Raw genomic sequence first — 72,089 nt, 5'->3', positions numbered from 1 at the left:
TTCGTTTTTTCACATATCTGGAGGCCGAAATCCATGATCAAGATGACAACTGGTTTGGTTTCTCCTGAGGCCTCTTTTCTTGGCTTGCAGACCTTTGTGATATGTCTTTGCATGGTCTTTCCTATGTGTGTGTCTATATCCTAATACCTTATTATAGGGACCTTGGTCATATTGGCCCACCCTACTCACCTCATTTTAACTTAGTCACCTCTTAGAGGTGTTTGTTTCTCCAAATACAGTCATATTCTGAGGTACAAGGAGTTAGGTCCTCAACATATAAATGGAGCCGGGGAGGTACAAATCAGCTCCTGGAGGAGCCGCAGGGGCAACCTGCTTTCGGATCAGCCCTGCCCCGCACCCCCACCCCTGTGTACCCACCCTATGCTCTCTCAGCTCACAGTCTGGCCAGCCTCCTGACTGTGGACACCACCTTCCTTGAGTTCTCCCACACTGCCTTCCCCGCAGCCAAGAAGCCTCCCATCCTCCCCTCTGTCTCAGGGCTGCTGGCCTGTCCAGGCCTGGCCAATCTAACAAGGATATGGTGCCAAGTCCCTCCCATCTCCCTCCTCTGACTCATTCTGATTCATCTTCTGGGACCAAACTCTATTGCCCAGATGGGGAAACTGAGGCTCAGAAAGGGTTCTGTGAGCAGAAGCAGAGCCCCTGGCCTTCCAGCTCTGCTAAGGCCACCCTTTCCCTGCTGGACTGGACTAGACAACACACCATAGGGATGGATTTCTTGGCTTTCAGTTACTTAAAAAGCAGGAAGAGGCATCTGGGGAACCTCTGACTCAGGGGACCGGCTGGGCTCCCCGGGACCCCACCACTACCTCAAGCAACCTGCAACCTCTTCCCCTGAGCTACTGCCACCTGTGGGTCAGGGAGGGCTCAGGATGCAACTTAGGTTGTGACAGGCAGGGCCTCTAAGGGCCACTAGGGGCCTGACAGTGGCAGAAATGGCTTTAGATAAGGGCTTCTTAAAGCCAAGCCTGTTGAGGGGAGCTCATCCTGGGTCCCAGAGCCCCAGTACCCTCCAGTGCCTACCTGGCTTTGGAAAGAAAGGGGAGTGCCTGACCTTCCTGTGTGCAGATCTGGTCCCTCTGGCCTCAGCAGGGAAGGAGGGATAGGGGTTAGCCTGGAAGATACTGGTGCCCCCAAAGACTCCATTCCCAGGGCAGTAAGCCCCAAGCCAGCACCACCCTGCCCCCTGGAGGGGCCTCAGACTCTCAGACTCTCAGGCACCCTGACGGGACTTCCTTGACAGGGCACAGCTGTGCTGCCAGAGTCCATACTCCAGCGGGGCTCAGCCACCCCCTCCCCCTACCTGGCACTTAAAAAAAAAAAAAAAAAAGCATGTGTGGCCAATACATATGAGAGAGCTGTCAGGGGAGCTGTCTTAGATCTCATCAAAAAAGAAAAAGTGAATCGTAGACATTTTATGGCTGTGGTAAGAATAAGGTTGCAGGTATGATGAAGAAGTACTCATCTGGTTGAGGGCACAGATGACACGAGAACCCCAGCATGAGGGTTCCAAACAACCCATGAAAACACCTATGAGAGAAAGCCAGAAGCAGAGAAGACAAAGCCTGAACGCAACAGTACCAGTCAAGTGAGGACTTTCCGTCCACCAGACTTCCCACCTTCCCTTTCATTTCGCTGGATTCCAACTCAGATTGGATCCTACAGGGTAAGAAATCTGCTTAGAAGTTGGGGAAGGAGGAAATAAATGTGTAATTGGGGAAAAGAGATAAATAAAAAGATCATTTTCTTCCCTTTTTTTCAGTCCATATACTTTTGCCTGTCACAAGCTCTAGTTAGGGGTGGATGAGTAGCCTTACCTTTAACTAACAAAGAGGATTTGACATTCTACGTGTTGAATTACATCTTAAAAATGTAAAGAACTTCTTATTCCTTAAGGGTGAAAAAAGTTGCGTATCTATTAGAGTTTCATGCAGAATCAGAACTTCTCCCATAAAATACATTTTCAGGGGACAGAGGGAGATCAAAATAAAATTGTATACGTATTATATGCCATAGATCTCATTTATTCTGTATGCTAATCATTCTTCACAGTTCTAGCAATACTCCCAGTAGTGGTCTGATTGGCTTAGCAGGGATCAGGTGCCTAACTCTACACCAATCCACAAGCCCAGGAAGATAGGAATTCAATCAGAGTTGGCCAGACTGTGATTAATGCCCACCCCACAAATTAGAGAAATGCATGGATTCCAACTTTGCCAAACCCTATGAAATGAGAATGGAGTGAGCTTGTTTCCCAAACCCATACTAAGTTGGCACAACAAAACAACCACCAACAAAGTTTATAGTAGAAAATCTCAAGTCACTTCCACACTCAAGGTGCAAATATTTTATGTTTAGAAAAGGTGTAGGTTGTATGATACTAGGAAAAATCCCAGCGTACAAATCAGCAATCTCCAAATCTAGTTGTGATGTTGCCACTAACTAGCTGTGCGATAGTTTCACTTTACCTCTAGGACCTTCAGTATCTTCATCTATGGAATCATAGATCTGGCCTAAAGTTATACTTGATTCCTTCCCACTTATAGCACTATGGCAGGTATAGAAAGGTTTCGTCTGTTTCTAGAGGGAGGATTTTGACTTCACAGTCATTTTATGCTGACTACCTCCTCAAATCTGCAGCAAACAATCTGTCACAACCAGAAAAGCCCTGCAAAGTTAATTGCAATGTGGATGACTTACAGAAACATAATTTCGGTGCTTCTTTTTTACCTGCTGGGTATAATCATGTCATAGCTGCCTACATTTGTTTGACTCTAAAAAAGCTTATAGACCAGGAAAAGATCAGATGGGACATTTATAAGCACAGCAAAACCACTCTTTTTCTTTCATTTGCACCATCTGCCTTATGGGAAAATCCTACCTGGCTTTTCCCCTCCAGAATGTGACTCAGAATGATTGGAGAAAAAAAACACGTTAATGCAATGTGGAGAGAATATCCTGCAATCCCTTAATATCCTCTGCAGAGTCATTTTCTGCCTATTCTTGCAGTTTGAGATCACAGGATTCTTGACAACCTAATAGCACTTCATGCCAATAAAGTCGAGACTGCCTTTTTGTTTGATGTCGTTCAGAACATGCAATTATCCCAAGGGCAGGTTGAAGCTAAACATTTTCATCTACCCTCAGCCCTTTCCGTTGGAGGGGAGGCTGTGACAGACTTCTCAGTTTCACTTATGCAAAAGTCCTGGAGTGGCAGGGTTCAGGGCTTTTACCTTTCAGAATGTTTGCTGTTGTCAATCCTGTTTGGGGAAGGTTTTTTCGGCTCTTTAATAATGGCCATTTTGCTTCTAATATTTATTTGGATGACAGATCCAGAAATTTCCATTTTTGTTCTACCTCCATCACCATTCACACCTTCTTTTGGATTTTTGTCCATCTTTTGCATATGAAGGGATTTGTAGATCGGCTTCTCAAGCCCCAAATGGAGAGGCAGCTCTGTGGGATAAATGCACAGACAGCTTTTTTTCAATCTGCTCCTTTTATTCTCACACTGTCCCCACCCTTCCTGCTCCAGGATCTACTTACTATTAGGAAATGGTAAAAAAAAAAAAAAAAAAAAAAAAATAAAAAAAATAATAATAATAATAATAATAATAGTTAGGAGGTCAGAGTTTTGAAGGGCAAAAGAGCATCCCTGAGGAAATGATGTTATGGGGTCATCATTCCAGTAACATTGAGCACTGGGCATCCCTTATGTGCATCTCTTCCCCATGCAGAGCTAACCCCATGCAGCTCTCCTTTGACATTTATGGGCAATGCGAAGGAGAGATGTCACACTGCCTCTGTGCATGAGTACCACCTTCCTTCCTCCTTTCTACTCTTTCCGCAGTACTGAGCTCATGCCCCGTGCATGGTTGCTTCTCCAGCAGGCTCTGACTTTCAAAGTATGCAGAGAAAGAACAACTACTGATTTAAGGGTGCCGTCCAGGAGCCTGGAGTAGTAAAATCAGATTTCAACATAATCTTTGTGCCATTACATCTTACCTGTGTGAACTTGAACAGCAAGTCAGTAAATCTCTTAGAAGTTAGGATTTCGGATCTATCCAGTGGGGTATCAGTACCTTCCCAGCTCACTTCACGAGATGTTACAAGAATCAAATACAACGCAGTGTTGTGAAAATGGCATACAAAATGCAGCAGAAATGTTAGCTGTCATGAATAATTTCATAGTTAGTGTTTTCCCAGCCAACTTTTAGGACTCGGAGACTGTGAGCCAAAAATCAGACTGAATTGCTTACATGGATTCTCACAACCCTCCAAAGTTTTCCCTGTTTTATTCCCATTACACCGAGGAGATGAAGAAAGTGAAACCGAAAATGGTTATTCTACCCAAAGTAGCTTAATTATTCACATAAGAGGCAGAAGCTGGCTCTTTGAAGCGAGTCTGTGTGAAGCTAAATATACCTCTCTTGGGCAAAATCTCTGTAGGATTTCTTGTAAGGATCAGTGTGCCTGCTTGGGTTAAGAAGGGCATGTTTCTGATCTGCTTATTCTTCTCCACCTGCAGCCCTGCAGTGCTGAGCAGCTCTGTTTCTCTCATAGGCTCTATTCTCTCATCACTGGTATCCATACAGTGGGCACCCCGGCATAGGGGACAGGGAAGGGCAGATTGCCAAAACCAGAGTTGTGGCAAATGCAACATATATGATTTACACAGCAGACATTTTTCTAGAAGTGTAAGTAGAGCTTGCAAAAGACCAGAGTGTCAGAGTACAAATTCAGATTCTGAAAGTTCTATTAGAAGTTTGAACTTCTAATAAGTGTTAAGTACTGTACCGGAAATAGAAATGTAAAATAAAATAGAATTAAGCATCCAATCTCAGGTTGTGACTTCCCCGTCTGGTGTGTGAAGCAAGCAAGTAAACAGAGGGCGACAGTTGGGAGCAATAACTTCTAGGTGAGAGGTCAGCTGAGCATACTAGGGGTTACACAGTGAAGCCAGCTAACTAGAAGAGTGGTAGACAAGCGGGCGGTAGGGAGGTTCTGGGTTAAGGCGATCATTGACTTAAGTCATGAAGAAGCATCACCAAGGTCAACATTATGAAAAAATATAATTCTTCCTCTTGCCTCAGCATCTGTGCCTACAATTCCCTCGTGCTTTCTTTCCTTATTTCTGCAAATCTTACCCTGATTTTTCCCTTAGCCATCATTTAACTCTAAAAAAGATTTGTAAATCTAAATATATTCTCTTCCACCTTTTTCCTTAAGACTTGATTTGACTAGAAACTGGTACTTCTTTGTTTTTGGAGGGAATGAGCCCTAATAAAAATTCTTATATCTTTGAAAATCAGCTGAGAGTAGCTTAAAAGTTTTGAAACATTTTAGAAGTATTATTATCAATTCCCTTGGCTGGAGAAGACCTTGGACACCAGAGTTATGGACACCCTTGTTTTGAACATCACTGAACAGGGTAATATTTCAACGAATGACAGAGATGACAGCCTCCTCGTGTGCTCCTTTGTAAAGATGAGCATAAAAGAGACATGAAAGGTCTTCTCTAGCAGCTCTATCTGCCACTATCCCCCATTTCTGGATCTCTTTGCCAGTAGAGGTCAGTAAGAATATAACAGAGAGGTCTGACAGGTCTGGACTTCAACATTAGAAAGGGGAAGAAAAATAAAATATGTTTGAAATCTGAAACATCTCAATGACTTTTCATGTAACATTAATACACAATAAAAGATTAAATTTTGCTGCTAATATTGCCTATTTTGTGATTGCTTGATGCCCAGTTATAGTTTGGTAGTTAAGAATGAGGGTGGAGAGACTGCCCGGCTTCATATTTTGATGTTGCTACTTACTGGCCATGTAAATTAAATTTCATGAGCCTCAGTTTCATGAAGTTGAGGAAAGTAGTTCCCATCTACTGTAGTTTTTGAGAAGAGGCAATGAGATAGTTCATTGAGTGTGCCTACATTAGGGCCTGGAGTCGATTGAGTGGTGGGCGAGGACTGCTGCTGGTCCGTGTAGTGTTCTCTGTTGCTGGTGTTCTGTGTAGGGCATAGACCAGGGGGTGGGTATATTTTGTGGTATTCTGTGGTGGCTGCACCTTCCACTCTGCAGGGTGGGTCAGCAGTACTGATTATGCCACATGGGTCTTAGTCTGATTCAGCAGCTGGAGGAGTGGAGAAAAAGCCAAGTTCATGTGAGGATAGCCTAAGTTCTGGATGAGGGAGAAACTGGAGGAAACCAATCTGTGTGGCAGGGTGAGGACCAGTATGTCAAAGGTCCTGATGGAGAAGCTACATGCTTTCTATCTTGGGTTTTCTAGAAAGTACTCATGAAAGACAGTGGATGAAAAAGACACATGGTGTTGGAAATCTGCCACCCTATTTGTATTTGTCTAAGAATATGAGACACCCTTTCTCCCATGGTGCCCTGCACTATACCCTTCAAGGCTTTGTTGACTGTCTACCATGGATGCTGAAAAAATTGTTTCTTCTGTTTTCTTAAATTTAACTCAGAACTTCAGAGGAGATTCAGTTACACTTCCAAAAGTAAGGAAATTGAGCATTCATGGTTTCTACCAACAGATCCTCTCCTACCAACAGATCCTCTCCATCCTTTCATTGCTATCCTAAACCCATACTTTGCTGGAGCATGATAAGACATTTCAATCCTATTCTGAAGTTATTAAAGAAAAAATAGTGAACTTTTCTCTAAAGATATCTATGAGGACCTGTCAAGACAACTCCATTACTAGTGGTAAAATGAAGCTATATATATTACATGTATTATAAGTTACTATGCACAATAAATTAGATGAATCTCCAAGGAATTATGCTGAGGAAAAAAAAAATCCCCAAAGGTCACATACCGTATGGTTCATGAAATGACAAAATTAAAGAAATGGAGGACAGATTGTCAGTGATTAGGGCAGGAGTGAAGGTGGCAGAGACACGGGTATGGCAATAAAAGCAACATGAGGGATCCATGTGATGGTGCAAAGGTTTTCTATCTTGTCTGCAATGACATCAGTGTTCTGGTTCTGACACTGTACTACAGTTTTGCAAGATGTTACCACTGGGGGAAACTGGATAAAGGGCACATCTCTTCTTATTTCTTACAATGACACATGAATCTACAATTATTAAATAATTAAAAGTTTAATTGAATCTACAGTTATTAAATAATTAAGAGTTTGTGTTTAAATCCAACCTCAATGAATTCACTGTTCACTTTAAGATTCCTCTTTGTTAAATATTTATGGCTTAACTTGGAGTTCCATCCATCTTACCATACTTTGTACATTTGATCTTTCATTTCCATGATTTTGTGTATATTTCTTGTCTCCTCTACTAAACTTAAGCATTGTCAGAGCAGTACCTTTCATTTTTATGTGAGGTAAATAGCCTCTCTAAGGCAGCTAGAACTGTTTGCAGAGGACAGGGGGTTAATGCTTATCATCAAAATGCTCATCATAAAAAAAAACAAAACAAAGCAAAAAACAAAATGCTCATCATTTTGCGATGCACAGTACTTTGTACACAATAGATTTCTGATACCTGTCAAGTAAAGACAAATAATAGATTTTAATTTTTATTTTTGTAACTATATCAAGACACTCTGCTTTATACGTGATTGAAGCTGATTTGCATTACCTGAAGGCTTTAAAAAAAAATATATACCACTGGAGTTTTTCCCGGTTTTTAGACAAAAGGAGTAAATTCCAATAGATAAAATACATGCAAACAATATATCACAGTGACTGTTACATAACTTCTTTTAGATAAAAGGAATAAACTATAATAAATAAAATACAACACTGGGCGTTAACATCTTTAACCAAGTATCAATTTAAACAACTGCAATGCCGCATGGGGCCCCAGCAGTAGCACAGAACGAGGAGTTAAAATACAGAGGGTCTTAGCCAAACCCTGCCGCTGACAATTTAGTGATATTTCAAGCATCACTCGATTTCTCCATGCGTCTGTGAAATGAAGTTATTGGGCTAGAAGAACACTACGTTCTTTTCTAGAAAAGACATTAGCTCTGACATTTTGTGGTTGCATGAATGCGAGATGACTGAGCACTGAATACAAATGCTAAGCCATGTGCTTTTAAATCCACTAATCCCCATTGAATTCATGTGGGCTGAACCTCTGAATCAATCACTTGGTGGCCAATGTCATTGTGGGTTCCCGCGCTGCATTTGAAACCAGCCTCTTCACTTTGCTGTTGTCTTAGTCCTGCTGTCTCTGCCTATTAGTTTAGGGATTAATCACGATGACTGGCAACTCAGGGGTGAAAGGCAGTGGAGTTCATTTAATTAGAACTAACCCCACTTTGGCATTAAATGTATTTAAACTTCTAGCTTCAATTCTCAGCCAAGTTTTTTGCTCACATTGTTCTCCACCGTCCTCTTTCTTTGAAAAAGGATTTTCACCTGTGTTTGAAGGAATGATTTTTTAAAAATGGATAGGAGGGATGGGCATATCATAATTACAGGGCCCTAACTCAGGTAGTTAGGACACTGGAAGACAGAGAAAGAACATGTAGAAGATGCAAGGTCAAAGTCAAGAGAAAGATATTTTCTCTAGTGTTTAAAGAAACATTATTATCTTTGTCAATATTGTTATAAATCATTCCAGAACCTTCATCAGTAGATCAGTGACATATATTGAGTACTTGTTATATACTAGAAATCTTTGCATTTTATAAACATTATTTCACTTACTAGAATAGTGGTTAATACCTGGGTATATAAGTACCAGTATTAATTCCTTCGTATAGATAAAAACAAACTGGAATTTAGAAAGGTAGGTTATTTTGTCCTAAATCCCAAATCCAGTGAGTGATGACCAGGGATTTGCCACCAGACTGCTGGGCTCCCAGGGCCCATGTGATTATGTAGAACATGTTGCTTCCCAAATATCTATGCTACCATGACCCGTGGAATGATTGTAAAATGAGAAAGGTCTAGTAATTGACCTAAGAAAATACCACTAGTGAGTGGTAGAATCAGAATTTAGCATCTCTTTGACTCCAAAGGTCAAGATCTTCCCTACCACAATTATACTTTGAAAGTAAAGTCATTTAAAATGTTTCTAAGTGACTAAGGGATTTATAACCAGTTACCATTAAGGTGCCTCCCTAGATATCCTCAGAATGTAGGCAACCTGCTATTCTGGGAAAATATTCAAATAAATACGCTAGGGAGTGAAATGTAAAAGGGCAATATTGCAACAATGCACACAAAAAATAGGTACTAATGTCCTCAAGGTAACACATAGCTTTTCTTCAAAATTGTCCAAGGGAGAAGATATATTTTTCAGCCCATGTATATAAAATCCTTGTCAGTTTCTGATGAAGGATGGTAATTCGTAATCAATCTTGAAATGAAGTATTTATTCTTTAAAGCTATTTAATCCCATTTTCCGAATCTTGCTAATTTAGTTACTCTGTGAGTTTTGTGTGTTCTTTAAGTTTCTCTCCAGGTCAAAACATTATTAACCAACCTGGCCAAATATTAGCTATGCTTACAAGGTATTTATTAAGGAATGATAAAAGAAAATCATAAAAACCGAATGTAATTCATGATCTTGGATTAAGTTTCGGATCACAGGGGGAAAATGCCATCAAGGACAGTAGTTGGGACAGTTTGAAAAAATAGTATGTGGGTTGTACATTGGATACTAGAATTTGTCAATGTTAAATTTCCTGAATTAGATAGCTGCTTTGTGGTTTTTGTGAATTACATTGAATTTGGGGGCAGAGGGACATGATGTCCAAGAGTTATTCTCAAAAGTTTGTCTCAAGAAAAAAAAGTGAATCTATACAGAGAATAGGATGGTAAATGAATGACAGAAAAGGTTAGAAATTAGTGAATAAAAGATATATGGGAGTTCTTTGCACTGCTATAGCAACTCCTCCAAATGCTTGGCATTATTTTAAGATAAAAAGTAAAGAAAAAAGCAGTTTTGTGCTTTCATATTTGATACCTTTTTCCAGGCTTGATGGATCTTTAAATAAGTTACTTGACAAAAAATAAACAAATTAAAATCTTAAAATCTGGTTAAATCCACTGCAGGATAACATCATGTCAACCACCTAGAAACATTTTTATAAAACTCAGAGATGTCCATTTTTTAAATAAAACGAAACACTTGTGAAACTAGTGAGCACATGGCACCAAATCAAACATGTAAGAAGCATTGCTATATCTTTCCCGTAGATATTTCATTTGGCAGTAAATGACTTTGACTTTCTAGGGATTTTGGAATTATCCTAAGTGTTTATGAATATTACTATTTTTCCCTGGGATAATCCCACCATTCAGAATCCAAGGGCCATGTGCTAGAGAGACACGATTTAGAGACATGATGTAGGGCATTCTTAAGCTTCCACCAAAAAGTTTGTGGCATCCCTACTCTTCCACAGAACATCAGGGTGATAATTGAGCTATCTCTCTCTCCTTTGTGTCCTGACTCAGGATGGTATCTTCCAGAATACCACAGTCCCAGCATGCTATAAGTTTTCGTGCCCTCCTCATAGTCACTGAATTTTGGTATTCAGGGAGTCTAGCCATCATCTCCAATTCTCTTTCCAGTGTATTTTTTTACCATCAAAAATGGGAAGGCTCAGATGCATCTCCAGAGAATATAAAAGAAAAAAAAAATCCCAAGATAAATTAGCAAGTAAAATTCTAAGTGGAAACTTGTGCCTCACGTGAAAACATAACCTGGTTATTTGATATACTCGAAAAACCCAAAGATAAAAACTTTCTATAGATTGTATATGTCCACTTTGAAAGGTCCAAGAGAAATGAGACTCAAAAAAAATCATGCATGACCCAGGCAAAGGGGTCTTCTAGGTTGGTTCATCATTCCTTCCAAGTATCTAAAGAAATGGCTAAAATCCCATACTTTGAGTTAACTCTATTTTCAATTGGCCACAAAAAATTTTAAGAAAAATATCTCCCCCCCCACCCCTGTTTCTCCTAGGCTACTATAATATAATGCAGAAGCAGGTATTCTGAAAATGAGGGAGAAAAGAGGTGGGAAGATACTAGGACACTGGAGAATCTACATGTGATCCCTGACATTGCCTCTGCCTGAACAGTTAGTTCCAACTTCTGTGACTTCTTCTGGTATTCCTGGAGCACAAAATAACTTTACCACGTGGATATTAAGGACTATGACATTCCATTAATGATTTCAGAACTGAATTCTTCATGATAAAATTGCTTATTATATTTTCTGCAGCACATTGGCTAATAAAATACCCTTTAGCTTTTCAAGGTTTTAAGAATTATTAGGGGCACCTGGGTGGCTCAGTGGTTGAGCATTCGCCTTTGGCTCAGGTTTTGATCTGGGGGTCCTGGGATCAAGTTCCGTATCAGGCTCCGCATGGGGAAACTGCTTCTCCCTCTGCCTATGTCTCTGCCTCTCTCTGGGTCTCTCATGAATAAATAAAATCTTTTAAAAAAGGAATAACGGCCAGCATGGCCTTATAAATCGGAGGAAAAGAAAGACAAATAATGTCTAGAGGCTCAGGATGAGCCAATATGAAACAGATATTTTCTGTTTAATCCTGTAATGTCTTATTTATATAACGAAGACTTAATTTTCAAATATTTAAACTTGCTTCTGGCTTTTGTCTTGTTCTGGGTTCAGCCCTCTTTGTTTTACATTTTAAAATGTTCTGGTGGATTGCTATTACAATATTAACTTGTCTACCTATTAATTTATTTATGCATGGTTTTAAACACATCTTTGAAAAATGTAGACACTGTCTGGTTTTTGGAAAACACAACCCTCCTCTGCATTTGGCTGTTTTTTCTTCTCAATGTCCAAAAATTTTTCAGTTCTTCCCACGTCTTCAAATCCTCCAGTTTTCAAAGTGATAATTACATCCCAAATCTTAAACAATCATCCAGATTGCCAATCTTTTAGGCCCACACAATTCTGAGAAACTTTTGCAATTGGGGTTGAATTATTTTGAAAGAAATCCATTTGTTTGCATGTTGTGGCACTAACTGTGGCAGCTGTTATATGTCCTGACAATAATGTTACTGAGGTATCTACTGATGTAAACTGATAACCAATGATATTTATAATATATGCATCTGAAAAAAAAGTTATCCTAAACATTATTCAGCTTATATGTTAGGTGGCTGAACTAGGAACATTTTAGAACATGTATACACACAGAATGTTCACGTATTTTTACTTTCTCCATGGGCACCCAGATGGAAAGTTTTTTGTATGAGGGTATAAACATGTAAGTTAGTTAGTTTACACAGAGGTCACTGTTCCAGCTCTTCCTCCTTGATCCCCACCTCTCCTCAGAATACTCACTGCTAATTTGTGGTGTAGAACAGCATCCTCCAATGTGGATTACTTAGTGCTAATCAGTATTATATGAGGGTAGGAGAAAGGGAAAGTCTATAGTTAAATAAATTTAGAAGAAAATCTGTATTAAACAAAATCATATAAGTTGCAGGACTTCTCAGAAGCTAGAATCCACTACTGTGCAATTCGAAACACCCAGAGAGGAAAATACAATATTGATTTTTTCCAATTTTTTTTTTCCAAAGGAACATGTCCTGAGAGAGAGTATGTTATGGAAACTCTTTCCTCTTTATTCATTGCAAATCTGCTCATTATTAAGGTTCAAATCCAGTCAAATTTCCCTTATGAGGCTCTTTGCAATTCCCTCATAAAAGCTCATCCTTACTCCTTGGGTACCTTATTATCACACTCTTCGATTTCTTTGAATTCTCATTCCCTTTACATGCCCATCATTAAAAAAAAAAACAAACATTTTTTTTTTTTTGGTATGGTGTCTTTGTTCTCCACTAAATCAAAGCATCTTGCAATAATGAAATATCCACTATTTGTTTGTTTGTTTTTTAATAAAATCAAACATAGGACCCAGAACTTTCTAGAAACTCAATAAATGTTTCCTGAAAGACTGAAGTCACCTACCTCAAATGTTTGCTATTGATTTTAAGACTTCCTCTGGAATAGAAAATATGTTTCTTTACCTCCTTGAGAATGAGTGGATTTGACTTTTCTTCTTAAATACATCTTTATGCCGAATTTAACACTGATTTTGAATGACAGGGAGAGTAAATCACCATAACCAAAACTTCTGCTTAAAAAATTCAAAGCACCTGGGTGGCTCAGCCAGTTGAGCACTCAACTCTTGATTTCGGCTCAGGTCATGGAATTCAGGGTCGTGGGATCAAGCCCTGAATTGGGCTCCATGCTCAGTGTGGAGTTTGCTTGTCTCTCTCCCTCTGCTCTTCCCCCACTCATGCTTTCCTCTCTATCTCTCTCAAATAAATAAATGAATAAAATCTTTTTAAAAATTTAAACTTAACAAAAATCATGCAAGGTTGTTTTTATTAAGCTTTATATATAGATTACAGCTAGGTATTACAGGCATTACTACATTTGACAAGCAGACAAGATAGTCTAAATAACATTTCAACAAACTCCACTGATTTCACAACTATTAGGAACAGAGCACATCTCCCCAGTTCAAAGGTATGTTAAGGACTTTAAGAGGATGCTAGAGAAATAAGCTACATGACAACTGGTCCTCTTCTATGACATGATTATCCTGGAAAAGTAGTTACAAGAAGAAGCACATAACTATTACAGAGTTTGGAGAAGTCTTACATTAGATCCATCCTTTTTTTTACAGATATGACTTGGGGACACATACTAGAAGATAAAGGATTCTTTCAGAATAAGCTACATGTCAAGTTTTCTATCTGTAGTTTTAATACTAATATGATTCGCTTATGTTTAAAAAAATCAAGAAAAGCACAATTTTGTATTCAAAACCCACTACAATATATTAGCAACTGTAGGAGATGCTTAGTCATTGAAGATTCTTTGCTTCATTCTTGTGGTTTCTTTATGAATTCTTCTGAGAAATTTTCATTGTGACCATCTTGACCTCTGTGTACTCTTGGAGACCATATTCTCCCCTAGAAAGAGAAAGAGAAACCCATGGAATTTAGCACAGCAGGACAAATGTAGCATCGTCCATGACTTAGTACAAATTTGTTCTTGCCTATCTAGTTAGAGACAATGGAAAATATTTTCTGCATACAGAAGCATTTCAAATAACAGCCAGCCAACCATAAGATATCTGGTCTCACATAAATCCTCTTGTGGGGAACCTTTTGACCTTTTTTGTTTTCATTTTAAATGACTATGTACATTCTGCTGATTTTCACATAAATTGTCCAATTTTGACATTGTCCTATTTTGTTACAAAAAAAACTTACCTCAAACAGGGAGATAATTCAGTCTAAGAAGAATTTTACCATTTCTACTTTAGGTTTGAATAAATAAGGCAGATATAGTACAAGACAAAAAGTCATACTATAGAATCACTTGAATAGTGGAGTAAAACTATAAATTCAAGTAGAGTTTAGCTTAGCATTTTTACTGGTGTGTGATTGGCCCAGAAGTGATGAGGGGGCATTTTTGTTCTATTCTGCCCTAATACGGTTTGAAACAAAATATTTTCTAGCTGTAGTTTTAATAGTATCTCTTGACTTTTGGGAAAATAAAACAAAACAAAAGAAAGCCCTGACCTTTATTGTTAGAGTTTGTTTTTGTTCTTTTTTGATTGTTTGCTTTGTTTTGAGAGAGGAACGAGATAGTTCATTAGTTTAAATTCAGGCCTTTGGGCTTTTTGCGGTTTGGGGATTTTTCTATTCATACAACCACTGCCATTTGCTTATATAACTCTTAAATCCAACCCAAACAATCAAGAATTAACCTGAGTCAGTCACTTAGGATCCTGGTATCCCATTATGGGTTTATCGAGAGTCCCTACCAGTTTTGGAAACTGCTATTTACCCTCTTTTGAAGAAATGACTAAAAGCACTGAGTTTGTTATTCTCTATATTGTTTCGATGAGAGGATTAAATTGCATGTTCATAGGAGCACTCTTCAAATTATAACACTCAGGCACATGCAGGCTTACAGAGCAAAATGATCTTGATCCTTTTCTACCCCTCCCTTCTGGTGATGTAGACAGGTATGTAGAAGACATCTTTTTCTCCTGGGTAATCTAATCCTCTTACACTGATTATTTTCTTGGGCAATTAAGCTTCTGAAAATACCTTCTAAAAGCTTCAGTGAACATGTTCTTCAAAGTAATTAAAGGGCTGAGCCTCAGTTATCTGAAACCCATTAAAGGATAATATTTTAGTAAGTATTTTATCTCACAAAGTTAGATAAATTAACTCAAGATTTTTGCCAATGGGCTTTTCATTGTATTTTGGTTGACATGGACACTTGAAACTCTCAGGAGAGTACGAAGTGTGATTATTGTCATTCTCAGGCGGAAGTAAGTCCTGTTCCCAAGTATTTTGATCATACTTTCCTGTGTCTATGATATAACACAAAAACATTTGTATTTCTCTTTATCTTGATGGTCTGTGAGTTACTGGTTCTGTGCTTCTAAAATCCTCAAGGTACCAATCACGTGGGACTTTATTAGAATGAGGATTCTATTTCAGTAGGTCTGGGGAGAGGCCTGAGATTCTGTATTTCCAACAAACTTCCACATGCTACCTTTGCTTCTCACCTGGGTCTATCTACCCTGTAGTAATAGGGTCCTAGTAAACAAGTTACATATGTTTTTCACTCTGTACCCAGAACTGAGCCTGGAGCTACTTAAGTAGGCACAGGGATAATGTTTGCTGGACTGACTTGGCAAATATAACCAAACAAAAAATATTCATCTGAGCTTTCTCTATAAGTCCAGTAGTTTGTAACACTTTCATGTTCCCCTGTTCTGCAAGGGACAGGAGAAAATAAATATCCTGTGCGGTGCCAAGAACCAGTTAAGTTTGCAATGGTATACTGGTAAAGTCTCAAGTGACTTATGTTAACTGAAGTGAAAATTAGCACAATGACACAAAGGAAGGAACTTCTACTATTTGACTCATTCCAGTGCCAGCACCATGATCTGAGATCCAATCCCAGTTTTGGGCCCTTAGTATTACTACCACATCGAGGTTTGCATACTACCACTATTTTTGGTTCTTTGAGTACTCTGTTCCCAACTGATCAATTATACCTTTCTGCTTTTGAAGATAAATTGTAATTGAACTCTTGGGAGTCATGTAAGGTTATTGCTTCAGTAATTTTCTTTAAGCATCTTGTAGCAAATGAGTTTTCCATGAAATTCACCGAATTTGGTGACAGTAACAGCATTCTTAGCCAGAATTTTTTAAGTAAAAAAAAAAAATTACAGCATCACTCTCCTTTGTATTTACATAGATATAGAAGGAAATTATCTATATTCACATTCTAGAACTTTGAGGAATTACTGAAGTTCGATTCATATTTTCCACTCCGTTCTCTTACTTTATTTCCCTATGTCTCAATTGTTGGACCAAACTGCATTCAATAAAATTGACCTATTTGGTCTATTTTAGTCATTTTGTCTCTTTTGATTGTTTATCTTCAATATTCCTAGGGAAATGTGTTAGATAACTGGGCCAGCAACAAACTGTTCTTCAGAATAACCTAACATTTGTTACCTCTTTTTGTACAGTAGTTCTGCAAAGGGACTCTCTAATAATGGATATTATAAAGAAAAGGAACCAGGAAAAAAAGGAAGGAACCATTTGCTGAGTCCCACCTGGTAACAGAATGCTCAAGGATGGGCACACAGTGTGTCACTTCACTCTCAAACAGCCATCTTAAAAGACTTGTCAACATCTCCATTTAAATAGGAGCAGAGAGAGGCTCAAAAATTGGACAACTTGAAACAAGCTGCATGAAGTGGAGTGGAGATTCAAGTGCTGGTGGGCTAGTGTCCAATCATGCTTCCTCTATACACCACGTTCTTTTTATGAGTCCAGCTTTTGCCACTCTCTTTCCTCAAAAACTTTCTAAGATATCCATGGCTTTTCACCACTCCACTAACAAAATGTAAGCCAATTTTCTTGAATACAAGACTTCTTAATCTGTATCCTATTTATCTCTGAAATCATAACTCTCCACTCCCATAAATCCCCATGAGCCAGCCAAATTCACGAACCCCTCAACATGCCACATACAACATCCTGTTCAAAAATGCTCCCTTCTCTGCTTACTGACATCCTATATCTGTTTCATGCCCTAGATCAAGACCTGTATTTTCTGTGAGATCATCTCTTACTCTGTCAACTGCCAGGAAGTTCTTATCCATTGAATTCCCTTTAGGATTAAAACCATAGGATCTTAAGTACAGAAAGGAGCTCATGGACTCTCTGTTTTATTTTCCCACTCCTACCCTTCCCTGCAATTGCTGATCTTTTTGGAAAGATGAAGACCGTGAGAGATAGGGCAGTGCCACAAACCTTATATTCTGGTGGTGCCCACATTTCCTGTCCTTCAGCATTGTGCTCTCTCTGCCTTTTAATTTACTTTTCTGCTTATAAACTCCTAGTCTATGACTATTTACTTCATAGTGTATGTAGGTTATTTTGCATGACTTATTTTTTTACACATTCCTCTTGCCCCCCGCAGTTATATGAAGGGTGGGATATGGTATCAGATATCTGGGGCTCATTGGCCCTATTTTACAGAGCAAATACCTAACGAATGTGTACTGAGAATGAGGATGGACCACTTTATCATTCTTCCTTTCTACTGGCTCCCTAATGATGATTGCTTCATTGTTAATTTTGCTGATTTATTTAAATGACAAAGTAGATGGCTATTTAATGCATTCATGACCTTTAGAAACTGAGACTCATTTTACTTGCTATTTACAGAATGAGCAGCTTTACTATGTTTGAGTCCATAACGTTTGTATATGATGTATCTTTATTCCTCAGGACTTTTTAAAGGTATTGAGAAATACAAGAACATTTTAAGAAATAAAATGGTTAAAATTGTTTGAACAAAATTAACCAAGTATATTGCCACCATGTTCTGTGTATACATATGCATATGCACATTTTTAAAGAGTCTATATACACAGGTCTCAAAAGCAACTTGAAGGCTTGTACATGAATATATATATATATATGTATATTTTTTCAAGCTAGCCATGATTATAAAACATGTTTTCCTTAGCCAAATTTCACTTTCAGTTTATATTTTAGTACAAAAATAACTAATTCAGGTAATTTACAATTTTAGATTCCATATCAAAATATTTCAATAAATGAGAATCACTCATTACTTAGAAGTACTTAGAAGCTTTTGTGATAAAGACACTAATTTATTTATTTAAGAAGTATAGAGTGTTCTCATATTTTCACATTTCTTACAGTCACCAATTTACAGTTTCTGCCTCCTTTTTGGAAATATTTCCCAGATAGATTACATTCTTATATACAGCAAGAAATTCTAAAAAAAGTAGACAATATTTCAATAACCAATGCAAAGTGCTTAGTATGGTCCCTTATGAATAGTAGAAGATTAATATGTTATATTTCCTTTCTGCCATCAATCTGTTGCACTTATGAGCTAAATCCAGCATTTAAAAGCTATCTGACAGTACGAATCTCCAGGAAAGAACAGAGGCAGGTTTTAATTCAAGTAGCAACTATGGATTAATTTCTCTGAGTGATAATCATTTGGTCAAGGTAAGTATTTATCTTAATAGAAAGTTATTCTTACAGTTCTCTTCCATTTCCAGACATCTTGAATCCACCAAAAGGACACTGGGGAGATACCACACTATAGCAATTCACCCTGAGAAAAAAAGAAGTATATTATAGATTATACTTAACCTACAAAATAACTTCTGAATTTGGAATTTCAAAGCTCCTTAACAACCTGTTAATTTCAATATGACATATATAATATACTCATTGTTATTTTTTTTTAAGAAAGCAGTACTATAAATTAGAATGTGAAGATATATATGTATACTGCCTAGAAAGGCATAGAATGGTACAACTCGGTAGTCATATCAGTAGTACATCCCAGAGAAGTTGTAGTTTGAATTATGAAAGTTAGTATAGCCAACATGCCATAGGAGAAAGAATATGGTTTGCCAGAGACTGCAATTTGTTGTGTTGTGTTCTTTATTGCCTATATTCATAAGCGTTATAATTCTCTTGAGGATTTGTATATAACAGGCTAGAATCAATTATCTTCTGCAATTGTAATATGTATCACATTACTCAGTTCACTTTTTCCATTAATTGGTTTAATAAATTACTTAAACAGTCCTTGGCAGGAGTTGGATTTCACTATTAATTTGTTTATCCCTTGCCATACTTTATAAAATGTTTAAGGATGTTCTATGAACATGTATAATTACAAAAACATGAATAACTAGAATTAAAGGAAAAATTATGATAGAAGGTCAGGACAAGGAGGAAAAGTTAGAATGTATTTTTGCAGGGCATGAACAATTTGTTTAGCTTTCAATCGCCTGGTGGCCAAAGTGAACAGCAACATTTAATTACCTATATGATTCTCATTATACATAAGAAGAAAAAAATATTACTTAAAGGAGAAACAATGTTCTTTCAAAATTTTCCTCTCCCTTGATGTTATTATAATAGGAGAACAACAATGTGACTCCTAGATACATTGCATTAGGCATGGAAGTTTGATTATGAATTTGATCTTAAGACAATATTCAGACATTTCCTCAGTTAAAGCATTTACTATACAAATTCCTAGAGCTCCATGTTCTCATTGGACCACAGTTTCTTATCCAAGTCTCTTCTTCTGGAGCATAGTTCTTAAATAAATGTATGCTTTCAAAGGACGACTTGTCTCAGCTTTAATTGTTCTTCAAACTACAAAATCAGATCCCTACTCTGAAATTAGACTGGTGAAACCCCAGCAACCCTGGGATTCAATAGTTATCCTGAAAACACCAAGTGGAAACTATGTCTGGGACAATGCCAAAATTAGAATTATGTTCTAGAATAAATAGCAGTAAGAACATGCCTCTGTTTTAATAACAGAGGAATTCTTGACTGGGAATTTCCATGCCACTGGGCAGAATGTCATATGCTTCCCAATCCAGCAGGTATATAACATTCCAAGTAAAAAACTTGAACCTTGTCTTTGTTGAAAGATGTAGAAAATGAGTTTGCTTTTTTGACCTTATACTGAAAATGAAACTATTTTAAGTATATGGAGAGTTAAGAAATAAATACTCAGAGAAAAGTGATCAGACTTGCCAACTGATTCTTCCACAGTCCCTTCTTTTTATAAAGAAGGGGGGTTCTAGGCCTACAAGCCCTGGCTTTGTCCTCTTAGTAGTGAGGCAATACTGAAAAAGGTATCTGGCCTCTCTAAGCATATGTTTTCTCTTCTGTACAATGGAAGTGATAATATTTAACCAGATTATTTCAATGTGTAAGTAAGGTGATGCATAGATGTGTGGGTTTTGCATGTTTGTTTGTTTGTTGTTTTTTAGAATGGAAATTGGTGCAGCCTTATGGAAAACAGTATGGAAGTTCCTCAAAAGATTAAAAATAGAATTATCATATGATCCAGCAATTCTATTTCTGGGCATTTATCCAAAGTAAATAGAAATATCAGTTTAAAAAGATATATGCACCCTATATTCATTGCAACATATATTGCAATAGCCAAGATACGGAAACAAGCTAAGTGTCCATCAAAGGATGAATGGATAAAGATGTGGTGTATGTGTACAATGGAATACTACTTAGCCATAAAAAAGAAGGAAATCCTTGCCATTGGTGACAACATGGACAGTCCTTTAAAATAAATCAGAGAAAAACAAATACTGCAGGATTTCACTTGCATGTGGAATCTAAAAAATAAAACAAACAAAACAAAAACCTATAGATACAAATATCAGACTGGTGGTTGCTAAGAGGGGTTAGGAGTGGAAGATACAAGTGAATGGGATCAAGAGGTACAAACTTCAGGTATAAGATAAATAAGTAATGGGGATATCATGTATAGCATGTCAATTACAGCACATGATTTTGTACTGCATATTTGATAGTTGCCAAGACAGTAAATCTCAAAAGCTCTCATCACAAGAAAAAAAAATTAATTCTGCAGAGTGACTGATGAGAACTAGACTTATTGTAGTGATCACATTGTAGTGTATACAAATATCATTGTGTTGTACACCTAAAACTAATATAATGTCGATACCTCAAAAATAAATAGTTAAATAAATAGCAAAGTTCAAAGTAACATGTTAATGTGGTTAACATTGAAAAGGTGATATTATGTAGATTTGACTTACCACACTGTCCCAGCCTGCAGAGCGGAGGAGACTGTTACGGCTTTATCAATATCTTTGGTAAAGATTCCTGCTGCTAAGCCATAGTGGGTATTGTTTGCTCTCTTGATCACATCATCTAAAGATTTAAACTTCATAATTTGCTGCACTGGTCCAAATATCTATACCATAAAAAATGAATGAAATAAATCAAAGTAACAGGTTAAAACTAAACATTTTAAATGGTATTGTAGTTTTATTCCCCTACAAACAATCCTAAACTAAGATTTTATTTCATATTTCAAAGTGTAAGAATCAAAATGGTAGCTGCTGGAATGGGAGGTTAAGGTAGGCAATGGTCATGTGTTAAATTCCCTTTGAAACAAAATAAGGTACAAATAAATAAGGCAATATTCACTTCTTGTTGTTGGAATTAGACTTCTAAGAACTTACCAATGTGCATAAAGTCATTAACTTTAGAGCTTCTTTTGCATTTAGGAATATTATAGTTTTCCACATCAAGTCACTACATAAAAGCAAACACAAGAAACCAACACTTCTACCGGATAAATGAGTAAGCAATAATTGATAATGATTATTTTGTTTTAGTGTATCATCAACTGAAGTATCACCTATTTTACTGGATATAGATCTTTTTATAACCAGCCAAATTAAGTGAAACAATGTGAATTTTTGTTCAGATTCTACCCTTTAGCCAAATCTCAAGCAATACCCATGTACCAAGCAAAATGATCCATTAATGTGTGAGCTTAAATCCTCAACCACTAACCAAAGCTTGGGTTCATTAACAATGACTATAATCACAGGATTGGGAGCCAAAATCACAATTTGCTCATTCAAGCCTAAATTAATTGCTCTTTCATTTTTGCTAGATTCTCCTAGTTAGCTCAGCCCAAAGTCAGCCTTAATCTGTATCTCATCCCCAGATGAGAGAAAAACAATTGGATTTTCTCTTAAAAACTAAGCTCCTGTATTATGTTTCTATAAAACATACATTAAATTTAAACAAAGAGGGGCCTTTCTGAGGGTTACTAGAATTTTTTGGGAAATGTAAGTTAGGGGAGGCAAAATCAGAAAAGATAAGTAGTTTTCTGGTGTTCAACACTGATCTAAGTTTTGAGAGTAGGGGGCTACCATTCCATAGAGGCTGAGTGCAAATTCTAAGACTGTAAATCTAATTATAATATTGTAACTGGAAACCAGATATACAACAGATATTGTAACAAATGTGTTAATATCTTATACAATTTTAGTTGAACAAAGCACATGGTTCAAGACTTCTTTGCAGTAGTAAACAAGCTACTCCACCATGTATATTATTGGAACACAATAAATGTTTCCTTTATTGAATCTTTGTTTTCCTTTGTCCTTTCCCATGGTATGGGAGAACAGCAGCTCTAATAAGACAAATATTTGTTGATTTGTGCAAAACTTACATTCAAAAAATCAGTTGAGGGTTGCATTGGTGTGGAGAAACTATGTTTGATTATCCAAATGCATCTGTTTTGTTTTTCCTATTTATTTACTGTTTGCAAATCTGATTCTGCACTTTCCCCTTGCTTGATGGCATTTTGGGAGGTAAAGAAAATAACCCTCTCAGATTCTCCATCAGATTATAAACATGAAATACAAGTTCATTGGATGAAAGATTATGATTCAGTATATTTGAGTTGCCAGTGACTACTTGTTATAGTGTATTATGGAACACCTTCATAGCCCAAAGTCAATGAATCTATCTCTGTATTTATTAAAACCCCTCTGTCCAGGGCACCTGGGTGGTTCAGTCAGTTAAGCATCTGACTCGAGATTTCAGTTCAGGTCATGATCTCGGGATCATGAGATAGAGCCCCATGTTGAGCTCCACACTCAGTGAGGAGCCTGTCTGAGATTCTCTCCCTCTCCCTATCCCTCCCCCTGCTCATTCTCTCTCTCTCTCTCTCTGTCTCTGAAATGAGTAAGTAAGCAAGTAAATAATAAATAAAAAATAAATAAATAAATAAATAAAATCTTTAAAAAATAAAACCCCTCTGTCCATGAAGGAGGTTATTTATAATTCCCAAATGCAGCTAGCCTTTCCTATTTATGTAGTTATATATCACATCTCTGGATAACATCTTCTTAATGTTCATCAGTTTGTGCTTACCAAATATTTAATAACAATATATTTGTCTAGGAAAATTAGGAAGTGCAAGAGCTGAAAACAGGGCCAAGAACATATGAGGGTGAGGAGTCATGTAGGGGATAAATGTTATTTTCAAATATATGGATGGCTTTTATGTGGAAAAAGGCATACTGCATGTATGGGGCTAACGAGTAGAACATAAGAGAAGGGACTTACATGAGACCAGAGGTAGAAATTTCTAATGCTTAGCATTGTCCAAACATGGAAAAGCCTAAGAAATAATGAGTTTACCCGTTGATGCTGTTTAAAGAGACACTGGCTGGCCATTGGCCTGGAGCAAACCAATGGACATAGTGGGATTAGAGATGTGGGCTTAAGAGATCCTTCTAGCTTTATGATGCTATCTATAATTTTGTAACAGTAACAAGTCACCCAAGCTCTTTGGATCTCAGTTATAGATCTTTTGGATCTATAAATTTGACTTTTGACTTAAATTATCCATAATCTTCCTTCTAATATTAACAGTCTTATCACCTTTAAGCAGAATGGTTCCTATGTGCTCCATGTTTACAGTGTTAGGTTAGGTGGGGTTGGGTGGATAATAAAGTTAATATGAGCAACAGTAGGTCACATAGAAAGAGTGGGGAATGGTGGTCATGAGAATTAGGCTATACTTCCAAGTTGCCTTTATCTGTCCATGTGACCTACCCTCCTTTCTACTCTGGACCTTACATTTTTCATCTACTATTTAGGATGATAACACGAATCATAAATCAGTTGACTCTGTGACTCAAAGAAGAACTCAAAATACAAAAGGCTTAAAGATACAAAACAGTTCAAAAGAGTTTGACATGTTATATTCACAAGGGTAATAAAATAAATATAACATATAGGAACTGAAAACAACTACCATGTCATTATTTAGGAAAATTCTTGGATCAGAATACTATGTTTAATTTTATTTAGTTGCCAATCGTTAAAATGCAATATAGGAATTATACACCTTATAAATGTTCTGAGATTTTTATTAGAAAAATAATGCCAGTCTAAATAGGTGAAAATAATGAAAGATAGTATTTGTCTCTGGGAAGAAAAGACTACAGGCTTTCTTCTAGTATTGGAGTGATACTATGAAAAGAAAAAATATCATGATACTTCCCTCAAGAGGTTGTAGTGAGAACTAAATGAGAATATTTCATGTTTATGTAAATATTTTATATTTCTTTATATAAATATATTTTTATATATAATATACATTCAACTTTCTAAAAATAAATACAAATGTCAGAAATATATATCTGTGTATATTATATAAATAAATCATTTATATTTATTATATTTCATAGGACTATATTTATATTTTATACTGACTATAAGGCTCTTAGCTCTCTATCTGGCACATAGTGAACAATCACTAAATGGTTTTTTTTTTTTTTCGCTAAAGATTTTATTTATTTATTAGGGAGAGAGACATCTAGAAAGAGCGTGAGCAGTGGGGAGAGAGAGAAGCAAGCTCCCCACTGAGCATGAGCAGGGAGCCTGATGTGGGGGTCAATCCCAGGACCCTAAGATCATGACCTGAGCCAAAAACAGATGGTTAATGTACTGATCCACCCAGCACCCCTATATGGTCCTTCTTATTAATAAAAACAATCAAACAAAACTATAAGCCAATATCAAACTATAGACCAGTATCAGCTACAGCAAATATTCTTAAAAAGTATTAGCAAATAGTATTCAGCAATGCCTCCAGAGAATTATACACCATGACCAAGTGAGATTTAAGGATGGTTCAATATTCAAAAATCAATTAATACAAGACACGACATTGATAAAATGATTTTAAAAATACCACATAATCTTAGTTGATGCAGAAAAGGCATTTGACAAAATCCATCCTCCTTTTCCTCTCAAAAAATTCAGAATAGAAAGACACTTCCAAAATCTGATTAAGGGCATTTATGAAAATCTCATAGTGATTATCATATTCAGTGCAAAGACTGAATGCTTTTTCCCCATGATAGAGAACAAAGCAAAGATGTCCACTCTTGCTACTCTTATTCAACATAGTGCTAGAATTCTAGCAAATGAAAAAGGCAAGAAAAGGGAATAAAAAGCATACAGATGCGAAGGGAAAGAATACAGTTATTACTATTTGTAGATGACACAATTATCTACATACAAATTTCCAAGGAGTCTCCAAAAACCTCCTAGAATTACCCAGTTAAATGACATCAAGAAAGTATACAAAATAAATCATATCTATTTATATAGCAATAAGCATATGCATACCAAAATTAAAGATTAGACTTACAATAGCTCAAAAACATACCTAGGCAAAAATTCAATAAAACATGTGTAGGATTGAAAACTACAAAATCCTGATGAAAGAAATAAAAAAAAGTATATACAGACCATGTTCAATGACTGAAAGATTCCATACAATAAAGATGTTAATTCTTACCAAATTGATAGATATGTTTAACACAATTCCTCTCAAAAGTCCAGCAAGATTTTAAAAAGATATGTGGACAAGGTTATTCTAAAATTTATATGGAAAAGCAAAAAACTAGGTTAGCTAAAACAATTTTGAAAAAGAATAAATTGAGGGGATTCAGTCTTCCCAATTCTAAGATGTATTATATAGCTACCATAACCAAGAGACACATAGATCTGTGGGACAGATATCTGTTCCACTTGAAATTATCAGTGGAACAGATAAGGAAAACTAGAAATTGATATACAGATAAGGACAACTGAATTTTGACAAAGTTGCAAAAGTGACAGAAATGGAAGAAGCCACCTTTCAACAAATGATGCTGAAGCAATTAAACAAAACAAAACCCAACAACCTGGAATTAGGTCTCACCCCTTACATAAAAATTAACCTAAAATGGATCATAGACTTAAGTGTGAAATATATTATAAAACTTTTTTTTAAGATTTTATTTATTCATGAAAGAGACACAGAGAGAGAGAGAGGCAGAGACATAGGCAGAGGGAGAAGCAGGAATGCAGGGAGCCCGATGTGGGACTCAATTCCAGGACTTCAGGATCACGCCCTGAGCCAAAGGCAGACTCTTAACCGCTGAGCCACCCAGGCATCCCCATTATAAAACTTCTGGGGAAAAAAAATTAAAATAATAAAAATCTTTTAGATTTAGGAGTAAATGAAGGGTTCATATGTTTGATACCAAACACTGTCCATACAAGGGGAAAATGGTTATTATTAATAAAAACAACCAACCAAAATGAAACATTGAGAAAGACCCTGTTAACAAGACGAGAAGGGATCCCTGGGTGGCGCAGTGGTTTAGCACCTGCCTTCGGCCCAGGGCGTGATCCTGGAGTCCCGGGATCGAGTCCCATATCGGGCTCCCTGCATGGAGCCTGCTTCTCTCTCTGCCTGTGTCTCTGCCTCTCTGTGTGTGTGTGTGTCTCTTGTGAATAAATAAATAAAATCTTTAAAAAAAAAAAAAACAAGACGAGAAGACAAGCTATGGACTGGAAAAAAAATATTTGCTAATCACATAACCAACAAAAGACTAGTATCCAAAATACATAAAGAAATCTCAAAACTCAACAGTGAAAGGCAAACTATCCAATAAGAACACAGGCAAAAGACATAAAGAAGTATTTCATTACAGAAGATATCAGATGGCAAATAAGCCAATGAAAAGATGAACAATATCATTAGCTATTAGAGAAATGCAAATTTAATTCACAATGAGCAGTCATGCCTATCAGAAGAGCTAAAATTTAAAATAATCCAAATGTGAGCAAGGTAGCAGAGAAACTGGATCACTCATACATTGCTAATGGGAATGTGAAAGTGTTCAGCCACTCTGGAAACCAGTTTGCCAGATTCTTTAAAAAAATTACATCTACCATATGACCCAGTAATAGTACTCCTGAATTATCTATCCCAGAGAAATGAAGAATTCTGTTCATATAAAAACCTGTACACCAGTGTTTATTCTTTTTTAAGATTTTATTTATTTATTCATGAGAGTCACAGAGAGAGAGGCAGAGACACAGGCGGAGGGAGAAGCAGGCTCCATGCAGGAAGCCTGACATGGGACTCAATCCGGGTCTCCAGGATCACGCCCTGGGCTGAAGGCGGCACTAAACCGCTGAGCCATCCGGGCTGCCCTACACCAGTGTTTATAGCAGCATTATTCCTAGTAACCCCAAACTGGAAACAATCCATATATTCTTTGGTAGGTGAATGGTTAACAGTGGTGCATCCAATCTGTGGAGTACTGCTTTGCAATAAAAAGGAACAAGCTCTCCTTACACGCAACAATCTAGATGAATCTATAGAAAATTAAGCTGAGTGAAAAAAAAAAAAAAGCCAAACCTGAAAGGCTGGAGTATGAATCCACTCATGTAAAATTCTTGAAATGACAAAATCATGGAGATGGAAAACAGATTAGTGGTTAAGGAAAAGCCTGGAGTTAAGGACAGGGTGGTAGAGGAGGGACATGGATTGGCTATTAAAGAATCATGAGGGAATTATGTGGTGATGAAATGTTCCATGTTTTTCCTGTTTCAATGCCAACATTCTTGCTGTGATATTATGCTATAGTTTTGTGAGGTGTTGCCATTTGAAGGAATTGGGTAAAAAGCACCTGGGAGGGATCCCTGGGTGGCGCAGCGGTTTGGCGCCTGCCTTTGGCCCAGGGCGCGATCCTGGAGACCTGGTATCCAATCCCACGTCAGGCTCCTGGTGCATGGAGCCTGTTTCTCCCTCTGCCTGTGTCTCTGCCTCTCTCTCTCTCTCTCTGTATGACTATCGTAAATAAATAAAAAAAAAATTAAAAAAAAAGCACCTGGGATCTGCCTGCATTATTTTTCATAACAACACTGGAATCTACAATGATCACAAAATAAGAAGCTTAATTTAAAAAAAAAAATATCCTGTGTGTGTGTCATGTAATTGTTTTCCAAAGATCTTCAACTATATTATTTCCAGAGGAGAAAAAGCACCAATGAACAGGAGATTTTGTTTTCCATTACTTTAAAGCTGTGGAAGAAGCACCTAGAAATTATTAAGCATCCTGACCTGTTTTTGGCTGGAAATTCTTGTCTGGCCTCACAACTTCCTTCCTATTTTTAGTCTTGATTACAAATAAACGTTTACAGGTAACAGAGGTGAAAGGTAACATTTACCAAGAAAGATGTTACAAGAACTGAGAATTTTAATTTATTTTTTAAAGATTTATTTATTTATTTAAGAGAAAGAGAGACACTGTGTGTGTGAGCTGGGGGGAGGGAGAGGGCCAGCTCTCTGGGGTTCCCTCTCACCACTCTGAGATCAGGACCTGAGCCAAAACTAAGAGTTGGACACTCAACCAACAGAGCCACCCAGGGTCCCCAAGAACTGAGAATTTTAAAGGGACACTCTGTATACAGCCATAGAAAAAAATATGGCAAGTAAGGGAACAGTGTAGAATGAAAGTATTTACCTCCTCTTTGGCGATGCGCATCTCGTCCGTCACATTTGAAAAAACGGTGGGCTGGATGAAGAAGCCTTTATTCCCCCATGGGCCTCCACCACACTCCAGTTTGGCTCCTTCTTTCTTTCCACTCTCAATGAGGTCAAGGATTTTTTCATATTGTTTCTTATCGATCTAATAGGAAAAGCATCATATGGAAAAGAAAATAAACGAATAAATTAATTAAGTTTACAAACGTAATACATGGTGCAGCCTGTTAATGAGAGCCTCAAAATGCTAGAATATTGTTATGAAATGAAATACTCCACCAAAACAGTTTACAAAGGCTCAGATTCTTTCTGTTTATTCTCTTGACTTTTCTAGAAAGAATATTTAGAGATAAAAATTTGTATTTAGCATCTGTTTTACAGTCATGTAAGGAAAGCATATCGCCACTGCAAACAAATGTAAACCTTTTCCCCACAACTGTCATTTATTTACATGGGAAAAAAATACCTGTTAATAGTCAAACATACGTACTGAAGACTGTATTCCTAACTGAAATAAGGAGTAAAAAGGAGAAGAGAACTATGATACTGGGTTTAATCAAATATGGCAGTGGGAGAGCAGATGCTGTAAGACTTTGAAGACCCTTAGACCTCTGTGTGGTTCTTCTCATTTCTCACAGCCTCCTCTGGCCAGATCCATGCTGACCGCTGCCCAATCACCCTCCTCAGTCCGGGTCCCCCTGGGGCAATCTCAGTGGGTCCAATCCCAACTTATAGTCTGTCTTGATTATTACCATCCTGCTTCATTACATAGGCCATATCTAAGTATATGACAAGAATCACAGAGCCTTCATGGTTTGTTGAACAATATTTTTTATAAGGAAAAAAAAGAACCCACTTAAGTCCAGTACTTGTGGCTGGGATACCAGGAGCATACATCTTCCCACCATGCAGTGGAATTGGGGCTCCGTACTATCTCAATTCCTATTTTGGGAGGCTAAAAAGTTGAGTGATTCTGGGACTCTGAATCGGTGGTGAAGACTGCCCTGTCTCAGGTGTGGCCAGGGTTAAGTTTTAAAGGAAAAAGACAAGTTATAAGAATTAAGGTGGAGGGTCTCTGTCTCTGGTCGGTCCAGCTTCTCTCTTCTCACTACTTAAAAAGTGTTGTTTTTTATCTTCTTGTCTGATACTGAAATCTCCTCCATCTTCCAAATCCCAGTAAAAGGTTTCAAACCAAGTGCACACAACCCAGCTCCCATACCCAATTGGATTAAGTGCAATTTGAAAACCAGAAACCATTTTCTACAATTTGGCATAACATTTGGTACAATGTTGCTCAATCCTCGTCAGTGCATAATATTTAATTGAATATTCCAAAAAGAAAATGTTCCTTCATTTCCAGCAGATTAAGGGAATTGCAATGTTGGTTTAGGAACTGTTGGCTTGATATTTAGATTGCTGCAGAGTGTTTACTACAGTCAGACTAAGTGGTGGTGTTAGTCTTACCTAGTTGAAATATTCTGGTTTGCCAGACAATAGCCAAGGATCCACATATCCTCCATGCAAAAATTCTCTGGATTATACCAAAATAATCTCACTCTGGCCTCAAAAACATCATGATTTGGGGGGGGGGGGGTTCATTTTGAGATGTATTCCCTAAGTCCTAACTTTTCTCTACCTGTGACCAGAGTGGATATTTGGTGACAGTCCTGGCCTTGCTCATGCACTGGGAGGAAAAGACTGAAAGGATTTGTTTTTTGGAATACTTCAATTGTCAGTAACTTTGAAGAATACAGGAATTCATATTTTAGTATTTGGCTACCAACAACGTGGTTCTTTAACCAGCAACTCTAGCATTATGTGGAGGTAAAATGCATTTCTTAGGTCTCACCCTAGGCCTACTGCATCAGAATTTCCTTTTCTAATGAGATTCTCAGATGATTCAAATGCACAGGAAAGATTGAGGACATTATACTACAGTTTAGGCCTAGTGTTTTCAGTTATACTAAGGGACATGCTCTGTGCAGTCTGGCTAATTTTGCTTCACCATAAATACAAGTCTTCCTCAGAAGGTATCAGATTGGCCATATTTGAATTTGGCTTTCCTTTTGGCCCTCAGGAACTTCTCAATAATGCTAGGATGTAGCAGGGGCTCTTTACTATGTTATGGGCCATTAATTCATGGGCTAGTCCATGAAACATAATAGGGCATGGCATTGTAATAGTCTCAAAGTATACATTTTGAAGTGTTTGAATGTGCAAATTATTTAATTCTTTATTCCTTAGGACTGATGAGTTGAAAAAGAAGACAGTTTGAGAAGTGACACTGATACATCCTTCAGATTATTTGGAAACCATAGATCTACAAAAGCAATGAGAGCAGATATATCGAGTTCTTGATCTGTGATAATAATTGTCACCATAGGTATCAATGGCAGTATGTAATTTTCATTTATTTAACAGACATTTGTGCATGTACTATGAACCAAGCACTCAGACAGATTATTGCCTTTCACTGCACAATGATCCTGCAAAATTGGTGTCACTAGTTCCGGTTTACAAATGAGAACACAGAGCCTCAGGGAGATTATATTTTAAATCCAACTTCTATTTTGAAAGTCCATCTCTCTGCATTGAGACAAGATGCAACTTCTGCTGATAATGTAACATTTGATGTGGGTCTCATTATTTCTTTTTCAAATGAAAATACTGATTTTTTTCCAGGTTTTTAAGAATGCATACTTAGGTCTATGGAATCCAATTGGAAAATCACTTTACCAATGAAGAAATTTAAATACATTCTATATAAATTATATATAATATATATGAAACATGTATTAACATTTATTTATATACATATAAAATATGCTTAGTGCATAAATGTCTCTTTCCATTAAGCTCATCATATAACAACAGATATTTTTAAGGGTAAAGAGGCCCCAAGGGCCTTTCAGTCTTATTTCTCAAAAATCTACTTATTGTACTTACTCAGTACAATGTGTGATGAAAATCTATTCAGTTATACAGATTAAAGTCTTAAATTAAGCAGTTAGATCACTGTTTACTTAAGAATTCTATGAATAGAAATTTTCTTAAAGTCTACTTTAACTCCCTTCTTTTGTGAATAATGAGGTATTCTAGGTCAATTCTTGAGTCTCTCTAGCTGAATGGTACAGATCCTCTAGTGGAGAAAGTATCACCCAACAATGTTTAATATTAAGTATCTTGGATATTCTATTTCCTTCACTACTTCTTCTCCTCCTTGATCCTCTTCAGATTTATCTATCTATCTATCTATCTATCTATCTATCTATCTATCTATCTACTTACCTACCAATTTATCTATAGATACATCAAATGGGGAAAATGCTTTACTTTTACATAAATAGGTAGTTATTTAAAGAAAGAAATAATCACAACTGAAAATCTTAGAATTCCATCCTTTTTTAAAATTGGAGACCATGTCAAAATCAAATGTATAATATGTCTTGGCATCCATTTGAAAAGCTACTCAATAGGAGCAAAATTAGCAACTACTTCTATGTACTCATTAATTCAAGGATAAAAACAAAATATAGTGTGATTAAGATAAAACAATGTGTTACTTCATTTGTCAGCTGAATTATTTTAGGGTTCTTAGGCTTTAATCCTAAGATTTTCCTACATGGCTCTCTTGGCATGAGCAGAAAATCCCAGGACAGCCTTTTAACACTTCCAGGCAGTAAACTCCATGAGGTCAGTAGCATATCCTCCTTGTTCCTTTTGGCATTGCCAGGTTCTTATCCCAGGGTTTAGCTCATAGTAGTGTTGAATACATTTTGGTTGATAAAATGTATTTTTGGCTTAGTGACTATGTTAAGAATAGGGTTTGCTTCAAATCAACAGCATGGAACAGTGTATAAATTTTAGTGTGAAAGAATAAAGCCTCTAAGCTTAACGTCTACACTCTAGGAAAGGATTTCCCAACAGCGACCTTATTGGCATTTTGTGGCCAATAACTCTTAGTTGTGGAGCTCTGCTGTGCATTGTAAGATGCTTAATAGCATCTCTGGCCTCTGCCCTCCATTAGATGCCAGTAGAACCACCCCCTCTCAACTACCCTAGTTGAGACAACTAAAAATGTCAAATGTTTCCTTGGTAAGGGGCAAAACTGTTCCATTTGAGAACCACTGCTGTAGATCAGGATCCCGGAGGCCTGGAATAAACTCAGAACCAAAGATTGAGGAGTTTGCATAACAGACAATGAAGGAAGGAAGATGCAAAGGTAGACTTTGGACAAGAGAAGGACACTCTTATTGATACTGGTTCTAAGAGGACAGAAGAAAATGAAAACCTTAGGGAATAACTGGCCTTTCCCACCTAAAATGAGAAGTTTGCCACAAAGGCAGGAACTCATGACCTTTTAGGACACTCGGGCCACCATTAGAAAGCCCATCAGAGTGTCTGAAGACCAGAGAGAATGTAGAGCTATGCTAGCTGCTCCCATCTGTGGCTGGAAGCTAAGACAAAGGACTGATCTTGAGGTAAAAATAAATGATAGGATTCTATCTGAACTTCCAAGTGGATAGAAACCACATACAGGAATTAAGAGGTATATAGCTTAAGGAAACAAGAAATTTATAGTGTTTGTTGTTTCTCATCACATCTTTAATTGCCAACATGCTTCTTAAACTGTTTCTTTATTTTTTTAAGATTTTATTGATTTATTCATGAGAGACACAGGAAGAGAGGCAGAGACAGCTCAATCCCAGGTCCCCGGGATCAAGACCTGAGCCAAAGGCAGACACTCAACCACTGAGCCACCAGGTGCCTCTCTTAAACTGTTTCAGGACATGAAGAGCAGGCAACACAAAATCAGGATGCTTTCTTTAACACTGGGAGTTAGATACATTTTTTTTTTTGAAGTACCAAACTGACACAGTATTGTCACCGAGGAAGATCTGTGGTAAGGAAATAAACTTATTCAATAAAAAAGTAAACTTAGAGAGGAACCTTATTCTTGTGCCCTGTGAATGCTATTCCTTCTATTATATACTCACTTGAGGGCCTTGACTGACTCCTGGGGTCAGAGGGTTTCCAAGAACATACTTTTTAGCCCGTTCAACACTCCTCCGAACAAATTCATCGTAAATTGATTCTTCCACAAAAAGCCTGGATGCAGCTATACAGCACTGGCCTTGGTGATAGAATAATGCCTGGTGTGCAACTTCAACAGCACTGTCCACTGCAAAGAAGGTATTCACATTGAGGAAGAGATACTTTCTAAAGATTATATATTTTTATACGTATCTCTCAGAGGCAATATGATGGCATAAGAAAATTATGAGCTGCATAGTAAGACATAGATTCAATACATCCCACTTCTTATCAATCAGGTGCCAAATTAACCATTCTTATCCTTTGATATGGAAATGATAACCACAAGTATAGACTCTGAAAAAATTAATATACACAACCAAGAATATAGAGAGTGTCATAAGATCCTAGCCTACTACAAATGATTTTTTTTTAGATTTATTTACTTATTTGAGCGAAAGAGAGAGAGAGAGAGAGAGAGAGAGAGAGAGAGACAACATGCAAACATGGGGGTGAGGGGCAGAGAGAGAGAATCTCAAGCAGACTTCCTCCCAAGCATGGAGCCCAATGTGGAGCTCGATCCCAGGACCCTGAGATCATGCCCTCAGGTGAAACCAAGAGTCAGATGCTTAACTGACTGAACCACCCAGGCATCCCTGCAAATGATTTTTATAAATATCTCTGAGAGATATAAATATCTCTGTTCATAATTAGATGACTATGAATATCTCAGGCCTTAGATTTTAGCAAAACAACAAAGAAAATATGAACTATCTAGTGCATTGAATAATTTAAAAACAATTTCAGACACCCTAATCAATTGGAAATGTGATATTTCTGAAAAAAATTAATATTCAAAATCACCCACCTTAACAGCCCTGTTCCAGGAAAAACATTTTCCAACTTTATTTAAAATATACCATATTATTTCATAGATGCCTATAAACTCTTCTTATCTGTGCATTTGAGATGGTAGAATGGGGCTTGAAAGGGAGAAACAGGTTGTGTCATTACTAAATCCTAAACAACCTAAAGAAAGGTTTCTCTGCATTTTAATTTTTTAAATGTTGAAGAATTAATTCAACATCATAGCACTCGAGTATTGTTATATTTACTTTGTGAATTAACTACATTTACTTAAGTTGTAGTGGAAACAGTTTCTAGAAAGGTTTGGTAAAAAATCAGGACTGTTATCATATTTGTAGACGATATAATAAGCCAATGTGTTCTGAAAAGCTTCAGCTAAGATCACATTCAGCCATTTCTGTTTATTGCCTCATACTGCAGCTGTCAAAGAGCTAGATGAATGCTTGACAATCTATTTCTGCTCACTGACTCCCATTGAGAAAATAATTGTGGGATTCTATTCAATAATATAATCAGAATGAACCTGGGATATCGTATAATGGAGTCACATGATAATTATAGATGGAATATATGTAAATTTGACCACACTTGCTAGGAAAAAAAAAGAAGAGAGAGAAATTCCTTAAATGCTAAGTGTCACTCTCTTCTGGTCATTTCATTTAATGTGTGCATGACCCAGAATGAAGGGAAATGACAAAATGTGAAATTAGCCATCTCTCTAGTTGGTCCTGGTCCAACATAACTGAGGGTATGTCACCATGCCTAATCCAATGTTAACATGTAAAGGCATGGAATTAAAGAAAATACATCATGACTCCTAAGTACAAAACAGCTGCCTAGAGTTCAGCTGTGAAAATAATAATGTATTCCAAACCAGGAAGAAAGAGTGTCTAGTGTTAGACTTAACTAAGTGTTACACTTTAGGACAGTTCGAGAGATTTTCAAGAGTAATTCTAGGTTCTGAATAATGCCTTACATTTTGATGTTAGAAGCAAACCCTTTTATAAACTTCAAGGTCACCGTCCGTCAGGCATTACCAGACACTAAGATGAGGGGTGAAAAGTTAAGAGTGGCTTTCACTCACAGTCGGAGTCAGCAAACACAATGAAGGGGCTCTTTCCACCAAGCTCCAGGGTCACCCTCTTCAGATTGCTTTTCCCGGCAGCTTCTTTGATCATTTTGCCAACCTGTAATGGAGCATTACAAAGGAAGAGGCTTAATCTGTTCTCATGAAGGTGGGTTTATTTAGCATTTTAAATTTATATGAGGTTTGTGCCATAATTAAGTTTCATTAGGGAGAAACATTAAATAGCATTTTTCAAGATTTGGTGCCTTCAAATATCAAAGACTCCTTCATCCGAGCACAAATATGATGAATCAGAAAAACATTCATGAGAACAGATACATAGAAGATGACAGCTGATCTTGATGTACATGACTGGACAGGAGGTATTTTTCATTTTAATCGGAACTTCATCTTTCAAAAAAAAAAAAAAGAACTTCATCCTTCTACGATAAACTGGACATATCACGATCCAACCACATAACTTGTCTACTTGACTTTTCATCCCTCTACTGAAATCCAGAGAACTCTATCCAAACTGGCATTTTCACTCCTTAAATCTCAACTCTCTTTCTCATTATATGCTCACCCTGACCTGGCTGGGTGACCAGGTCCCACCCATCCTTGGGGTCCAGCTCAAATGTGAACTCTTCTTTGAAGCCTACTCTGTTGACTTTAGGCAGACATGGGCCTTTTTCCCTCTTACGATCTCCCAAGAACACTCAAGGAGATTGTTTCAGAGTCTCCCTCAGATTGTATTATGTGTATACACATCAATTTCCCAAACAGATATCACCTCCTTGGTGGTGGTCATAAAGTCCTATCATTGCAAAGTTAGCATTGCCTGTCATAGTAGGGTTTGTTAACAACAGATTGACTGACAGGTCTTTCTCTCTTTCTCTCTCTTTCTCCCTATCTCCCTCCTCCCTTCCTCCCTTCCTCTCTCCCTCCACAACTTTGAACCATGGAACTAGAAAAAAGAAATTGGATCTGTGCTCTGTGCTGCTACTTCAGTTAGCTGGAATCCTACGGTTCTGGTTTCTCCTTTAATGCTACTTGCCTCTCTTCAGAGAAAGACATTGTTTTCATTTTTTTCTTTGTGGCTCACGTCCCATCAAGATTATTTTCTGTAGTTGTTTTATTTTTCCATCTCTAAAATCTGGCCTGCTTTATAACTATTTCCTTTTTACTATTTTTATTGAAGTCCTAATGTATTAAATGATCTTTGCTTTTCTTTTTGAAAGAGGATTCATTTTATCTTGCTTCTGTTTTTTCCCCCTACTTGACACATCAGATTTTAATAAAAAAACCTTCTATCCCAACTGAACAAAAGAAAAGTAGATGCTTGCTGCGCATCTGTTTGAATTTTATGTGGTTTATTGAATTGACTATTGCTGTGCCTTATAGGGCAGGGTAATAATTAATCTGCCAATCTTTTTATCTTTAAGATGTCATGTGCTAAATAAAATCCTGTAATATAGGTTAATAAAAAGAAACTAAAAGTAGACTTGCTGTGGGGATATCCTGTCTGAAATTTTTCTCACATATCATTTTCCTTCCACTTCTTATTAAATTTTCACTTAAGATGATTAAGAATTTTTTTATTTCCTACATAATATTCTTTTATTTTCCCCCTTTGAATTCTCCAAGTTCTTTCAGCAGATTTTTTTTCTTAACTTAGAAATGCTTACTGGAAAAACTTTATTAAAGTAGATAATTTTTGTCTCAGGGAAGGGAATAAGATCAGAGATATTTTTCTAAATGCTACAGATATCAAAAGAACTTGAATGAAAAATGGCCAGAAGTATGAGTAAGGGAGGAAGGTTACACTTTTGCTTAGCACAAGTTTCCATGGCAAATAAAAGGTTGGTCTGAGTTTTCCCAAAGGTCTAGTTGAAGTCAAAACAAGGAAACATCGATTTTGTCCCATGATTTTGTTCCCTTACTTGGAAAAAAATAAAGGTTCATAATTTTTCTTAAAGAAGTCTGCAGTGAAGAAAGAGAAGAACATTCAAGACTATATGGTAAGCAATATGTTCCATGATGTTGTGGCATTGCCATGTGGGGCAGAAGTAGAAAGTCCTCATGAAAATGGTCTAACCTAATCACCTCATGCACAATGTGAACTAGATTCTGGTTTTTGTTTTGTTTTGTTTTCTTCTGTTTTAAATGAATCTAATGGGACATTAAAATTCTTACCTTAAAAAAAAGTTCTTAACTTGCCAGAAGTACTTTTAGGAAGAGGGTCATTTCTATTATGGCCACAAAAGATATAATCTATTGTTTGCCTCTTTCATGGCATCTGGCAAGTTTCCTACTACCTGCCAACCAACAAACCTGAAGCTAAAAGAGAGTCCAGAAAGATGTAATTGTTTAATACCTATTCAGAAGTAGTTACTGTAGTAGTTACCGTCTGGTTTCTGCAGATAACAATGAATAAGATAGTCTTTGAGGATAGTCAACAAAGATGAGATACATGACAAAGCAATGGGCATGTGCTATCATAATTCTATATCATGGATAACTGGGGACTCAGAGGAGGTTTTAAAATTCAGGATGATCCTGGAACTGCAGAGAAAGTCATAGAGGTAACACGTGGTGGAAGCCATATTATAGTAGGTGTGGCCATGAGTAAGCAAAAGCCTGGAGGAATGAAAAGATACATTTGAGTATCCTATTGGGTGCTCAATATTTTACTATTCATTAGCTCACTCAATTTTTTTTTTTAGCTTACTCAATTTTATTCTGTACAATAGGCAGATATTATTATTCCCATTTATAAGTGAGAAATGCAAATGTAGCAATGATACTTAACTTTTAGAAGACACATTGCTTAAAAGGGTAGAGTCAAAATTTGAACCCAGATGTTTCCTAGTCTTTTAATCTCAGAGTTTTCCTATTTTTAGCAGGTAAAGTACCCCAAAGCACTGTAGGGACCCAGGGATGGGCCATGACAAATAGCCAGTGATTCTAGAGACGGGATCGGGGACGGTAGCCCCTGGCCCATATGAGCTGGAGAATGAGTGGGCATGGGATCTAGATCAGGAAATGTGCATGGAGTCCCTACTGGAGAAGGTCTAGAATTCTAGGCTGTGGAATTTGTGTCTTTACCTCCTCTGCTATGATTCTGATCTATGACTTCACCATTTTTTAAATTATTGCCATGTCTCATTTCCAGTTGTTTTGTCCACAGGATCCTGAATGCAGGATTCACTTTCTCCTACCTCAATTAGGGGTTTATATAATGTAAACTTTTTCTCTTCTGTGTTTATGAAACATAAAAAAGCATTTTTGTATTTATCTAGTTTTAAAAAGATTAAGAAAACTAAAATTTGATTTTCTACCATTTTAGTTCTCTATGTAAATGTTTCCTTATATTGGAGTGGCTAATCAGGAGTATGGAATAATCAAATTAGCATCTTCTCATTATCTAGAATGTTCTTCTTCTCAATCTCTGAGGAGTTAAAAAAGTAACCACTCTTCAAAATTCAGAGTAAGTTCTAGCACTCATGTAGACATAATCATCCCTTCCTGTGAAGGCCCTTACAGCAGTTTGTACAGATCTTAGTATCTTATCACTTCCTATCTTGTCGTATTTGTAACAGCAGCTTTATAAGAAGGGGCTCTTCTCATTCTTCATCCTTTACACTGTATACCAGTAAGAGGTTTCACTGCATATCTCACAATGTCACATAATCCAATAGAATGGCTTGAATTGTTTTTTCCTTAATATAGTATGATTTTACCACTTTCTTTTGCTTGCAGTTGAAAATCATCTCAATAGATGGGAACCCATTCTCCCAAACTCCACTTTCCAGGCAGCTTACTCTATCTCCCCCTCTTGCCTCTTCTTGCAGTGCTCATGGCTGAGACCCTGTTCTTTAACCCTCTGGAAAATCAAGCTGGAGCCAGAGAGGCATAAAAGTTAGGTTAAGCCAGCAATAACACTCAGGAAGCTAGCTGAGTTGTTGGCTCTCTTTCAGAATAATCAGGAAAGACAGAATCCCAAATAAGGAACTAAAGGTGATGCTCTGCTACTTAATTTCTATAATCTACAGTCTAAAATTACATTCATTCATACAAATCACTGGGGCCTGATGTAGATTTTCTATCATAAACTGTACTAATCAGACGACAGGGTCTAGTCGGCTATATTTCTTGTCAGGTAAAGCAATGAACACACTAAAAACAGTTTTGTGCAGGCCAAGTTTGTGACAGGTACTCCGCTTCATCTCCACTGTGTCTGCTTCTGTTCTGTAAACATGCACAAAGACTTGATTAAGGAATAAATCATTAAAAAGAATTTTTGTTTTAAAGAAATGTTGGCCTAAAAACAGTGACATAGAACATGCTTCTGACACCTGGAGATGCAAACATTCTTCACGCCAGGCCTGAATAACTGATGTTACCTCTGTAGATCCGGTGAAGGCCACTTTGTCTATATCCATGTGGGAAGAAATGGCAGCCCCAGCAGTAGGCCCATACCCAGGGACAATGTTCACTACTCCGGGAGGGAAACCTGCCTAAGAATAAAAAGTAAAATCATTAGGACAGAACGAGGATTAATTCTATGATAAAAAGAGGAGAGTCTAAATTCAAAGCCGCCTCTCTATGCTAAGCTTATGAGTTTCTCTACCAAGAAAGATTCATGTAAGCATAGATTCTATGCTATTATTATTCTTATTTCGTTTCTTAGGCCACTTAAAATAACCTCCAGAGTTACATTACTGGGGAAGAGTCTCTCCTCGGGGTAAGTCCATGTTTGACTTTTACGGATTGTTGCTCCAGTGATGGCTGCCTCAAATTTCATAATAGTGACTCAAAAATATAGTGTAGGTAGAAAAGCTAGGTCAATTACTCACATAGAAGGAAAGCAATGCATTTAGTACCCTACCAGCAAAACCAGGAAGCTAAAAGGATCTTGCATTTTTAGTTTCTACCTATTGCTTCTTTAGGCATACCAACTAGGTTGCAAATTCCTACTGGCAATATTTAATCAGTAAAACATCAGATAAGAACTGTCCTCTCCTGTGTGATTAAGCTTCACAGATTGATTTCATTCCTGGTTAAAGAATGATTAGGAAGAAAACAGTGTGTACTTGAGATGGGTACATTCACATTTCTGGTTATTGGCATCAAAATGCCCCTATTTTAACATCTCTTTGGACTTTTTTTAAAATTTGAAGTTAAGGGCACCCCTGGTGGCTCGGCAGTTTAGCTGCTGCCTTCAGCTCAGGGTGTGATCCTGGAGACCCAGGATTGAGTCCCATGTCAGGCTCCCTGCATGGAGCCTGTTTCTCCCTTGGCCTGTGTCTCTGCCTCTCTCTCTCTCTTTCTCGCTCTCTCTGTGGGTCTCTCATGAACAAATAAATAAAATCTTAAAATAAAATAAAATAAAATAATAAAATAAAATAAAATAAAAATAAAATTTGAAGTGAAGAATAGTTTTAAGAGTTAGGTTCAGATTTCTTTAAGTTCAAGTTTCTAGTAACTAAAGCTTGGTTTTTAAGTGCTGGAAAGATATAAAGGACAAAGGGTGATAAATTGTGAGAAAAAGGTATTAACACTATCTGGATAGTTGATGAAAATAAATTTCATGTTTTTTTTTTTTTTTTTTTTTTTAGTAAGAAGGTAAATGCAGAGGCAACCATAATAAAAAACAGAATATAAATATGTCCCCTCATGGATATTTTTTTTAATTTTTATTTATTTATGATAGTCACAGAGAGAGAGAGAGAGAGAGGCAGAGACATAGGCAGAGGGAGAAGGAGAAGCAGGCTCCATGCACCGGGAGCCAGACGTGGGATTCGATCCCTGGTCTCCAGGATCGCGCCCTGGGCCAAAGGCAGGCGCTAAACCACTGCACCACCCAGGGTTCCCCCCTCATGGATATATATACGTTTAAAAACCATGTGGCCCCATGTGATGCGTAAGCATGTTGGCACAGAAGATTCCAATCTTTGGATGGAGTCATTTTAAAAAAAATTGTTTCATCAGTGCCAGTTATAAACCAACTTTCATTTCCACATTTGAAAGAAAGATGCATCAATTTCAACATGCATTTGCATTCATGAGTTAAACTAAAGAAACAAAATAAAAGTGATCACAAGGTGACTGTTTGCCATGAAGCCTTTGAGTCTGGCTTCCTGTCTCCGGTTGGGCAGAGGTTCATTTGGGCTGACTGCCAGAAATCTCAGCCGGCACCCATATTAAATGTGTCCTCATCTGGACAGGAGCCATTGGCAGGTCGTTCACAGTAGCACCAAGTGAGGTCTTCATATTGTAAAGAAGGACTCCTGGGTTCTTGTGCATATTTTGATTTGGGAAACTCACCTCTTGTATTAAAGATGCCACATGAAGAGCAGTGAGAGGAGTTTGCTCTGCAGGTTTGACCACCACCGTATTTCCACAGCAAAGGGCAGGCCCTATCTTCCAAATGAACATGAACAACGGGAAATTCCACTAGAAAGCAATATAAAACAATAGATTCTTTGTGTTGCTGAAAGCCACATTTGCTAATCTAACTTCTACATTATACACTACCTGTAGATGTGAAATAATAGTTGTGGTAGTTTTGTGTAATCAACTGGTACATTCAAATTAAGTTCATTGCTAAAAGCAACTCATAAATGCTAAAAAGCTCCAAATAAATTAGATATAGGACAGGAGTGGAGGAGCCACAGAATTTTATCAGGTGTTATTTTGAGTTCTTCATCTACTGGAGGAAAAAAAATCACCACATGCTTTAAAAAAATCAAGCCTTATTAAAACACAAAAAGTCTAGGGTCTGGTGGCTAAGAACTTGGTTCAAATCTCAGCTCAATCACTGACCGGCCCAGTGAGGTCAGATTAGTAACATGCTTTCTGTGGATGATTTCATCATCTGTAAGTGCTGATAAAAATCCTCTCTACTTCAAAAGGTTATCTTGAGGATTCTTCAAGAAAGTGGGCCAAAGGCTTAACAGAGTGACGGGTTTATCATAGGCATGCAATAAATATTAACTACTATTAGTCCTCAGGATTGTGTAGTTTTTATTAATTTTATTGAGTTTTTTTAAACTAATGAAGAGTTTCATTCACAATGTGGATAGGGATGCATTCCAATCGCCCTGGAGCAAAAGATAAGTCATTGCCAGTTTCTTATCCAAAAGCTTCAGAACACTTTCCCATCTTTTTATTTGGTGTCTTTGAATATGTTGGTGAATCATTTTGTCTCCTACTTGTTGGGTTTAAAAGAAAACCTTCATGATTCTGCTTAAAAATACTACTAAATGTAGGATATATTCCATACAGTGCTCCAACATTTTCTTCCATTTTAGTTTTAAAAATGCATTTAGGATTTGAACACTCTGGTTGATACTCTTCTTCTCAATGAGGAGATGAAAAGGGTTGGGGAATAGTAGGACATACTGCTTCACTCAAATAGTGTCCTGAAGCAAAGGAGCCAGTGATGACTGTTGTGCTATATACATGTGAAGCATGGGTCTTAAAAGGAATATAAAACACAGCTTTTTAAAAAACAAACCATAGAAAAAAAGGTTAAGATAGGTCAATGCTATAATATCAAAACACACTCAGGTGATATGCCACAATATAGATGTGAGGTAGTCATATATATATATATATATATATATATATATATATATATTCAAAAAGTTCAGTCACAAGACCTCAGCTCATCAGTTACTACATTTTCTGTACATTTAGCAAACATCTAAGAATCCATTTGTGTAAGAGAAAACTTCTTTACCAAATGAAATAGAATTGTAATTCATTCTTTCTTTCTTTCTTAAGACCAAAATGACATAGAAGACCAACTTACAGGAATGATTTGGCCACATACTCCGATAGGCTCATGTCTTGTATAACCAAAAAAGTTTCCATCTGGAAAATAAAACACACAATCATTTGTGGACAAATATGCTTGATGTTCATGGAATGGTCATTTGGGTTGATGTTAGAGGAAGGTGTAGACAATAACTAAAAACAAAAAATAAAGAAATTAAAAAAATATCTCCAGCCACTTACAAAATGAAAAATTGAGTCCTAAAATAGTAATTTGAAATGAGAGGAACCATAAAATTGATGTAGATCAAGGCAAAGATGCAATACCTGAATGTATCTGCAAGATATTTAATTCTATCTCTCATAATGTAGAAGAGCCACTTTCTAAATCATCTTCATTCTCAAAGTTTACTTTCTTAAGGAAAAAGGTACAAAGTGTGTGCCTAAGGCAATAACTATTAGAGTCCTATTTCTGACAGTTCTAAGTTCTATTAGTAATGGTAGAATTTTTATTGAAGTAAAAATATAAGAAAATTAGAAAAGAATAGAATTAAAAAATATCTCCCTACAAGCCTACTGACCAATAAAAGCAAATACCTTAACAACAACAGCAACAACATGCCAGAAGTAAAAGACATTGCTTTGCAATCTGGGTTTGATTGATTCATATGCCTCAAAGTTTGATGTGGTCATCCTGAGGTTACACTGTGCTTTTTATTCTGTTCTATTTCCCACAAAAGCTTCTTGGCTATCATAGCAATAAAGATTTTTATTAGGTCTATTTGTACTTAAAATAGTTTCTTCCATTTTGTTAAAGGGTAAAGCAAGAATTTCTAAAAAAGCCACGTTTCTTATTACCATGTTCTCACTCCCCCCTTTTAATTCCTGGCTATTGCTAACCTGCTGGATATTCTCAGTAGATTGAAAATGCCCATCAAGGCCAGTACTGGAGGGTGTTACAGTCCCTTAGCCAGGAAGTTTATATGAATTAAATTCTAACCATAATGTTTTCTAAATTGATGCATTTTTTATATTCCTCTCCCGTCATGTGCATCCTCTACTAAAACACACACACACAATTTCGTCAAATTCTTAAATTGGGCTGTAAACACAGTCTCATCTTGCTTTGAAGCTATTTGAAATAAATTAGTGTGAATTTGGTTTGTTTAATTCATCTACTGTAACTCTACTGAGTTAGACCAGGCACAGACAACCATATCTAACTCACACTGGAACACACAAAGACATTTAAATAATTACATTATAGAAAGGGCATAAATTTCACTACTGGAATACAAAGGAAATAGTTCGTGGCCCACTTTGAAAAGTGTGGGTGGTCAGAGAGACGATTTCCCTTATTCAGTGACTGTGGGCAGAAGAATATTCTTCCTTTTATATTTTCTAGGTATCTTTAGCATGATTGTGCCGAAACAATTTTTAAGAAACCATTTGATAAATCGTAGCAGAACTTCCAGGTTCGGAGCTGCATTGTCTCAAAGTCAAGGAGAAAAATCAGTCTGCCTTTTTGGGTGACATCTTTAAACGGGAGAGTTTGGAATAATTCAGCTCTACAGTGATCTTCTTGATGCCTACCCTCCCCCCTTGTGGTTTCTCAAAGCTGCTCACCAACGGGTATTGTGCGGCCATGTATCTTGTCAGCCCACCCCGCACAGTAGCGTAATGTTGCTACGCAGCCTCCCAGATCCAATGTATACGAATTGGAGAAGAGTTTTCCACCATTTATTGACTCCATTGTCTGAAAAGGAAATCAAACCTCCAATGTAAAAACTTTCATAAACATTTTAGATTAAAAAATAGAGTTTTAATATTTTGAATAATCATGTGCTAGAGAACTTTGGAAATAGAAGAAATCCTGTAAGCCTAATCTTTTGTCTAATCTTTTCTTTCTACAAAGGAGGTAAAAAAATAAAAATTAAAAAAGGAGTTAAAATGACTCGCTTAGGCTTGCTTAAGGTCACATAACAAGATCTGGACATAAAGGGCCATAAGATTCTGGTTTCTAAACCGTAGCATTCCTTATATCTCATTCTGAATGTCCCCCAGCAGGACAGCTTTCTAGGAACTGGTCCCAATTTGGTAGATACATGGTTGGTGCAGGTAAGTGGCACCCAGTTTCCTTAGTCAGATCAGAGCTCCAACAAAATTTCACTTATTGTATAAATTTAGTGTTTGCGACTATTAATGGTGCCTCGATGATCATTTTTAATTTTTACATTCCATCTGGATACAACCAATCAACTTACACAAACTTCAGTGACCTCTGCATCTTTTGTTCATGAGTTTTCTTCAGTAGAGCTTGTCATTGTGCAACTCACAGTTTTGCCACTCTTACCATAATTGTTGTTCGAATGATCAGGTTGTAAAGTGCAACATTTTCTGGTCTAGTGTTCTAACCATCTATCAGATGATCTTGTTTATCTTCCTCCTTTCCTTCAGCAGGAACTCTAAGAGCCCTTTGGGACCTCCTGTCCTGCTAAAACTATTCCTCCTTTGTTATACAATTTTCTGTCTCTGCATTACGCTGCATGCCATCTCAAAATTTAATCGAACATGATTTTTGTGTCCCTGTTCTTTTTTCCATCTTAGGATCTTACGCTGACAGAAGCAGTGAGCACTCTATAATCCACAGAGTAGCTAAATAAGAGAAGCCAAGTTTTAGCAAATTCTGCTTTCTTCCTACAGGACATTTTGGTTAATGTAATTTTATTGTGTATAACTTCTAACTCCATATTTTTGCGTACTTTGAATCATGCTGAACTTTTGGATAATAAATAGTTTTTTGATTAACTATAATTGCTAATATTGAATTAAAAATATTTATATAGGCTTCTTTGTTACTGCCAGTATAAGATTCTAAAGGTAATAAAAATTTGCTCTGAAACTTGATCTTGGTATTGGTTTGTTTTCAATTGGCTTCACTATAATGCTTAATGGAAAAGAAAACAAGGAAACACCCCACTCACTTTACTTGCTGACTCATCTAACTGCCAAAATGTTTTTTTTTAAAAGCAATATGCATAAAAATACAGATTTTATGAACACACAAATAATTGGATTTTTTTCTTTATTTTTCACCTGTAAAAAAAACCTCATTTAATCCAGACCACTAGGGATCCCTGGGTGGCTCAGGGGTTCAGCACCTGCCTTCGGCCTAGGGCGTGATCCTGGACTCTGGGATCGAGTCCCATATCGGGCTCCTTGCATGGAACCTGCTTCTCCCTCAGCCTGTGTCTCTTCCTCTCTCTCTCTGTGTGTCTCTCATGAATAAAAAATAAATAATCTAAAAAAAAATTAATCCAGACCACTATGAGCACATACATTTCAGGAGGGGAAAGCAGCCATTCATTAAGTTTCTTAGTGGGCTAGATTGAAGAGAAATACGTTCATTTTTTAGAAATATTTTAGGCACCTTTGACAAATTCTATGTGATTTTCTACAAAAAAAAAAAAAAAAAGAGTTCGGTGGGCAGGTAAGTTGGAGAAACCCAGTATATTATTCTAGGATATTCACTGCATGTGACCTTGTTAAAGACTCTAAGGAATTCTAGAATAAAGAAAAGAAATTCATCTAAGTTGGTTTAACTTGAGGTTTGCCAAGGCTTAGCCTGTAGAAGAATCTAACATAGGAATAGAAATCAACATTATCCAGATCAGCATGCAAATTACTACTTGAGAATAAAATCAATGGTAAAATTTCTATATGGGAACTGGTATAAATCTTTTAGTTTTGTTTGTAGAGAGCATGAAGTGATCACTAAAACCAAAGCAACTTGCCAATCCAAACAATGAATGCTTTCTAGAGATCTCGCTATCTGCCCAGTTTGGTTCATACTTACTGCCAGGAGAAGACGATCTCTTTCAATTAAGTCAGCCAACTTGTATAGTAGCCGCCCCCTCTCTGAAGCATTCATAGTGCGCCATGGAGAGCCGATCTGAAAAGCCTGTCTTGCGGCCTTCACTGCTTTGTCAATGTCCTCCTGCAAGTCAAAGATAATTCATTTCAGCAGCCTAAACGTGTTAGCAAATCCAATAGCAGTTACCCTATAAAATAGACTAAAGGTCTTCATAAGCAGATGCTGTATCTTCATCAACCCAAAGTCTAGCCCATTGTACAAATTCAACTATCAGATATTGGAGTTATAAACCTGCTGCCTCATCTTTAGAATGATCAATTCCACACACACAGCTCAGGCTTGATTTCCTAGAATAGAAATACTGTGATGTTTGAATACTGCTATCATTGGAGTGCTTACCATACATATATCAAGTCATGTTCAAATTACTTTACACACATTAACTCATTTAAATCTTCATAATCTTATGACACAAATATGTTCCCTATTTTACAGATGAAGAAACTGAAGCAAAGAGACAGAGGTCATTTTGCCTAAGGTCAATAGCCAAAAGTGGCACAATGTTTTTAAATGGAGCACCTCTGACCATAGAGCCTTGGCTGTTCACCACTACATATAGCTTTTGGTGACTGACCAAGAGTTCCAGGGAAAACTCAATATCTACTCAAATGGTGAATATCTTCTGGATATTCAACATTTGAGTGATATCCAGAATATCTTCTGGATGGCTGGTGCCTCTACAGCCTGTGCACGCTCGTCAACAACCCCCGCAGTTGAATAAGAACTGGGTTTTGCTGTTGATGGCTAAGTGCATGTTCATCGCTCTTATGCAGAGAGAAAAAGGCATAGAGTAGTGGAACTGATATATAGAAGGATCTGTCTGGATATTACAACCTCTTTATTACTACCCATTTCCAACTGGAAAGAGATCTTTTCAGTTCCTAACTAAGTAAAGAAGTTAATTTCCTATTACTAACATGCTACTTAAAATTACATTAATTCAAATAATCAAGCAGAGCCAAATAATCAAGTATCTCCACACTCAGTCTAGCCTTCTTGCCTTAACTCACATTACCTTTACTCATACCGTTTCCTCTGAGCCAAGTCGACTCCTCCTGTTCTTTCCTAGCCAACCTTAGTTGCATTCTTTTGCCTGGCTACTCCATTCCTAAGATGCCTGTTCAGATCTTTTTGGAGCTAATACAGAATGTATCTACTACGAAAACCACCACCTCTTCCATTACCGCTTTATATGTTTTTTCCCTCCTTCAAATCTTTTGCAAGTATTTATTCTTTTGAGAAAGAGGGAGAGAGCATGAATACACATTTGTAGCTGGGGCAGGGAAGCACCTGGCTGAGGGAGAGGGAGAGAATCATCAGCGGGCTCCCATGCCTAGCATGGAGCCCCAGAAGAGGCTTGATCTCACAACACTGAAATTGTCAATGAGCTGAGTCAACATCAAGAGCTGGACACTTAGCTGACTGAGCACCCCAAGCTCCCCAGTTGCAAGCACCTTAAAGGCATAGATTGCTCCAACATTCTTTGGTATGTGGGACTGGCCACAATCCAGAGCTACATAAATTCTATAAGTCATGGACACATCCTAGGCCAGTAGGTTGGAACTTCGTGCAGAATACATAATTTCTTTTGAGAATCTGAGGAGAAAATTGTCATAAAATTTTCTTAAAGTTGCCTATGGTTTAGCTGAACCCCATTCATGAATGACCTCTCCCCCAGTGAGAATCATGAACCTCAAGTTAATATCTCCCACCTTATAGTATATTCCATTAGAAAGCCCAAACTTAGAAGTCTGCAAATTAAAACACAGACCAATAAACTATTTTTACAATATTTATTGCCACACTAAGAGGATCTGGGGCCAGCGAGATATTTTAGAAGTGATTAAGTGCTCTGATTAAGTGATAACATTCACAGAGCACAAGCAAATATTCTTTCACTACAATACATCATACACTTGTTTATCTCACTAATTTTTGAGAGAATGATGAATATATGCAATAATATATGTGCATTTTTACTTGCTCTTCCTGAGAAATATGTATATAGTCGTATTTGGGATATTCAGCTAATCACATTAATTATTTCTATTTGGATATTGTTTTATGCCATAGGTTCCAAATTTTTCCAAGTTATATTACAACAGTACTATTTGGAAAAAAAAACCCACAAGAATTTGAAATTTCCAGCATGATCTATGGATATCACAGCTTATAAAATATACGCTGCTCTGTGTTTAAACAGATCTGGGTGACACGGGTTTCATTTGGATCCTTCTGCTCAGTGTCCTGCCATTGGCCTTAGCCAACTATGGTTCATCATTGGCATCCTGGCCTCTCAAAGGTTATTTTTTTTTATTTATTTTTTATTTTTTTATTTATTTATGATAGTCACACACACACACAGAGAGAGAGAGAGAGAGAGAGGCAGAGACACAGGCAGAGGGAGAAGCAGGCTCCATGCACTGGGAGCCCGATGTGGGATTCGATCCCGGGTCTCCAGGATCGCGCCCTGGGCCAAAGGCAGGCGCCAAACCGCTGCGCCACCCAGGGATCCCCCTCTCAAAGGTTATGGAAAAAAAATTGTTTCAAGACATCTAACTCTGCCATATGGAAACTATATCCTTGAGATAAAGACCTTCTTGTGGTTGTGTTCTTTGGGCCATAATCCTCCTTTTCTTATAATCCTGTATTTTATCTTCCAGGCACAGAAATAGAATAATGGTAGTTAATACACAGATTTGGAACAAAACTACCCAGATTTGAATTCTGGTTCCTCATTCATGAGCTCTGTGTTTTGAGACATCCGTCCATCCACCCACCCATCCATCCATTCAAAAATTTGCTAAACACTATACTGAAACAGTCTTGGCATCAAGCTGCTAATGATAAAATTGTGAAGACAGAAGACTGTCCTTTTGAAAATTAAATAAGGTAACACTGGAAACGCATTTCCTATGTGACAGACGTGACTTTGAGTGTTCATGAAGTGGTAGCAAGAGCTATCGTGGTTGCTGCAAAACAGGTAAAGCCACCTTAAAATAACTTTAAGCAGTCCTAGTATATTTTAATCTTTCCTTTCCATTTTCACCATGCTGTATTATTTTAGGCTGCTATCATCTCATTGGCGCTAGCCCTCTCAAGCCATTCTCTTCTCTCCATAAACTGTCTTGCCTATTACTATCCGGCTAATCTTCCTCAAACAATTTTATGTGATAATTTTCCCTTTCAAATGTTTGCAACTCCCTTGCCTACAGTCCCTAAGGCCAGACTTCTTTCTGATTTTCAAGACCCAACATTTTTGGGCTCCGCCTCACCTACCCAAACTTGTTTACATTTTTTCGACTGTCCAGCCAATTCCTTCTTACCTTTGCTCCTGTAATTCTCCTTGCCTAGAATTTTCTACCAGCACAGCCCTCTACTTTCAAAATCCTACATATTCTTTAAGACCAAATAGCACAACCTACCCAAATCCTTGCCAGCCTAATCCAGCTTAATTTTAGCTACTAGTGAAGAGTTTACTAAGCTCCAGACACTAAGTGAAACCTTCTATATAACGCCACAGTTATTACAACAGTTAAGCACCATGGACCTTGTCTTACAGGACATGAAATCCAGCATAATACCTATGAACCAAAATTTGATCCCACATCTGGCTCCCAAATCTGGTTTTATATCTCTGCAAGACTATCCTTTGTAATGAATATTTGCAATGAATATTTATTTCTATCTATATTAAAACCAATAATACTCCTTACTATTCTGGGCCTACAATAGGCAGTTAATAAATATTTAATAATTTAATTACCTATCTTTTAAACTCATCATGTTACATTGATTTTATAAAGAGTACTCCTGATATAAATAATTTGCTTATATTGACATTTGCATCATAAGTCATATTTTAATTGATTCCATTTGTACATATAGCAAAGTTTTTACATTATCCAGATTAGGCATAAAGTTTGTTGCTGTTTAAATTCTACAACTAGTATTTCTTGGATTTTTACACCAGGACTAGCATCACCAAGGACATAATTTTTTAACCCACCAGCAAACAATTTGCTACATTAACTCAGAGTTGCTACCATCAATAACACTTTTGCCATAGAGTATTTAAATATTCCTTTTTTGAAGACCAGATGATGAAATACCGAAGACCTCTTAAACATAGCTAAGGAAGGACAAACTTTTCTACCACTCCCAGGCTGTGCATTTCCATATGATATCCATTCCAATTTGGAGAAAATAGTTATCAGACCAGTTTTACTTTTACACCCGTCACAAGCACTTACTTTAATGGACATTTATTTTTATCCCCACCAATTATTTGTTAGGTCATGCTTAGTATTAAAAGCAGTTTTCAGGATTAGTCAATATAGACTAAAAGAACCATTGAAGTGAAAAGAAAACAGTTCCCACCCACATTTGTGCTTTGCTTTGTAACCTCCATTCATTCTCGCTCCTCCTTCTTTCTTTATAACACTATTGAAGGCCATTGTTAGCTCCATTCTACTCATCAATTAAATCCCTAAAACCTCTTGGCTCATTATCTAAAGAGTCAGTTCCAGAATATTAGGTTTACGGTGACAATGTAATTACTAGATTTGTACCTTTCACTGAGTAGTGTTAGTTCATGCACATTTGTTGGCCAAATTGTGAGAACAGAAATAATTATTTAAAAACAAACATCAGTAAATTACTCCAAAAGAGAATAGGATGACAAGAACACTGAATTGTGAAGCAAAGAGTTGCTTACGCTGAAGAGTTTATATCTAAACATATGAACTCAAGTGATCAAGTATCCAGCAACTCGATTAGCATTGTGACCTGATTTGAAGCTTTGCTGGAGGTTAATGAGTGTGTTTCTGATCTACATTTGCACAGACGATGCTGCTCTGCTATGAGCAGGAGTAACTGCCAATAAACACACAGCAAATAAATGACAGATATTTCTAAAGCTTCAGGTATGATCATCACCTCCCCCTCACTACACTTTAGGAAGAAGGTAAATCCCACCAACGATGCCAAGGAAAGTTCTCAGACAGCCTGACAAGGTTTCAACTGAAACTCCAGGCACAAATGTGTTTTACTGATACAGCTAAAGTTGAAAGCCAGTAGCAGAGAGAGAGAGATCCAAAGCACCAGAGCCAAAGCATCAAGAATACTTGTTCTTTTGCTAATTGACAACTGCAACCAGTCTTACTCTGGGGAGAAAGAGTCAAGGGCTCAAACATACCTTATTTTGCCCTTTACTGCTTTCCCCACCTCCCCAGGGATACCAGAACCACTCAAGCAACTAGAAGGACATTCGATGTAATGTGGTCCTGTAATGTCGTGTTGGGTAGATCTCCAGAAGTCTCTGATAAAAAGTAATTTCTCTGTTGAATATGAAGAATACATTTTTCTCTTATTCCTAGGAATGGCCCAAAGGACACAAGCTTCTGGGTCTCCTAAAACATGTTGCCAGAGATCACCAGTGTTTCTCTGCTCAAGTGTGGCCTTGTAACATTTCACAGGGGTGCAGGATATTATCACAGTGTGGATTCCAACTCCAACTTTCTTACTTATAAAAGTCCACACCACCTATGTAATGCTAACAGAGGAGATACAACTTATGATTTAATACCTTAACTCAGTGGTTCAGAAAGTATATTCCCCCATCTATACCCCAACCAAAAACATAGCATCACCCGAGAATTTGGCAGAAATGCAAATTCTCAGGCCCCATTCCAGAACTATTGAAACAAATGTTAGGGGTGGGCTGGGCCCAGCGATCTATGTTTCAACAAGCCTTCCAGAGAATTCAGTTGCATGCAAAATGGTGAGCAAGACTTCCTTGATCAATTGTTAATTTAGCATTAGATTTCTAAGATGAGGCAGGTGAGGTATATGGAAACTCAGAACACGACGGAGGCGGTTTACATACTAATTGTATAATCTCATTTATCTATTACCTGTAGTGTGTACTGCGAGTATAAAGGTGAGATGTAGTGTTGAGCTTTTATAGAGCATGCTGTCTCAAACAAATTAACCAATACCTATAGAACACAAGGGGTATAATTTGGTAAACATGATGTTCTATAATGACACAGAAGAGAGCAATTCTACCTGGGAAGTTTGGGGGGCTTTAAAGTTGTATAGAATCCTCTAATGATTGAGGCTCTGTTGGGTGCTTGGCACTGTTGAAATAATTTACATCTTTTTTTATTTAACCTCCCCCAAGTTTTTCCTATCTCCCCATTTTACACAAAAAAAGGAACCAAAGCTCAAAGAAGGTAAATAAAATGTGGAACATCTGTGCTCTTTCTATAGCTAATGATTTGAACTTGACCCTGGTAGTCATGGAGGCGGTGAGCAGCATGCAATATTTGGCCCGTGATTCCTGGAATAGTGAAGATGGAACTTCTACGTTGATGGGGCAGCCTGAGAAAGGGCCAAACACAAGAGGGTTTTTTTCTGGGTTTTGGTTTTTCCTGGACACTAGAGAGAAGCCCATGAAGAATTTATGTACGGATGAACCCTGATCCATATAGAAAGTGAAATCTGAAAGCAGGTGACATGTGTCTCCATTCTATCCTGCATCTACTTCTCAAGCTGTCGACCCCTCTGGCTAAACTCTGCACTCTTGTCCCTCAAGGCATAGATCATATGTCTACTGATACTACTGCCTTGAATCCAGGGGCTTCTACCAATGCAAATGAGCCACTCAGATCTATGGCTACCTTTGAATCGATCTGCAAGGCTTAACACATTCAATTAGTGATCTCATCAAGTGAGAAGAAGGTAATGAAAGAATAGGAACATGGAACTGCCCTGGAGAACTGAACATTATGTCACCAATGGTATTATCCTTGGGGCGCTATCCCGACTTCATCTTTCTTTCTTTCTTTTTTTTTTTTTTTAAGATTTTATTTATGGGGCACTTGGGTGGCTCAGGGATTGAGTCCCACATCAGGCTCCCTGAAGGGAGCTTGCTTCTCCCTCTGCCTATGCCTCTGCCTCTCTGTGTGTGTCTCTCATGAATAAATAAGTAAAATCTTTAAAAATATATATTTTACTTACTTATTTGACAGATAAAGAGAGAGGGAGGGAAGAGAACAAGCATGTAGAGAGAGAAGCAGGTTCCCACCAAGCAGGGAGCCCAATGCGGGACTCAATCCCAGGATCTTGGGATCACGACCTGAGTCAAACGCAGACACTCAACCAACTAAGCCACCCAGGGGGCCCATGGATTTCATCTTTCAATTGTCTTTTTACATAGCAAAATAATTTACCTTTTAATACCTTACAGGATGGATATTTCAAGCTTGATAACATGTGGACATCTAAAGACTGAGAAACACATTCATGGTTTAAGGTATGTGCTCAGATATTATGTGCCCATAATAATTACAAGGTAAGACAGCCCTGCCAGTCAGACTCTGGGGTCAGAAGGGCAGCATTTGAATACCAATTTCACTATTATTATTATTATTATTATTATTATTATTTTATTTTTAAATTTTAAAAAAAAACTTAATTATTGATCAGCAATATCCCCTAAAGTAAATTCTGCTATTTCGTTATCATTTGTGAAGACAGTTACAGAGTAGCTTATGCACCAGGATGCTTGAGGATTAAATTAACATTTAGAATTTTTAAAAAGTAATGATATAAGTTGATTTTTGTTGGTGATGGTATGATTAACTAGAAAGCAACAATATCTTTAATTCACGGTTCAATTTCTGTGATTTTAAAATTCAATTTTTCAAGGTACCAGTTAATGTTCGTTCAATGATTTTTAAGGAAATAATCTGGCAATATACTGTTTCAAACATCCTATATTGTTTCCTTTAGTTTCATTCTGCAACCTAACAAAGAACAAATTTATATGAATAAACGATTTCTCTGCTTTGTAAATCTATGACTAATCATATGTAGTCTGTTTATACAATAAATGCAAATATTATTTAAATTGAAGAACAAGTAAGGAGAAATAACACACACACACACAAATCACCACAACATCCAGAAGCATAAGCTCATCGACATCAAATGGCTACTGGGTGCCCTTTATGTACAAGGAAATTTTCCCAGATGGCCCCAGAAATGGTATTTTCATGACCTGTTTAATTGAAGTTGTGATGGGTTTGGGAGCTCAGCATGGTGGGAACAAAGAAAGCTGGCATAAGTCCTGGGAAACCCACCTTATCTCCTTCTTCTACTTCACAGATCTTCTCCTCCGTTGCAGGATTAAAGACAGGAAATTTCTTGCCACTCACTGAGTTATGCCACTCATTGTTTATGAAAATCTATAGAAAGGGAGACAAAGGAGGTAATCAAACATTTAAATATGCAGCAAGTTTGAGAAATTCTTTTATAAAGTTAAAGCATTACAAAATGCCTGAGTGAGGCCAATGTTAAAACTTCATCTCATTCACACTCCTCCTCCCACCCCACAAGGTATTTTTTTGGCTGTTTAAGACGTTTTATGCACACATACACACATGAGTGCATGAGACACACACATATTAAAATAAAGTAATACTTTAAAATTACACTGAAGTATGAGGTCATTTCAACCCTGGAAAATACAGACTAGAGAAAACAATCTAGAAAAAGCCCTTTTATCTGAGTTTGAGGCAAGAGTAGAGGTTTTGGTGGCTTTCATCTTTCTTAATCTTGATTTTTCACTTCAGATTCTGAACGTCCTCCTGTTGGGCTGCTGGTGATTTGGTATCATAAATGACTGTTTTCTGATCCTTTATGTTACCATTTTAAAGGCAGCTTGGAGGACGGTTTTAAAAGAAGTTTGCTTAGGAAAAAAATTGGCCAGTGATATGTTTTCACTGACTTTTTTCAAGGTATAAGTGTGTTATTCTTTTAAAGAGGTTATCTAATCATTTATTTGTCCTCAGATAAAATTAGCCACTAGATTTCTTAGTGATATCTAAGAGACATGCATCTAAAGAGACAGAAAGGTCCAGTCCAGACACATGGAATTTTGTTCTGTGAATAAAAGAATAGAAATACTTAAAAGTGTTCATATGCTGTTTAAAAAGTCTGAGTTTCAACTTTTGCTGCCCTGAACTTCTGCTTCATTTCAGAGCCTACTAGGGCTTTGATATGTCATTCACCTTTTATTAGAATAAAAATATTTTACAAAGCCCAATTAAGAAGCACTGTTTTGTTTCTGGCAAAAGCTAGAATTTATTATCCTTCCTCTCATTTCATTATTTCTTGTCTGTTCTCCTTTTCCTTATTTATTTTTGAAATATAAAAATCATCTTAAGTACACTATGTATTACAACTTTCTGTTAGATTTATTATTACAACGTGAATTAGTTTACTTAACTGCGAATCACATGTAGTTGATGCGCTCAGTTTTAAATGAAGGGTGACATATGCACTGGATTTTTAACATATACCTAAGTCCAGATACCCCCCCTTACTTGATATTTAAAGATAAGTTATTCATAGTGCAACCTTGAGGGAGAAAGTATTGAAACACTGCCCTCTCCCCTCACCAAGGTTTAAATTTGTTGCTATATTAAATACAAATCAGTTAGCTATTAAAAATTCCCCAGTGGCGGCTATCAAGATTATGCATTTTTAGTTTAATTACTTATATTATATATATCTGAAACAACAGCAGTCTTTAAATTAGCCTGTAAGTTTATACTAACTTAGCTATTCCATCAAGTAGTATCCATAACATAGTTTAATATTCAATCACATTAATAAAATGTATATTACCATATATCCCTAAATGCTTAAGTATAATTAATTCTATATCCTGTGACTTACAACATTATTTACACAGACAGCCTGTTCTCAAAAATATTTCCCTGGTCTCCATCATAACACTTGCCACTTTTTTAAAAAGTCATTTTTAAACAACTGCCCTCTCTCCTGGGCTGTACGCTTGGTAAAATAAGGTCAAGGACTCTGTTTGTCTCATTTTCTTGTTTACCCTCAGTGTCCAGTATAATCTCAGGCCTCAAGAGATTTTAAGCTCTGTCAAGAATTCTTGCATAAATAACTTAAAATTGAATCAAAGAACTATACCTGAGTAAGACCTATAATATTCTGCATATGGGCAGAATTTGTGATTTGCTGAAAAAAACAAAGGGAAAGATAAGCCTTCTTATTTTGCCTATTCACCCCAATGCAGTTATTTGTGTGTCAAAACAGCATCAACCAGGTATTTAAAGGAATTAAAAAATGTAGTGCTACCCTGGAATTGACAGGAAAAAGATGTGAGCATGAGTAAATAAAGGGGAGTGAGTGCATAGCAGCTCAGATGAAGAGACTAGATGTTCAAGGACACATACATGGGGGTGTGGGCAAGGATAATGGGATGCAGATGAAAGCCATACATTCTTACTGTCTTCAAGAAAAATGTGTTGGCATCTGAGTCAACTTGAAGAAAGATAAATTCAGATTAAAATACTGATTTGCTCACTATCTCTTAGACTGAATCAGCATCCCAGCTCTCAGGAACACATTTTGCAGAATATTGTAATTATCTTTAAAGGATATTTTCCTTTATACATCTCTAGCCTTTCCTTTTTTTTGTGCTTTTCTTCCCAAGGATTGGCTGGGAATCATCTCAATCAACATGTCCCAAATGCAGCTCACTGCCATCCCTAGCTTTATGCTACTTTTTAGTAGCTACACTCAAACTACTCAAACTACATTTTACAGTTTGTATATTCTCTCCTTTTTCTCTCTCTCACACGCACACAATCGCACACACAATCACACACACACACACACACACACACACACTTTTCCTTTCCAGTTAATGACACACATAATCCCTAGTCATCCTTTGGTATCACGTTGTTCTATATTATCATAAAAACAAAAACAAAAAAACAAAAAACAACTCCCGGTCCTCCCTGCCTCCTGCTTCTGCTTAATTGAAACTTGGTCCTCCACCCCTCCACCCCCATTATCATAATCTTCCTAAACCAACCCAATTCACACTGTGGCAGCTCCTTAAAACACTTAGGTGTTTCTCCTAAGCATATGTGGCCTCATTATGCTTTTCTAACCTTTTGTTTTATTTTCCAACCCTCTACTTTGGCCTCATTCTACTGTCTCCAACATCATACCTTTCTGCTCCACACTTTTATTCATGCTGTTCCTCAGACTAGAGTTTCACTATTTTTTCTATTCATACTTCAAGTCTTGCTTCAAGTGTTACCTCCTCATGAAGATTTCATTGTTGGACCAATTGAATTTTACCTCTTTTTTCCCCTCTATTCTGACGTAGCCTTTCATATCCTGCTATTAAATTACTTATTATGTTCTGCCAAATAGTGAGTAAATACCTGACATATCTGGCAGATATTGTGGGGAAGTGTGAGAGAGTGAGCCCCTGCCCTCAAGGGGCTTGTAACTGAAGAAGAGAGTGTATTCTCATCAAGATCAGAGAGTAAAGAACTGAAGGTTGTATGTAGGGTAAAGACCAACGCAGTGCTTTAGTTAGTAAATTGCAGAATGGAACCCAAGAAAGGCTAAGCAATGGGCCAGAAGACTGCATCCTTGAAGGGTGGGATTGTATTGATGGAAAGAGCAAACGAGCAAAGGAAGGAAACACTCTTGGGATACATATAACACAGAGAAGAGATGAGCCCCAAGTAGACAGTTTGTAGAAACAAGTCATAGATAAGTTTCAATAAAGAAAAAGAAGTCAGTTTGTGGTGAATCTTGATCTGCAGAGTGAGACAGTGGGACTTTATTCTGGATGCAACAAGGGCATGGCAGGATCAAACAGATGGTTTAGGAATGTTGATGTTAATGTACCCAAAATGGATTTGAAGTAGAGCAACCAGAGTCCTAGATTAGCTGGGAGACAATTTTCACATTCCAGGCATGTGTTCATAAGGCTTGAGAGTAGATGGAATGAGAGAGCAGTACAAATTACTGTGAGAGAGCAAATGCAAATTACGAAATGTATGCATTCTCCCCTAAACAGTAGCCTTTCAGCATAAAAACAGAACGCAGCATAGATAGTGAGATGACCAAGGTAGCTGTGAAAGCCAACTATTGCACCTTATTTTTCTTCCCCTTAGCTATGGAGAAGTTTTTTGGTAAGAACTACCATAATGATCTTTTCTTCTGTTTTAATTTTGTGGGCTTTACATTTGACATTTGCCTTCCAGCTAACTGTGTGACCAAATGTTTGTGAATAATCATCCTTCCTGTTATATAAAATGGTTACGTGGGGAAGTGGAGGCTAAGGGATATTTGGTATAATCATTATGAAATCTATTTTAGGCCTGTTGAAATGATCTTTCGTGGTGACAACCTCATTTTCCATTTGCTGCTTGCCTTTAGCAAGTTTAGGGGGAAAGGGATCATCCTATAAAAGTAAAAAAAAAGTCTTGGGTCCCATTTAATTACTACAGGAACTATATTCTACTTAAGAGTTTTGGACTCAGGATACTTTTGAATAATATATGTACACTAGACCTCAGCTTAAAGTTCATAATATTGATTGGGAATTATAGATTCCTATGCATGCTCTTAGACTTCACATGCTTATTTGGGGAAACAATCAATGAAAATGTTGAGAACACTTAAAAATTGATTTTTACTCTTTAAATTTTAGATATGCCAGCCTTTAAGGATGTATCATGACCTCTGATTTAAAAAAAATAAAAATAAAAAACTTGCCGTTTCTGGAATGCAGTTTGATGTTTAAGAATAAGTCATAAATTGGGGACAGGAGGCCTTTCCAGAGTAAAAATGAGTACGTTTTTATGTGATTGATATAAAGCTATGATTCTAAATAAATAAGCCCTTTCCTCAAAATAGTTCTGACCTGGATCAAGCTGATTTTAATTAACAAGCAAAATAAAACTTACTGGTTATGCTTGTTGATAGAGGATTTTGGAACCTGTTGGCTTAAAAGGGAGAGAGAGCCCCTGACTCCCTCCAATAGATCTTCAGGGTGCCTTAAATTCACATCATCAATTCGGGGCTGCAACAGGGCCAGTGGCTTTAGATCCTTTATAAGGGAAGCCAGTGATTTCTTGATGGAAGAGAGATTTTTAACAGATCACATTTTCAGTGCACAGAGGATTTCTTTTAAGACCTGCCAAAGGCTAGGAAAGTGATGAAATTCCCTATATTATGTCTCCTGTGTGAATTTTCAAATCTGAGAGCCTGGGCCACAGCATGTGGAGTGATGGGTGTTGTTGCAAATGTACAAGAAGGGGCACATGCTGTAAATGTGTAAACCTTTCTCAGCATTGGGTACTTAAAGAAAACCAAAGACTTTGAGGGAGGGGAGATAAATAACAAGATGGGGGATGAATAAGAGACAATGAACAAAAATCAGGTAGAGGTGTTAAACATTTAAAAGAATCAGAGCTAGACCTCTGGCAACTATTTTCATTCCAAACCCCGAGGCGGCAACACAAAATGTTGAGACCGAAAGTAAAAAAAATAATAATAATAAAAATTAAAAAAAAATAAAAAAATAAAATTCTAAAAGGAAATTAAGGAGGAAATAGACAGGAGGAAACTGTTTAACTCCAGTCAAAGGAATGAAAACAAAAGGAGAATGACCAAAACAAAAGTGGGAGAAATAAAATTTTCCTTTCATTTCTGTTTTATATTATAGTCTGGCTTTAGTGACATGAATATATACTCTCTGTTGTTGTTTGAAAAACCCCTTAACTTTTTCAACTTGGGCAAAGAAAAGATGCTAAAGCATGTCTATTTTGAGTGACATCTTTACTATGTCCCATAGATGACAAAAATACTTGTCAGTGGTCTTTGTCATGCATACCCTGTATCAAAGAAGTAAGATGTGGAAGCACCAGAAAGTTCTGTATGATCTTTAAATTTCACCATATCAAGGTTCAACAGTACAATGGCTTGCATATTAAGCCTTTTTCCTTCTAAAGGAAGTGCCAAATAGCATAATTCAGTTATTTATTTTTTGTATTCTTTTGGTTTCTTATTAAGCATCAGGAGAGCACTGGAAATAGACACATGATGAACCTGGGGGCAAGAGGAGGTAGGTGTTCAGGTAAAGTTTTGCGATCTGTGATGTTTGTCCAGATTCCTAGGAAACAAATTCCCATTAACAATTTCAACATTACCATAAAGTCATCAGGCAGAGATATAATGATATATAATCAGAAGATCAAATATTAAGACTTTACATCCCTTGCAAACAATGTTTGTGTAAGATTTTGATACACACATGTACTCAAAATATATCAGTGTTCTGGAACCTGGGTTCACACAAATTTCTACTTCTCTGCTTTGTTTTTTAGTAATGGTTTTAATTATTAACGAACTATTGCTCCTGTTCTTTTGAACACGGCTCTATGTTGTTACTTAAACCTGGTAAATGTTATAAGGCATTTGGCCACAATTATACTAGCATGAAGGAAACTCAAATCACTGGGACCCACCACCACCACCCCAAGCCAGGTAACTGCTACTTTGAGACAAGCATATCACCATTTTATCAATGCCTGTATTCCCATGAGATTTCTCTAATGCGGATCTCTACTACATCATCCCACAGATTATCGATGCCATTTCAGAGGCATTACCTGAACTTTGGGTTCCTCTTCAAAGGAGCTGTTTCCCATAATCCTTAAGCGTTTTCTCACCCAGCCCTTTCATTCTGGCAAGCAGTTAATGACTGATTCAGTAGGTGAAGTTCAATTTAAAGAAATCATGTGAACACTTGCAGTAGTTAGACTCCTTACGAAATTGAACTAATACTGTCTCTTAGAGCATGTATTATTTACTTTAGGATTGCTATTGATTAGGTTTCTTGAAGCAGGTGCCAAAGAACAAAATGATGTGCCAAAACATCAGTCCTTGGAGATGAGGTAAAACATTGCAGTTCGTAGTGAATGGTTACCAGCCCGGAACAAAATTAATGGTTGGTTCCACCATTTATTTGTGGCTACCATTGGGTTCCTGTTGGACTCAGGCACTTTCTGAAGGGGAAGGTAAGTGATTCTGACCTGGCTGGCTGTGAGTGGGTTTCTGAGAGAAAGAGGAAGTCAGGTCCTTAAGTAACTAGATGGTGGCCATTGCAAGTAAAAATATGAGGTTGATCCAAAACCGCTAGACCATTGCCGCTGGCCAACAGACCACACTTGGAATGACAGCAAAACCTGGAAGCCTGTTAGAAATGTAGAATCTCCTACCTCACCTCAGGCTGAAAGAATCGGAAATTGCATTTCAACAAGAACCCTCCCTGATTCATGTGCCTATTTAATTGGAGAAATGCTACTGTAGAGTACTCTCTTGTTGGGCCATCTGTCTGGGGAATGATAGTGCCCGAATCATACCTCTCCTCATCATCCAGATTTCCACTCTCTCAATCAGAGTAAAGGACGAATGCTACAAATGAAGCCATAGGTATGGAATCACTTGTGACCAACAGTACAATAGGATTCAGGTACCACCGTGTTTAGTGTGTAGGGGGAAACGGTATCATGTGGAAAAGCATTAGGTCTGAAATGAGAAGATTCAAAACCCAGTTCATTCTGTTTGCGCATCCTAAGGGCTGTGAGACCTGGAGCAAAATCACCGAAGATCTCTCAACTCGGGTTCCTCAGCTGGAAAATGGGGCACGGGCGACATGTTCTAACTCTCTTCCAGTGGCTGATTATGAGCCTCAGAGGAGATCAAGAGATGAAAGCAGTTTTAAACTATGGCAAGCATTGCAAGTATTCATTCCACATACATTGGGAGTGGAGTAATTTGAGAACTGTGGGAGTCAGCGTGGGCAGGAGAGGGTTAAAAGAGGAGCCTGGACCAAGCGCCTAAGGAGTGCTGGGCATTTTCCACAAAAATGACTTCACTTAATTCTCAGGGCCACTTCCCCAAGGTTGTCACTATTATTCCCAATTTACAGACAGGGGAACCGAAACTCAAGGAGATGAGAAGCTTGGCGAAGGTCACAGCACTCGATGGGCAGAAGAGCTGGAGCTCGAAGCCGGGTTTGTCCTGTCAAGTCACCGACCCTCGCAACCATCCAGCTACTTGCTCAACGGCTTCCAAGCCAAAAGCAAACAAAATATTGCTTCAGTCAGAAGAGAGTTCAAAGCATTTCCCAAATGAAAGCAGCACGGATCAGCTTGGTTTTGAGTGCAAGTCCTGTCCTGTAGGAAGTTCCCTCCGGCACCATCTGCCACGCAGTCGGGCCACAGCCTCTATCTCCATCCCACATGGTTTGTTCTCGGCCTCCCTCGCATTACGACACCCTGTCGCTTTACAGCAGCCATGCTGCCTTTGCGACAGCCGCAGCCGCGACAGCCACAGCCGCGTTAGCCCTTCCAATAGTTGTGCGAACACAGCAGGCCCTTGCCCACATGCATGTCTTTGAACGAGCCCAGCCGAGCCGAGCCGTCGCCTCCTTGTTCCTTCCCCCTCTCCGAGGCCACTTTGTGCTCTGCATCCCTCAGGCTTCACCTAAAATGCCCCCTTCTTAAAGAGACCTTCCCTAGAAGTTCATGGAAAGTAAGCACTCCCCTTGTTTCTCAGCTTCCCAGCTGTCCTCTCTTTAGCATTTCTCCTAATGTACGAGCATAAAGTATTCACATAGATGCTTGTTTTCATCCCCACACCCTCCAGGAACATAAGCTCCCTAAACCCTATTAGCCTCCTCCTACTGTAAGACCGAGCGCAGAGCAATTGCTTAGTGACTGGTTAACCACATGGAAGGAGAAACAAGATAGCTGGGGGCCAAGAGAATCGGGTAGTGAGTGGGGAATGCACGTGGCCTGAATTTGTTTGCCATAAGGATTTTATTTTATTTTATTTTATTTTTGCCATAAGAATTTTAAAAAAAATATTTTATCTGTTTATTCATGAGAGAGAGAGAGAGAAGCAGGCTGGATGGGGGACTCGATCCCAGGACTCCAGGATCACGACCTGAGCTGGAGGCAGACGCTCAACCACCGAGCCGCCCAGGCGGCCCTGCGGTGAGATTTTTAACAAGGGGGTGATGAGGGCAGCCCGGGTGGCTCAGCGGTTTAGCGTCGCCTTCAGCCCAGGGCCTGGTTCTGGAGACCCGAGATCGAGTCCCACGTGGGGCTCTCTGCATGGAGCCTGCTTCTCCCTCTGCCTCTCTCTCTCTCTCTCTCTCTGTGTGTGTCTCACAAATTAATAAATAAAATCTTTAAAAAAAAAGTGGTAATGATGCATAACACATAGTATGCAATGACTCATAACTCTTCCTTATCAAAAAGATATCTTTAACCACAATGGGTTCAGCAACCATTACAAGAGAAGACAACTCTTACTCCGACCAAAAGTTACTCTGCGGAGTTGAGGAAATGAAGTTCCCATAGAAACGGCACACCTATTTCCAAATCCTCTACCTCGCAGCCTCTCCCACCCCAAACCCCACCTTTTCAATCAAAGCAGAATGCCTATTTGCTTCCGGTCTTCCTTATTGTTCTCCTTTTTTTTTTTTTTTTTCTTCCCTAAAGTTGGCCTGGGAACAGCTGAGGAGCTGCTGGAAAGCCACACGGTCATGTCCCCTCCAGGAATCAGGAATGGACGAATGAGAGAATAAAGGAGGACCAAATAAGATTCCAGCAAGTCCACATCCCCAGGTAACAGTATTGATCTTAGACAAGTCACTGGGTGTGAGAGCCCAGACTGCCCCCATTGGAAGTCTAGTTTTGTCACTTTTTAGCTGTATGATTTAAGGTAAGTTACTTAGCCACTCTGGTCCTCAGTCTCCTCATCTACAAAACAGGAGGAGGAGCCTCCTCTCAGGGTTACCGCTAGAAGTAAATAGAATCATTGCAAATAACTTAGTCATTGGTACAAGAGTATCTTGTCTCCAAACACAATCAATTTTACCTATTGTCATTTTCTGTGTGTGTGTGCCTGTGTCTGTCAGTGTTTGAAATGTCATTAGCAGGACACCTAAGTGGCTCAGTCAGTTAAATGCCTGCCATTGGGTCAGGTCATGATCCTGGGGTCCTGGGGTGGAGCCCCAGATCTGGCTCCCTGCTCAGGAGGGAGTTTGCTTCTCCCTTTCTCTCTTCCCCTTCCCCTTGCTTGTGCAGGCTCTCTCTCTAAATAAATAAAATATTTTTTTTTCTTTTTTAAAGAAATGTCATTAGCAGATGAAAATCTTTTCTGGTAGGAACACCTTATTGTTCAATGAGTTAAGTGTAGCATTAAGTTAAACATTTTGGGGTTTGAATCCTGAGAAAGCTTGTCTTCTTGAATTTTGTATTTGTCTTTTTAAAAAAAAGTTTAAGGGAAAAAAAAAGATGTTGTGAAGGCAGCATGGAAAATGAAGTTACTGAATTCTGTAAGAGAAGATTTTTGATCCTTGAAGTCCTGGCTAAACACTTAGAACTTTGCACCAATGAGATCCTTGTCAGATGGGGTGTGACTATGCAAGAAAGAGTGGCAGGAAAACTAAGAGAAAAGAATGAGATGAGAGGAGCACTCATGAGAGGAAATAGGTCTTGGGAAGGCTGAATAAAAGAAGATTCTGGAAAATTGGAAAGAATTCAGAAAAATAAATAGGACTGAGGTAGTCAATATTAATCAATCACTTCCCATGTGCCAGCCACTATTTCAAATGCTTTATACAAATTAAACTCATTTAATGGTTTCATCCACCTTAGGAAATTGGGACCTTTATTATTCCCATTTTACACATAAGGAAACCGAGGCAGAGAAAGATAATATAGTTTGCCCAATGATCGCATAAGTTTTGAAGAAGCTCTTCATTTAAAGGCTCAATAAAACGGTTGGACTGGCAGATGTGCGACTCACTTAGAACTAGAAAGGGGAAAAATGAGGTTAGAAATGGAATCCAAGTTTATGCGGATTTATAATGATGTTCTTGAGGTTTTAAATCCTAAAAATGTTTGTATCATTTTAGAAATTAGTTCTTAACTCCGATCTCTGTTTTATCCACCCCAACAACAATAAAAACATAACCAGACTGAACTAGAGAATAACTCCCAAAAGATATGCAACAATGACTTCTTTTGTTTGGGTGAAAGCAGACTCAAATTTGAGGGCTACCTTGGCTCTAATAATTTTTTGTTGCTCAACCCTGCTTGTCTCTTCCCTCCACCTGGCCCCAGCGGCTGCTATATTTCTATATTTCTAGTGATAATAAAGCAGGGCATTAACATAGTAAAAAAATAATACAGAGTTTAGGGGCTGGCCATAGAAGGTAATTCCACAGACACTATAAAATCCCTGCTTACTTGGTTTGCAACCAGGAAACTTAGTGAATAACCGTCATTTTTCTATGCACCCCCCTTGCAAGTGCAAATCCAATATAATTCTTCAGTGGGGCACAGTAAAAAGCAAATGCAAAGGCATTTGAAAAAGCTCACCCATTTAGATTTAATTACATACATAACTGGTGTCCTCCCAAGTGTGAAAATGCTGTAACCAATAAATCAGACAATAAAATGCTATCTGAGCAGAACAGATTTATAGAGAAGATGTGTGAGCTATCAAAATTCATTCACTTGCATTGTGTGTTTCTACCCAGAAAAGTTCTTAAACGCAAAAGCAAATGGCTACTCTCTGAATTGTGCCTATTTTGAACACTGTGGTCGGTCATTTTCTTTAGAGGGGTGTTCTCATCTAATGGCTTTGAAGTGAACAGGAGATTCCAATCTTAAAAACATCTTTCCATGTTGAAGGATCACCAGATCTGCATTTGTATGCTAGATTTTAAGGACCATCTCATTTGTCCATTACTATTTCTGACATGCTCAATTAATAGCTACCAAATGAAGCATAATTCAGTAGAAAGAATATTTCACTTGAGAGCTTCCTCAAGATACACATACAAAGAAGACCACCAACTTCTGCAAAGCCAAATTTTTTAAAATGTGACAGACTACCAAAATATCTTCCCAAGTAGGATCATAGGAAAAAAAAAAAAAGACTCTGTAGTAACAGTAATGAGATAATTCTCAGTCATTGCCAAGGATTTTGATGTTTATGAAATGCATTCTTCAATGTGCCTGCTTCGGATTGAAATTTCTTGTGAATGACCAGTTTGGAGTAAGAAAAGTTGGGAAGACTGGAGTCTTGTCATCTTTTGGGCACACCTTTGCCAAGTGCAAATGGTTGGAGGGTATGAACTCACCACATTTTCCATATTCTCATTTGGAATAAGATTACATGAAAAAGAAATGTTTTCCCTTTTAATAAAACCACATAAAAATAATACCTTAATACACTTTATAGCTGCTGATCAACCATGTTAAAGGCACAATCTGATCTCTGCAAATACTTTCCTAAGGAAAAAGACCAGTCAGCTGAGCAACTTCCTCATTTGTTGCACTTACAAAAATGAAAATATAACAGACCTTAGGATTTCAAAAGCATCCATGGTTACAAGCAAGGGAATAAATAAATACTAGTGGGGCTTTTACTTTATCATGAAATTATATTGCCCTTGATTTTTCATTGACTAATTTGGAAAGCAAAATGGCTCTCACTGAATTGGAATGGTTCCTTTCTTACCTTGCTTTGTGCAGTGTACCCTAAAGCCAATTTTAAGTGATTTTGTTCAGATTTGGGTTTTTTGTTTGGTTTTTGCTTGTTTGGGGAGTTCTAGACTCTGTCAGGAAAGCAGGCATATAATAGTGTGAAACAGGCAAAGTTCAGAGGTACTTTTGCACATCAGACAGGAACCATTTCCTTGTTCTCCCTAGCTTGTGGGATTTTAAGTCTGGATCTGGCTCCTGCTCTTGTTTCTCTAAATATTTATCAGTTAACAATTACGCATCTGCTCCAATGGCAACAAACTTGGCTGAAGAAATAAAGAAAAATGCCTTCTTTCCCCTCAAATATGCCAAATAATCCAAAGTCCATTTGGAGTTTTTGAAACAGGAGCTTTCATCAAATTATCAAAACTAGGTCTGACACTCATGAAACATAAAAAAAAAAAAAAAAAAAAAAAAAAGTTACTTCAGCATACAGTTTTCCCTTAAAAAAAAAATCATTTCCTATTTGTTTGGCTCTTCCCAGTAAATTTCTCTAGTAAGTATTTGCCTCTCTTATCATACAGGTTGAGCTATGCTGAAGTAATAGAACTGCTTAGTAAAGTCTACTGAACCCTGGTTGCAAGAACCTTTCACACAGAAGAGAATTCTTTTCACTTAGAAATAGTTTAAGAACTAAATTTATGAAAAGTTGCCCGCTCCGATCTAGAAATCATTAATTGGATCAAGACACTAAACCCAAACCTGCATTTTGCAAGCCTTTTATCTTTGTATTTGCAAAGGGCTCTTTGCACAAGTTTACTTACATTGACCTTTTATGCTTTCCACACATGTAGTTTTTATAAACCAGAGGCAAAGCAGCAAATATAAATTGTACTAACCTTAGTATACTTATATGTCAAATTGGTGAGTGGGACAGGTAAGTCTGGCATGGCTGAGGACGACATTTCTGGTTCGGCTTCCGGAACACAGGTGACAGGCTCAGCAATTTGGTTCTGATAGAGCACTTGGGTTTATTTGTTCCTTTTTATCTGCACGGGCTAAGGTTTATTTGCATACTGGAATATGATTGGATGAACAAACTCGGAGCAAAAAGAAAACGACACTACTTATTTGTAACACCTAGGGCAGGAAGCCCTTGACTTTAAACTTAAATCCTTAAGAAACCAGCGCTCCAGCGTTGAAACTGCATCTGGAGACAGAGCACTATTTGCAGACGAATTAATTTACAAAGCCGAAACCTGTGATAAGGATATGCAGTGCAGCTGCTCTGGCCACTAAGGCCAGTTATTATTTTTTGGTTTTTCATGCTTTTTATGCTACTGTGAAACTTTTCGTCCTCTGACAGCCTTGGAATCAGAGAATTTGAGGATTGAAAGAGTCTCAAAGGGCACTTGTTTTTAGTAGAAGCTGGTGAGGAGAGGTCCCTGGCCAGGTGTCTTCAGGACAGTGCTGTCACTGAATCAGCCCAGGTCCCCGAAAAGCAGAGTGGGAAAAGTGTCCCTCTAGATAGACCCAACCCCAAATCAGCTTTACAAGATCCTACCAATCGAGTGTATTTTCAGTGCTGGGTAAGCAGCCCTACTGTGATTTCTCAAGCTCTAACTTAGCATTATGTTACATATGGGAATAGAAGAGTCAGCAGGATTTTCACGGATCTCAGACTACACTGTCACACACAGTCACCACAACAGCAAGATGGCAATCTCTTCTGTTACAACCATCTAAACTGAAACTAACCTCTGGTTTTGGAAGTCGGCTATATTTATCAATGATTGATACAGACAATTATACAAAAAGTAGATTTAAACAGGACCCTACCTAATTCAATGTCAAAAATGAATGTTTCAAGCTGGGAACATTTAAAAAGAATTTTTAACTGAACTCCCATTTTAAGCACAAAACTTTATTGTATTGAAGCTCTCGCAAAAGTTACAATAGGAACATGATAGAAAACTGTGGATACTCTTAATACTGATTATGGAGAGTTAGAATAAATTTTTTTCCCCCAGGGAAAATTGCCAACTCCCTCAAATGTGGGATCTAGGTAGGAGAATGCAGGTTTATTGATTAGTTGCTCCAAATCTGGCAGGGGAGCCTTCCTCTCTCTTTCCATTCTTGATTACCCCGTTTTACGGGTATAGTGAGAACAAGTCACTTGCTTAAGATCACAGACCTAACAAGTGCAAAACCAGAATTTCATTTCCCATTGGGTTTCTTAAGTGAAGAGTCACCCTCATGGACACTTAACGGTTATTATTCATCTAAGACGAGGGCCAGCAAAGTTTTTCTGTTAAAGAAACAGAAAATCTTTTCCGCTTTCTAGGCCAGATGGTTTCTGTCGTAACTTACTCAAATCTACATGAAAGAAACCATAGTGCATGCGTGAATGGGTATAGGTGCTTTCCAAAAAAAAAAAAAAAAATGTTATTTACAAAAACAGGAGGCTGGCCAGATCAGGCTCATGGGTCGGTCCCTTGATTTCCAAGACAACCAGCTCCAAGGACCATGCCTCCCCTGCATCTCCTGCTTGAAGGCCAGATAGAAACTTCTGGGTTATGTCAACATTCCTCTCTCTTTCTCTGTCCCTCCTCTCTTGCTCTTGCTCTCAATTTCTTTCTTTTTGGAAAAATCTAATTGTTTTGTCTTTTAAAAATGTGTTTTGAGTTAAATGCACAATTATACAACAGCTGTTATATAACTTGCAGAGCAGGGCTCTGGCCCTGCCTGGACATCTGTGTTTTGCTGCTGTCTGCCTCTTTCAGCCTCACAGTTGTGCAGAGATCCAAACATCAGTTTATTTGGTGTCCAGAGAGTGAAAGCACAGAGCCCCATGACATACTCGGTGTGCCGTCTCACTACTTGGATGCTGGCCCTTGATTTTATTTCATTGAATAATTACCTAAGGAGAGCTCCCTTTATCACAGACATTACTGAATGTAGTAGGTAAAAGGTATGGCTTTGGAAACATGTTACTATACCTGTCCATTTCATTTCAATAAATATTTACCAAGTATCTTTTTATGGGTAAAGCACTGTGATTAGAGTATCAGGAATTCTCCAGCATTAATCTTACTTGAAGGGCAGATTTTTTTTTTTTTTAAATTTCTGCCCAGAAACCACAGAGCCTGAGATCTCTATTTCTGAAGTCAGCGTCATCCCATCCCTATGGAATAGTGTGTTCCCAGGAATGGTGGCATGGATGGAAAGAAGGCTTTATCAGATCACTTCTCTTGCTCACACACCACATGTGGCTTAGGTGAAAGCACAGAACAAAAGAAGCTCACTTCAAGACACACCCTAGGGTTCCATATTTTTATCGTATTTTTATATGTATGGGACTTGATTTGGGGAATCATAGACCAAAGATGTTTAATCATCCTGTCCTCCTTATGGCCAAGCTAAATTACACATGCACACACACACAAACACACACACACACAATTGGAGCCGAGAGGTGGGAGAGGAAGAGAAGCAGAGTTTATTCTTGTCTTCTCTCCAGTTGAACTTCTTCCACCCCTTTGTGAAAGGTGCATTATACCAAGGAACACACAAACCATGATTTCAGCCATTGCTGAAACTACTCTCATTTTATAAGGAATCTCTCCAGAGCTCCCTGCATGCCTTGGTGACTGAAAAGATAATGGAGCCTAACCTCCCACCCACATGAGTAATTGAAATAGAAACCAGTCAAATGTGTTAGGCAAACGTAACCATACAGTGAAATAAAAATAGCTTTTTTTTACATTTCCTGATCTCAAAAATCCAGGATCCATTTATTGGAGCGAAATTTCTTATGCTCAGTGTTGTCTCTTCAGTGTTGCCTTAAGCATGGTTGGGTGAGTCTGCCGGTTGGTTAATCCAGAAATGGATATATCCCTTGGCTTTTGATCACTGCAATTTTTGCAGACACCACATTGTTCTTAGGCCTATTTGGGCCTTAATAATTTAGAAAGAATGGGTCTTGGCTGTGGTGATGGGATTTGTCCTTGGTTGGTATGCTGGTGTTAACAGTGGAGGTGAAAGGTGACATTTGAATACACGAATGGATGTGTATATGGGCTAATTTCTGTTCATCTACCATCCTTCTCTAATAAGCAATATTTCCTCACCTCTGAGTTCTCCTGCTCTTCACATACCCTATCACT

The 72,089-nt window shown here is 37.7% G+C and overlaps 1 protein-coding gene across 1 annotated transcript; it reads right to left on the bottom strand.

The window, feature by feature from the left end:
* Nucleotides 1-13,374: 13,374 nt before the first annotated feature.
* On the bottom strand, nucleotides 13,375-68,925 carry ALDH1A1 (aldehyde dehydrogenase 1 family member A1). Its single transcript, XM_055309471.1, has 13 exons — nucleotides 68,823-68,925; nucleotides 55,648-55,752; nucleotides 47,423-47,563; nucleotides 45,193-45,322; nucleotides 43,604-43,665; nucleotides 42,115-42,243; nucleotides 40,191-40,304; nucleotides 35,803-35,905; nucleotides 33,815-33,999; nucleotides 28,798-28,962; nucleotides 21,211-21,368; nucleotides 18,636-18,710; nucleotides 13,375-13,984 (listed from the first exon to the last, which is right to left on the bottom strand). Exons 1-13 carry the CDS (start codon nucleotides 68,886-68,888, stop codon nucleotides 13,912-13,914), a joined length of 1,506 nt encoding a protein of 501 aa, XP_055165446.1. The 5' UTR covers nucleotides 68,889-68,925; the 3' UTR covers nucleotides 13,375-13,911.
* Nucleotides 68,926-72,089: the final 3,164 nt, after the last annotated feature.

The sequence above is a fragment of the Nyctereutes procyonoides genome, unplaced genomic scaffold (genome assembly GCF_905146905.1).
Source record: "Nyctereutes procyonoides isolate TBG_1078 unplaced genomic scaffold, NYPRO_anot_genome, whole genome shotgun sequence".
Taxonomy (NCBI): domain Eukaryota; kingdom Metazoa; phylum Chordata; class Mammalia; order Carnivora; family Canidae; genus Nyctereutes; species Nyctereutes procyonoides.
The sequence above is the reverse complement of the archived record's forward strand: the minus strand, read 5'-3'. Positions and strand labels throughout refer to the sequence as shown.

Coding starts and splice junctions, on each gene's coding strand:
- ALDH1A1 (XM_055309471.1), bottom strand. CDS start 68,888: ATGTCGTCCTCAGCCATGCCAGACTTACCTGTCCCACTCACCAATTTG. Junction 47,564..55,647: donor AAGTAGAAGAAGGAGATAAG/GTGGGTTTCCCA, acceptor TTTGACTTGCAG/GAGGACATTGACAAAGCAGT. Junction 45,323..47,422: donor GAGATCGTCTTCTCCTGGCA/GTAAGTATGAAC, acceptor TTTCCTTTTCAG/ACAATGGAGTCAATAAATGG.